Source organism: Solanum dulcamara, chromosome 9 (assembly GCF_947179165.1).
Source record: "Solanum dulcamara chromosome 9, daSolDulc1.2, whole genome shotgun sequence".
Lineage (NCBI taxonomy): Eukaryota > Viridiplantae > Streptophyta > Magnoliopsida > Solanales > Solanaceae > Solanum > Solanum dulcamara.
The window spans coordinates 69,515,417-69,587,505 of NC_077245.1; the positions used below are offsets into that span (position 1 = coordinate 69,515,417).

General features: G+C 30.7%; 4 protein-coding genes across 5 annotated transcripts in view; 1 reads left to right on the top strand and 3 right to left on the bottom strand.

The window, feature by feature from the left end:
- Positions 1-1,990: 1,990 nt before the first annotated feature.
- LOC129903974 (uncharacterized) lies at positions 1,991-3,801 on the bottom strand. The gene is made up of 2 exons (XM_055979507.1): positions 2,861-3,801; positions 1,991-2,775 (listed from the first exon to the last, which is right to left on the bottom strand). Exons 1-2 carry the CDS (start codon positions 3,723-3,725, stop codon positions 1,991-1,993), a joined length of 1,650 nt encoding a protein of 549 aa, XP_055835482.1. The 5' UTR covers positions 3,726-3,801.
- A 2,228-nt stretch (positions 3,802-6,029) lies between these two features.
- On the bottom strand, positions 6,030-10,702 carry LOC129903458 (uncharacterized). Its single transcript, XM_055979017.1, has 9 exons — positions 10,549-10,702; positions 10,368-10,453; positions 10,196-10,243; positions 9,823-9,911; positions 9,450-9,503; positions 7,395-7,462; positions 7,251-7,300; positions 7,074-7,162; positions 6,030-6,241 (listed from the first exon to the last, which is right to left on the bottom strand). The coding sequence occupies exons 1-9, from the start codon at positions 10,605-10,607 to the stop codon at positions 6,137-6,139; spliced, it is 648 nt and encodes a 215-aa protein (XP_055834992.1). The 5' UTR covers positions 10,608-10,702; the 3' UTR covers positions 6,030-6,136.
- Positions 10,703-30,138: 19,436 nt separating this feature from the next.
- LOC129904373 (transcription factor MYB48) lies at positions 30,139-31,674 on the bottom strand. Of its 2 annotated transcripts, none has more exons than XM_055979938.1 (3): positions 31,490-31,674; positions 31,120-31,249; positions 30,139-30,891 (listed from the first exon to the last, which is right to left on the bottom strand). In XM_055979938.1, exons 1-3 carry the CDS (start codon positions 31,605-31,607, stop codon positions 30,465-30,467), a joined length of 675 nt encoding a protein of 224 aa, XP_055835913.1. In that variant the 5' UTR covers positions 31,608-31,674; the 3' UTR covers positions 30,139-30,464. The 2 variants fall into 2 exon arrangements, with proteins under 2 accessions (XP_055835913.1, XP_055835914.1); XM_055979939.1 differs by having other exon boundaries at positions 31,428-31,648.
- A 38,985-nt stretch (positions 31,675-70,659) lies between these two features.
- The window catches only part of LOC129904387 (protein SOSEKI 5), a 4,425-nt gene continuing 2,995 nt past the window's right edge, over positions 70,660-72,089 (top strand). Inside the window, exons 1-3 of the mRNA XM_055979951.1 lie at positions 70,660-71,075; positions 71,276-71,345; positions 71,573-72,089. The exon at positions 71,573-72,089 is cut by the window's right edge and continues 359 nt beyond it. Of these exons, the coding sequence (XP_055835926.1) occupies positions 70,844-71,075; positions 71,276-71,345; positions 71,573-72,089 (819 nt within the window). The 5' untranslated portion in view covers positions 70,660-70,843. The remainder of the gene's footprint in view (positions 71,076-71,275; positions 71,346-71,572) is intronic.

The window sequence follows — 72,089 nt, forward strand, 5'->3', positions numbered from 1 at the left end:
CACTTATTCATTACCATTTCAGCCTTGAGCTTGAACGAAATTTATAATGATGATAATATTAGGTGGTGGATGATAAAACTGATGGTGGTATGTCTTTTATTTTCGATAATTGGCAATGGAATTAATGTGATTTTGATGTTGAATGCTGAAACTTGTGGTTATAATTGTGACGAATTTTGATGGTGGCAACAATGGTGGATGTGGTAGTGACCGATTTGATCATGAGAGGAGTTTTCTAATAATGTAATTAATTATTAGTTAAAGAATTTTTATTGGAAGAAAATCTCAGATTGAAGCTTGGTAGTGACCGATTTGATCATGAGAGGAGTTTTCTAATAATGTAATTAATTATTAGTTAAAGAATTTTTATTGGAAGAAAATCTCAGATTGAAGCTTTGAAATAAAGAAAGAGAAAAGATAAGAAAAAGGGGTTAGAGAAATGAATAGCCATTGAAGATTTGAACAAATAGATCTGAAATTTTTCCAACAAGCTATGGTGGAAGAAGAAAAAAATAACTTTCATCCTCCAGATTTGCGCCCAGCGTGTGATCACAGCCGGTACCGCATTTCTCTTTGCTTGGGGAGAGAGCCCCGTGTAAGGGAGAACAGGAAAGCCTACCCCTCGAAATCCATGGTTTTCCGGTAGAACCCTATTTCGCCCAAGTTGTTCGGGAGACATGGTCCAAGCCCGGTGAAAAAATGAAATAAGAAAAGCAAGATTTCGACCAGGGACATATCGAAGGAGCAACTTTCCGGCCAAGTCCCATTAATTGATCATAACGATATCGTGGAAATGCTGCACGGACCCATATATATAGGAACCCAGGCAGAGCATTTCCAGGGCTTTTTAAAACTAAAGCACCAAGGAGGATATTCAAAAAAAGAAAACGGGAATGCCAAATTTGCGATTTTTCTAGTTAGAATGGATTGGGCCTTTAAAGCGTTCGTTGGAGGAAAAGGTTGATGCTAGAGTATTACATAAGCAAAAAAAATAAAAATTTTACTTTGATGGCACGACTAATCAAAATGGGTACGGAGTAGGGGCATTGCTTTCCTCATTCTCTTCTTCTAGCTGAACTTGTTTGGAGAAACATGAAAAAGAAATGATGGTATAGTAATTAACTCTTGCTCGATTATCCTATGTTGCCTATTGAAAACGTGTGATTTTATAGTACTTATACTACACTTGCTGCATCTTTTTGATGCATATCCTAGCATTAGCTAACTAGTTGATTTTCAGTTCGAGGCGATACTTTCTTTGGAAGCTTGTATGAGCTAATTGGCGTTTAGAGCGATATGCTAGGCTCCGTCTATTTTTACTTTCTTGTCTTTATTATATATTCTAGACAAAATAGTGATATTTTTGAAACGATTATATTCAATTAGATGTTCTTGTACTTGTGACATTAGGTCTTGGTGTGGTTCTAGAAATGGACACCGGACTTCAAACCCGAAAAAGATTTGCCGATTGCGGACTGTTTGGGCATGCATTCCTGGCAATATGCAAAGCAAATTGTGAACTCCATTAATGCTAGATATTGCAACAAAAACTAGAACTCGACCAAGCATCGCTAAGAAGACAAAGAAAGAGAGATGATGATACCTAAGAAGAGAATAATATCTTTTAATAGATATTGGAAGATAATGTTCATATGTAATGTTATCAAAGCCATCTTTTTATGTTAAGTGAAAGGATAATAATATCTACAGTTCTATGTCACCCCTAAAATGGGATACACGGTTCAACGCAGAATACATACATTAAAAGTGTAAAAATGTTTAAATTTAAAATATTAATAAAACATCGCTTACAGAACTAAAGAAATCAGAAATTTTCAAAAATATACCACCGAACACAATATATTATGACATCAAAGTGTTTTTATTTTGTTTGGTCCTACTTTCCTTTTTTTTAGGACCATTATTATTATTATGTTAGTTTACAAACTTATTTTTGATAAAATGATACCAAATGATAAAGTAATAATTTCTACCGCTTGCAGACAACTCCACGTCCATGAATCCCACTATTGCAATTCAAACTTGGTAGCTCTAAATTCAATGGAGCCTTAAAAATGTCAGTTTGTTCTTCATTTGCTTGAAACCTAGCTACTGAACAATCAGCGCTAAAGAGTTCTGAAGCAGCAAATTTTTCATCACCTCCCATTATTGGCATCAAAACACCCATCTTAACTCTGCTCACATAGTCCTTCCTATAAGTTTGTCCTAAAACACCATTCACTTCATCACTCAAAGATACAAACTTGAACCCAAGTTCAAGATGAGCAAAGCAGTCATCACTTGTTATGCCATAGTTGTGAACTCGCGATTCATGCTCTGTAATAGGCACAATCTTAGCTGTGATCGTGAGAATATTTTCAACATTGATGACAACCTCGTTAGTGTTGCTGATTCTTGTAATTGAGGTTCTACGAACAGTTTCAGATTTCCAGCTCGCACCTTCACTTTCAGGAAGAAATATTGGTTCGTCGTTGAAGTAAAGAGCTAGGCGGTCAATGGAATCATCCCATATCGATGTTTTTAGTGCAGCAACTGAGATTTTGTGAGTTCCATAAAGGATACCAATGGATTGTACCCAAGTAAAGTCTCTCTTCATATTCTCGTTTCTCCTTCCAATGAAGTGGGCATTTATGTGGAATCCAGAGTCTGAAACTAGGCAAAAATCTTTGTCCTTCTTGCCATGGAAGTAAAAGGTAATTCCATCTCCACCGATAAAACGTGGATCTTGACAAACTGCTCCAGGCTTGTCACATTCTACATCCCAAAAAAAATAAAAATAAGGAGGAAAATAGAGAAATTACTGCAAAATAAATATGGGAAATTAGTACTAAATACTTACTACAAACGGGTTTGCAAGAGACACAATCAACTTGACAACTCTCAGGGCAAGAAGTAGGGCATGCATGTAAGTTAGCATAACAACTATGGTAGTACTTGTTCTTGCACTTGACCATCTTAGGTGTGGGTGGTTTAGGAATGGGTGATGGATAAGCTGGAGGAGGTGGAGAACCAGATGATGGAGGTGGCGGTGTCTTCTGTGGAGGAGGAGAAGAGGGTGGCAATGAAGGTGGTGGAGTTGATTTCTTAGGAGGAGAAGGAGGTGGAGTTGATTCCTTAAGAGGAGATGGAGGAGGAGTTTCTTCCTTGGGAGGAGATGGAGGAGGAGTTTCTTCCTTGGGAGGAGATGATGGTGGAGTTTCTTCCTTGGGAGGGGATGGAGGAGGAGTTTCTCCCTTGGGAGGGGATGGAGGAGGAGTTTCTCCCTTTGGAGGGGAAGGGGATGGAGGTGGAGTTTCTTCCTTCGGAGGAGATGACGGTGGAGTTTCTTCCTTAGGAGGGGATGGAGGTGGAGTTTCTCCCTTGGAAGGGGATGGAGGTGGAGTTTCTTCCTTAGGAGGAGATGACGGTGGAGTTTCTTCCTTAGGAGGAGATGGCGGTGGTAGTTTTGATGAATCTGGAGGGGGTGGTGGCACTGAGCCATCAACACAAATAGGCTTGCAAGAACGACACTCCGTTATGCAGCCATTTGGACAGAATTTGGGACAAACATGAGGAAGATTTTTACATTGCTTAATCTCATCATCTGAGCAATGAGAATGGCTTGGATGATCAGCTATTCCAGGGGGAGTGGCCTCTGCCAATGCTATAAACATTAGCATGACAATCCCCAAACCCACAACAATGTGGGTTGTCGAACTAGCCATTTCAACAACGTGTGATATATTGTATTTTTCAATTGAATACCAATTGCTTGAATGCAGTTGTTCTTATTAATAACCAACCACTCTCTAATTGTTCAACTACTTGGTGTTGAATGAGTGATGAAATTTCCATTGCTACATCCCCCATTTTATACTTGTTGATAAGGAGAAATCTAAGCCTATTATTTTGGGGCTCATAATTGCATTATTTGATTGATAATTGTTACTTTGGAAGTTGCCTTTCACATGCTTCTTTTCCCAATTAGAAGTCAGTTTAAAGAACTCAATATTGTCTATGTTATCTTGATGCTTCTAACATGAAGATATGGTATCACTTGACCATAAATCTAGTTACACACTACACTTTCAAAATTCTAATTTTATATATGTGTACCTTTCCTTGAACATTGGAGATTTCCTTGGAGTTAACTATAAGAAAGAAAAAGTAATGGGGAATAAGAACGTATAAACAAGAAAAGATAGGTGTTTATAATTAAAGAATGAGGTATATTTTATGTGGTTAACTTATTAACATATAAACGTTTTTGAACAAGCGTAGAAGATTTTTCAATATTTATTCCGATGGAATGAGTTTAATTAAAAAATATTTTCTGAAAAGTTCGATCAATCGACTTGTGAGGAAAGGAATTGGTAATGTGGGACGTTGTGGGTTAGCTTCGATACATTTCACTCAAAGCAAACACTATTAAATTATGTTGTGAATAAAGGGATTAACTAATTCACATGTACGAAGGTGCATGCATAAAGATTTTAAACTCCATTCTTCTATGATTTTTTTTTAAGGATAGGATCCATGCATGATTCATTTCTCTACTAGTACTACATATATACAGGACCCGATGCATACGTCTTTTGTTTTAATTTATGTGATACGTATAGAATTTAGAGTCATCTAAATTTTTATATGACTTTTAAATATTTTAAGTTGTTAATTATTGTGATTTATAGTACTTTTTACGTAATTTTCAAATAATACATTACTCACTTTATACAAATTTATGTGGCACAAATAGAATTTCAAGAGTCAACCAAATTTTTTATGTCTTTCAAATATTTCAAGTTGTTAATTATTGTAATTTATAGCATCTTTTATGTCATTTTCAAATAATATATGTAATTACTTCCTCTGTTCCAATTTATGTTGAACTGAAAGAATTTTGAGAGTCAACCAAATTTTTATATGTCTTTTTAATATTTTAAGTTGTCAATTATTGTGATTTATAGTATTTTTTTAACGCTATTTTCAAATATATAAAAGAATAAAAAATAAGATAAACAAATTAAAACAGAGAAAAAGTATATAAATTTCACAAATACCTCCGACTAGAAGCATGCACGTCAACAAAGAGGTTCATGCTTCTATATAGTTGTAATTTTATGTCTTTTCAAAAATAGAAAAATTGATTCAGATAAAGGATGTGTTCGATACGAAGAAAAATACTTTTACAAAAAATAAGTGATTTTTTAAATTTATTTTTTTGTGTTTAGCACGTAAGTAAAAAATAGGCATAATACATATGCCATTTAACTTGGCCTCAACTCATATTTATGTCCTCCAATTTTGGGTGTGCAGAAGTATAAACTTAAACTTATATAAAGTTGAACGAATAGACACACATCCTATGTGGCATCCTACATGACAATTTGAATCCTACGTGGTTCCTACGTGTATTATGCCACATAGGACTAATGTGTCTACTGGTTCACTTTATATAAGTTTAAGTGTCTACTTGTACACGCCCAAAGTTGGAGGGCATAAATGTAAAATAAGGCGATGTTAAAGGACAAATTTATGTGTTATGCCTAAAAAAATATTATTCTAATAGATTATATATAATTTAGATAAATACCATGAGAGATGGGGTGGGTTACGGGTGGGGGATGGGGATGGGAGCTATGGGGACGACGGTGAAGAAAAGGTGTGAGGAACGATAAGGAGGACACCATCAACATAAAATGTCACTTGTGAAATTTATTTTTTTCTACTTTCCTTTAGAAAAGTCATTTTTCTCATTTTATAATAACTTGTTTTTCTTGAAAATTTTCTGAAAATTTGATCCACCAAATATAAGAATTAAAAAATATTTTTCTCCCTACCGAACACACCCAATGGAGGCTTCCACGTAAACATCCTTGTTCTTTACTTTAAGCATTTCTGTTTTGATCATTCATAATTTAGACAAGAGACCTGATCCCTTTACTTGTGATGGACTCACACAAGCCATCAATATCTATAACCAAATGCGAGATAAAATATTCTCGCATTTTATTTCAAAATTATTATCCTTATCCCACCAACCAAACGACCCTTAAATTAAGTTCTCATGGATTTCTTTACATCCTTTATCCATCATCTACATGCAATTGAAAATAAAAAATAAAAAATTGGACTCTCATATGTTCTTTGTCTTGTGATATTTACCCAGCTTTGATTGGCGTTGCTTGAACAAGTGCAGATAAAGTTTGAGCCATAGAAGAGGGTACAACAGAAGCAGAACCTGAAATTAGAAAAGAAAATGAAGAATATTGTTTATGTCCATTACAAAATACTAACATACCCAAAAATTTACAGGTTTCAACATTTTGCATAAAAGTTCAATCCAACTATCTACACATGAATAACGCACCAATATCAGCTAGAAACACTGATCTATTTGCGACATTGATACATATAGTGGCGGAGTCAGAATTTTCACTAACGTGTTTCAAAAATATGGGTACATAGGACGAAGTCAAGTTGCTTTTCTATATTTTAAAGTTGTATACAGAGTAAGTGCCTTACTTATCTTATCCAAGCAAAAAAAGTTTTATACAGAGTGAGCCCCAAAATTCATCTCAAGAAATGGAGAGAGCTGATGCAAAAGTAAAGCTGAAGGAGGTCATAGTTATGGTGGCGAAAGCCAAAGATATGTATAGTTTACTGAATTGTCTTTTAGTCTTATTGTCTTAAATATGTCAGGTTGAAGATTGAAATTAAAAAGTGGTCAAAAAGTAAAAGAAGCATTATTTTTTTTTAAAACGGAGTAAAAAAGAAAGTAAGACAAACAAATTGAAACGAGGGAAGTATTAGATTGGATGATGAACTCCCTTCATTTTGTCTCAATCTTTAAAAGTGAACAAGCCTACAACTCAAAGAACAACAAAGACCACTAAATTAATAACCTGTCAATGGGTTCGTCTATTCGATCTATTTTCTTCTGGAGTAGTTAAGCAGTATATAACATTTAAGTTCAGAACCTTCGGGTTAAGAAAAAAGTTTCTAAAAGCAATTGGTTCGCGTATTAAAGTTCCAGCAGAAATTGCTCTTTGTTTCAGGATATCGAAACGTACCTTAATAAAGTTATAATAACTGAAAGGGAGAGTATCTGCATACAGGTTTCTCCTTTTAATAAACGGAAGTGCCTGGTACATAAGCCATACTGCACAGAAATGAAATCGAAGATTTTCAGATTTACATAAAATACTATGAATGTGATAAAATTTGTTTTAACAAAATTGTTAGCTTACTTTCACCAGGTCCGACTCCAACGGGATACAGTAGAATGAAAGCAGTGTACCTAATGGGCAAATAGATATTCAAAACCAAATAAATTTCCGAGTAATATACTCTCTCCTGAGTAACTAGATTATTTTCTGCAAGAGAATTCGAACCTGAGGTATGTGATCAAGTACGGTGGACTCCCAATGCAACTCATAGCATAGTGTGAGTATCTGATCACCTGCGTTGAGGAACAGAACAGGACTGTATAATTGTTTAAAGCTTATCATCATGCAAGATCAACTGAAGACTCAAAAGGATGAAGTAAAGACCAAAACATGGGAAAGTTGTAGTACCTTGAACACAACGTAACTGGTAAATAACAGGGCCTCGGATTAGGTTTGTAAAGCTTAGAATCACATTCTGAGCTCGAAAATTTGAGATTTCAAGTAACCTAAATTACGTTCACGTTTTTGTCAATGTTTCACAGTTCAGTATAAGCTACTTTAGGATAGCTTTTGCCTAAAGGTGAGCTTTGGTATTTCAACCTAAACAACCTCTCTATCTCTACGAGCTAGGGCTAAAATCTGCGTATACTCTATCCTCTCTAGACCGCACTTGTGGGATTACACTGGGTATATTGTTGTTGTTGGTTACTTCTGAGGCAAAAACAGATTTCCCTGATTAAATAGAAACACAGTAGACGGGTTTGTTGGATTAAGGAGATAAGCATGTGAAGACAACATAAGATAATTAGTAGTACAGAGGAGATCAGAACCTTCCTGCCATGATACAAATGGTAGAAATGATTCTGAGCATTGCCTAGAAGGAAATTCATTTGTGGTCTAGCAAAACCTATGACGCAAATTCCACATGTGGTATATGCAGCTGAGAAAGTAAGCACATGCAGAACATTTCGATAATTTAATTGCCTTCAGTAACCGAACAGATGTTTTTGAATTATAAAATAGCCTCTCAGATTAGAAAGTACAAAATCAGACAGAAAACTGAACTAAGAAAATACCTCTCCACATTATAGCAAACTATCAATCTATCTTTCTTGGCCTATGGGATAAGATCAAGTGTAGTTTCTGTTCTTATACGTATAGGAAAACTATTGTTACCGAGCAAGTGAATGAGTAAATATTTATCCATCTAATACAGCTAGAGGCATACATGTCCTAGTCATACATTATTATTTGTTCTATAGAAGTTCAAGTATATGTGAAATATCTGATCGTTAAGGAAAGACCAGACGTCAGAAATCTGACACTAAAGTGGGATTAATAACGCAGAAAATTTTGATGACTTACTCTTCCAAGCTGCACGAGCATAATCATAAACTAGGTATTCTAGGTAACAACTCTTTTATCTACGAAAAGAAATTTACAGACAGAATTTTGTGAAGTACATGATGGATAAGAACTGGTAAAATATTCCGATACAAAAGAAGGAAAATATAAATGATAAATATCCACCTTCATCTCTTCCTATAATTAACTATCTTTCGAGGCTAGAGAAAATTATATGTCACATCTCTTTTACTTCTAAGCTTATATATGTAAAACTCCTAATAAATCTAGCTCTACACACTTGGAGATGTCCATTTCTTGTCTTTTTCCTTCTCCATCATTTCTTATCACTACTACAAGGTTAGACTGACATCATATGTGCCTTGTTAGCAAGTACGATTCACACCAACAGTTAGTTCCACAAGGGAACAAAAGACGGAAGGTACCTTCATGATTTTGCTGATCCTTTTTCTTCCTTTGTTTTCTACTCAAACTATAGTACCAATTTTCTTGGGTAAGGATTAGTATGCACATTAAGAGTTGTTTCATATTGCAAAAATGTAGCCTGAAATCTTTGGCCCACTCCATGTATATCTCCCAACTATAAATAAACATGGTCCCGTCATACTTATATCAATCATAAATACACTCCTTATAGTCCCTTCCATGTGCTCACTTCCATCAAAAATCTATCCAGGGCAAGCTTCTGAAATGCCGTATACCGCAGCACAATTAATTTCTTCCATTTCCAGCCATTGCTTTCAATAGGAGTATTAAGTTTAAAGTTATTGCAAGTAGGGTGGGTTGCACTAGTCCTTCCTCATAGTTTAAAGTTCTAAACATACGAATCGACTAAATTAAGAAGAGGGAGAATGCAGGGAAAAAAAATGAGAGTAACATGTAAGAAAAGCAAAGAGAGGAGGAAAATTAACTCGCCTCACTTAAGCTCCAAGCGGAATATGTTATGAACACTGAAGGCGATTCCTGGACCTACAAGAAGTAAAACAGACCACAAATACTAGCAATAAAAGAAAAGGCTTTAATGCATTATTAAGCTTCCATAAATCTTGTTATTGCCACCGATAATTAGCTCCATGACGATACTATGTCAAAAGTGCATATTAGATATGTTGATCGGACTCTTCAAAAATGTCACTATGTACGTGTCGGATCCTCCAAAAGTAGTGCATTTTTAGAGTATCTAACACAGGTATCACAACATTTTTAGAGAGTCAGAGCATCATTGCATATCATAGTCGAGTAGCTAATGCATAAAAGTAAGTGTGATTTGATTAGAAAGATATAAAACCTCAACAATTTGACGAACAATTGCTAGCAAAAAATGAGTTCTTCCACTCCATTGCATCAGAGGAAGCACTACTCCACTAGGAACAATCCCTAATAACCCAAAAAAATAAAAATAAAAATAAAAAATAAAACAGGAATCAGAATATGAGCTACCTAAAGGGCGGAGCCTGTGTGTTAGTTATAAGTTCGGTCAAACTCAATAACTTTAGTTATAACTTTGAACTTTGAATTTATACATTGAATATGCACAAATTATTAATTTTGAGCCCACTAACTTTAAAAGAATAGAATTTCGAACCCATAAACTTCAAATTCAAATTCTGGTTACGTACCTTTGCAATGTTGTCAAATGTAACCAATTAAAAATACTTTACCTATAGCTCCATGTATAACTTCCAAGAATGCACAACATTGCAGCAAACCTTTACCATAAAGATCTCAAACTTACTCAAACATGGTAAACATAAAAAAGGAGAGATTTTCTTTTTCTTTTTCTTAATGGAATTGGGATTAATTATGGAAATAAATATATAAATTGGAACTCACAAATTAATTCACCAGCAGAAGCAGAAGCCTCATTGACTGACTTGGTCAAAATAAAGTTGCTCAAAATTCTGAAAAGGGCTATTGTCCTACATTTGCATGTCACCCATCACATATAAAATTGGAATATTCTGAATATAATTTAAAAAAAATTGTGTATGTGTGTGAAAGAAGAGAAATTTACCATCCAAGAAACTGAAGAAAATTGTAAGAGAAGAGATAAAGAGTCTGCAATTTAGCCATTAGAGATAATTTGGCATGTACTAAATTTGGTCCTCAATTTTAGCTTCAATATCAACCAATAGTACAAGAAGAGGGACCACAAAAATCAAAATGGAAAAGCCACTCTTGAAAGAAAAAAGAAAAGGGAATTGTGAAACAGGTACAAATGCCCCTACTTTTGAGGCTTTTTAATTTTTCCACTCAAATTTGATGGGATTATTATCAACCAAGTAAAATGGTTGTCCACTTAAAATGGTGGATAGTTCATTTACTTTTTAAGTGGGTAAAATGCCCATTAATATTTTTCTCCACTTGTAAATATGGCTATAAATATAGCCTTAAATTTCAATGTAAAAATACACAAAATATATAAAAAAAGAGAATTACTATTACTCTCTCTATATTACTACTCTCTCTATTAATACTTTCTATATTATTCTCTTGTTCTTCTTCCTTTATAAAATTGTCAAGTAAGTTAATTTATAACACGTTATCAGCACGAAGCTCTAATTTTTCAGAAAATTAACTTCTATATCAGGTATATCTACTAAAGAAATTTAATTTTTAAGTTATCTTTGTTACTTTCAAATTAATTTTCATCATGTCAAACTTGTCAAAATTGGAATTTGTGGCACTTGATATTTCTGGTAAAAATTATTTGTCATGGGTACTTGATGCTGAAATTCACCTTACCGCTAAGGGTCTTGGTGATGCTATAATTGAAGGAAATACAGCATCAAGTCAGGATAAAGCAAAGGCTATGATTTTCCTTCGTCATCATCTAGATGAAAGCCTAAAAATGGAATACTTGACAGTGAAAGATCCACTTGAATTGTGGAAAGACTTAAAAGGGAGGTATGACCACCTCAGGGCAACGGTATTGCCAAGGGCTCGTTATGAGTGGATGCGCTTACGATTTCAAGATTTTAAAACCGTAATTGAGTATAATTCTGCTGTATTTAGAATAACTTCCCAATTAAAATTATGTGGGGAAAATATAAATGATGAGGACATGTTAGAAAAGACACTAACTACTTTTCATGCCTCTAATATACTATTACAGCAGCAATACCGTGAAAAGGGTTTTAAAAAATACTCTGAATTGATATCATGCCTTCTGGTGGCTGAACAACATAATGCCCTTTTGATGAAAAATCATGAAGCCCGTCCCACTGGAACTGCTCCGTTACCGGAGGCAAATATGGTAAAAGCACATGGCCAGTCTGAAAGAAGACATAATAAATATCAAGGTCACAATAATGTGCGTGGGCGTGGCAATGGCAGAGGACGATATAATAATCGTCGTGGTGGTGGTCAACATAAAAGGGAGAACAATATCAGTTCTCAAAATGGCCCTTCAAAAAGTAACTGTCATCGTTGTGGCATGAAAGGCCACTGGAAAAATGAATGTCGGACGCCTGAGCATTTTGTAAGACTTTATCAAAATTCTTTTAAAAGAAAGGCAAATAGAGGTGGTGCCTCTTCTTCTAATGCTCGGATAGAGTCACACTTGGCGTTCGAAAATAATGTTGAGGCAAGGCCTTTGAATAATGATAATATTGAAACAAATCTGGCCTTAAGGGATGATGATTTTAATGACCTCAATGATATTACTCATTTGGAGGTTGAAGATTTTTTTAAGGATCTTAATTGATGTTTAATTTCATGTTTTTCAATATGTTATCATGTACTTCAAATTATTGTGTTTTTACGTTTATGTATTTGAAAAAATAAAAATAAAATAATCAAGGTCACATTTTTATGATAATTGTATATTGTTTATTACATTGTGCTATTTTACAATGTTGTAATTAATTACTATTAGTGTTCTATTATTTAATCTTAATATCATATTGTTACTAAAAATAATATTCGCCTTATTTAACGTCATTATACTAACTGTTTATTCTTGTTAATGTTTTAGACATTAATAATATGTAATGATTGTATTATTTTTGTCAATAAACAAATTATCTATACATGATGAATAATATTATATTAATGTTTTATAATATTTTATATTTATTTTTAATACTTGTGTATAATATTTATTTAAGGTTAATAAGTATATAATTCCATAAACTAAATTATTGTAACATTCATCATAATTGAATCATATAATTTTTTAAATTCTAAAATACCATAATTTAACTTTTAAAAAAAGGACTTATGTTTTTCTAGCAAAATTGTTACTTATTTTATTTCTTACAATGCATTTTTATTTTATGAAGATAAATAAATTTATCAGTCTTCAATTGGATTCAAGATGAATAATGGAGATATGTGCATTTTGGATAGTGCCACAACTCATACGATATTAAAAGAAAAGAAATATTTTTGTCATTTGATTATGAAAAAGGCCTATGTCAATACAATATCTGGTAGTGTAAAATTAATTGAAGGCTCTGGAAAAGCAGCCTTATTACTACCTGGAGGAACGATATTGGTAATTGATAATGCATTATATTGTAGTAAGTCTCAAAGAAACTTGTTAAGTTTCAAGGTTATTCGCCAAAATGTCTATCATATTGAGACTGCAAATGAAGGAAAGGTTGAATACCTTTATATTACTACAATAAATATGGAGAAGAAAATTGTGCACGAAAAATTACCTGCACTTTCTTCTGGGTTGTACCATACAAATATTGGTACTGTTGAATCACATGCCATTGTAAACAAAAGGTTTACTGATTCTAATGATTTTATCATTTGGCATGACCGGTTGGGCCATCCCGATTATAATATGATATGCAGAATTATTGAGAATTCACATGGACACACTTTGAAGAATCAGAAAATTCTTCAATCTAAAGAATTCTCTTGTGTTGCTTGTTCCCAAGGAAAACTGATTATCAAACCATCAGCAACTAAGGTTGGAATTGAATCCCCTGCGTTTCTGGAACGTATACAGGGTGATATATGTGGGCCAATTCACCCTTCATGTGGACCATTTAAATATTATATGGTCTTGATAGATGCATCTACAAGATGGTCACATGTGTGCTTATTATCAACTCGCAACATGGCTTTTGCGAGATTATTAGCTCAAATTATAAGGTTAAGAGCACAATTTCCAGATTATGCAATAAAGACAATTCGTCTTGATAATGCTGGTGAATTCACATCTCAATCATTTAATGATTATTGTATGTCGATTGAAATAAAAGTTGAGCATCCGATCGCTTATGTACATACTCAAAATGGTCTAGCAGAATCATTGATTAAACGCCTCCAATGGATAGCTAGACCATTGCTAATGAGGACAAAACTTCCTATTTCAGTATGGGGGCATGCTATTTTGCATGCAGCAGCACTTATGCGCGTAAGGCCAACAAATTATCATGAATTCTCCCCATTACAGTTGGCATTTGGAAGGGAGCCAAATATATCCCATCTTAGAATATTTGGGTGTGCGGTATCTGTCCCAATTGCTCCATCGCACCGCACAAAGATGGGTCCCCAAAGAAGGTTGGGAATATATGTTGGGTATGAATCTCCTTCTATTATAAAATATCTGGAACCTATGACTGGAGATTTATTTACGGCAAGATTCGCTGATTGTCATTTTGATGAATCAGTATACCCAACATTAGGGGGAGAACATAAGCAGTTGAAAAATGAGATAGATTGAAATTCATTGTCACTATCTCATTTAGATCCTCGAACAAATCAATGTGAGCAAGAAGTTCAAAAGATGATTTATTTGCAGAATATTGCAAATCAACTGCCGGATGCATTTACTAACCTTCCACGGGTTACTAAATCCCATATCCCAGCTGCTAATGCTCAAGTTCGAGTTGATGTCCCGGTAGGATAACTTATTCAGGCAAATGAGTTTAGACCACGCTAAAAACGTGGAAGACCATTTGGTTCCAAATATAAAAATCCTCGAAAAAGAAAAGGAATAAATGATCAAGATGATCATAATTTGGAGGCGAGTGCTCAAGAAGAGCCCAGAGACACAACAAATGGTGATACCATCGGGGAGGTCCAAGTACCTGAAAATAATGAGAATGAAGAAATCTCAATAAGTTATGTCTCGACAGGAAAACGGTGGAACCGAAATGATATTGTGGTCGATAATATTTTTGCTTATAATGTTGCCATTGAAATAATGCAACAAGATAAGGATCTTGAACCAAAATCTGTCGATGAATGCAGACAGAGAAATGATTGGCCAAGATGGAAGGATGCAATTCAAGCAGAGTTAACTTCACTTGAAAAACGTGAAGTTTTCGGATCAATAGTTCGAACACCTGAAGGTGTCAAGCCAGTAGGGCACAAATGATTTTTTGTGCGTAAACGAAATGAAAAGGGTGAAGTCGTAAGATATAAAGCACGACTTGTAGCCCAAGGTTTTTCGCAAAGACCTGGCATTGACTATATGAAAACATATTCTCCTGTGATGGATGCAATTACTTTCAGGTATCTAATGAATTTGGCAGTTCATGAAAAGCTTGAAATGCACTTAATGGACGTGGTCACTGCCTATTTATATGGCTCATTGGACCAGGACATTTTTATGAAAATTCCCGAAGAATTCAAAGTGCCTGAAGCATACAAGGATTCTCGAGAAAATTGTTCAATAAAGCTTCAGAAATCCTTGTACGGGTTGAAACAATCAGGGCGAATGTGGTACAATCGTCTTAGTGAATATTTGCTAAAAGAAGGATATAAAAATGATCCAATTTGCCCTTGTGTCTTTATGAGAAGGTCTGAATCTGAATTTGTCATAATAGCAGTATATGTTGATGATTTGAATATTATTGGAACTCCGGAAGAACTTTCAAAGGCAGTAAAATGCCTGAAAAAGGAGTTTGAAATGAAAGACCTTGGAAAGACAAAATTTTGTCTTGGTCTACAAATTGAACATTTTACAAATGGGATATTTGTCCATCAGTCAACATATACTGAAAATATTTTAAAGAGATTTTATATGGATAAAGCACACCCATTGAGTACTCCAATGGTTGTGAGATCTCTTGATATTAATACAGATCCATTTCGGCCTTATGAAAATGATGAAGAACTTATTGGTGCTGAAATACCATACCTTAGTGCAATTGGTGCATTAATGTATCTTGCCAACAATTCTAGATCAGATATAGCTTTCTCAGTAAACTTGTTAGAGAGATTTAGTTCTTCACCAACACGCAGACACTGAAATGGAATTAAGCATATATTCAGATACCTTCGAGGTACCATTGATATGGGATTGTTTTACTCAAATGATTCCACATCACAATTAATCGGTTATGCAGATGCGGGATATTTATCTGATCCCCATAAAGGTCGATCGCAAACAGGCTATTTATTTACATGTGGTGGTACAGCTATATCATGGCGTTCAACAAAGCAAACTATGGTTGCCATTTCCTCAAATCATGCAGAGATAATAGCCATTCATGAAGCAAGTCGAGAATGTGTTTGGTTAAGATCAATAACTGAACACATTCAAGAAACATGTGGTCTTTCTTTGACAAAAAACGCTCCAACAATATTGTATGAAGACAATGCTGCATGTATAGCTCAACTGAAGGGAGGATACATCAAAGGAGATAGAACAAAACATATTTCACCAAAATTCTTTTTCACTCATGATCTTCAAAAGAAGGGTGAAATAGATGTCCAACAAATTCGTTCAAGTGACAATTTGGCGGATATGTTCACCAAAGCATTGCCAACTTCAACCTTTGAGAAAATGAGATACAAAATTGGAATGCGTCGTCTTCGAGATATTAAGTGATATTTTCATCAGGGGGAGCAAAATACGCGCTGTACTCTTTTTCCCTTAGTCAAGGTTTTGTCCCACTGGGTTTTCCTGATAAGGTTTTTAATGAGACAGCACTCAAGGCGTATTATCAGATATGTGTACTCTTTTTCCTTCATTAGGCTTTTTCCCACTGGGTTTTTCCTAATAAGGTTTTAACGAGGCACATTTCTCGTGGACATCCAAGGGGGAGTATTATCAACCAAGTAAAATGGTTGTCCACTTAAAATGGTGGATAGTCCATTTACTTTTTAAGTGGGTAAAATGCCCACTAATATTTTCCTCCACTTGTAAATATGGCTATAAATATAGCCTTAAACTTCAATGTAAAAATACACAAAACATATAAAAGAAGAGAATTACTATTACTCTCTCTATATTACTACTCTCTCTATTAATACTTTCTATATTATTCTCTTGTTCTTCTTCCTTTATAAAATTGTCAAGTAAGTTAATTTATAACAGGGATTTAATTTTTGTACTTCTAACAAATAAAATGTAAAAAATAAGTGGCTGGATATATTCTGACATTGAAATAATAAATATTTTTTTGCTCACCATTAGTTTATACTTTCATATTATAATATAACACAAGTAATGTCTTTAAAAAAGACATAATAAATTGTCTTGCTTATTTCCTATATTTCTTATGCCGATAGAGGAAAAAGTTCAATTCAGAATCCATAAGTTATGCAGTAAAATAATAACTTAGTTCCCACAGAATTTATGTCTATAGAGGCAAAACTTTAATTTCAAAATCCATAAGTTATGTTGGTTAAAGACATACTTAATTCCTACAAAATTTATATCGAGTAAGACAAGAGTTTTCTAAAACTATGCCTAACAGAATTAGGTCAAAGAATACTACACACGTACAACTTATGCCACACAACTTAATTTACTGAACTTATGTCGAGCGAGGCAAAAATTCTCCAAACTTATACCTAACGAAATTAGGTCATAGATAAGAATATTTTGGTTCACAAATTTTTATTAAATGAGCACCAAAGATAAATTAACAATCATCATATTTGAGGACAAAAATTAAAGGTCACCCTAAAATAGAAGGCAATTCGTGCAAATACTTTTTGGGAAACATGCATTAGGATTAGAAGTGTCAAACTAAGCCCAAAACCAAACGACCCACCCAGATTTTAATGGGTTAAAATCAAGATAATTTAAAATTGAAAAAATTTCAACACATTCAAGAATTACCCATTATGAAACAATTGTCAGTTTAGGCAGTTGAATTCTTAATTTTTCAATCCGCTTTCTATTTTTGTTAAATCACATATTTTGCCCAAATATTTTTCATCCATATCCAGTAGGATCGAATCTTGGGTTTCAAATTGGATCGGGGCTTGTATCCCAAGAAGGTCAGGATTGGATCTCAGATTAGGGTCAAGGCTGAAATTTTGAATTTCCGGATCTCGGATGTTGGTTAATTTGGATTTTGGGTCGAGTCTCGGGTCACTAGTCCTGAGTCAGGGTCAGGCTCGGATACTGATTCAGGATTGAGTCTCAAATTTTAGATCAAATTTTGATTTTGGATCTTGGGTGAGGGTTGTGTCTCAGGTCCAAAGTTGGATCTTGGGTTGGATTTATGTCATGAATTTTTGGGTTTTGGATCGTGGTCAGCTCATGGGCTTGCATAAAATCAATCGCCCTTATTTAAATAAATCACATAATTATGAGATCATATTGAGATAAATCGTTCAATTTTTGAAAAAGGTTGAGTGATGGTTTAAGAATTGAGTGCTTATTTAGAACCCGAATATCTGTAATTTCATGAAAATTGTCGAGTGAAGCAACCGATTATGGGACACAACCTTATTGCTTTAATCAATGTACTTTTATATGCATAGTTATTTACTGCATTATTTTAACCTTTAATTATTCAGACTCTTTCAACTCTTACCAAATAGAAATAGATCGTCAATCTGATATTCGTCTCATTAGTAATTGTTTCTTTATATTTCATGATGGATTCGACTGCAACCTTATTTGAGTTACTATATATTTGCATACGAGCATATTACATCATCTTAAAGTGTAATTTTTTGAGGTAGTTTTGAGTGTATCATTATAGTTAATAAACTTTGTTTGCCTCTCCAAAGCAACGCTATACTGTGTCTTTTAATTGTGAGATCAATGATTGTATATTTTCTATTTCCTCTTGGAAATACCACGGGGTGTGACACCATTCCAATTATTTTAAAAGATAAGTGATAATTTGTTTCATTTAGTAGTATATCCTTTAATAATGTACTTGGCCACGCTTCACACGGTTATAAAAAAAGCTTAAATAGAATTGTATACTAATATCATTATTTACTTTAATAAAAGAAAATTGTTTTTAATTAATCACACAAATTTCATTAAAAAAAAGTTATGAAAAATATTTAAGTTAAATATGAAATTTATACAAGAAAGCAATACATATGAACTTGCAAAAGTTAATTATTAAAAATAATAGTAGAGAAAAAGAGATGGTAATGTTAAGATTAGTGGATGTAAACTTGAGATGTGATCTCCTTTTCCTTTTTTCTCTGAGATACTTTATCTTAATTATATTTTTTTAGTATGATTTTTCTACATTTAGATATAATCGTTTTTTTCTACTTTTTCGTAACCTTTTTTTAATTACATTTTTAGCATGAGTTTTCGACAATCTATAAGCTTGAGATGTGATTGTTAAATAAGTGATGAAGTAAATAAGTAGGTGATTATGTATAACTTACATAAATCACATAGTGTTAAAGGCTAATTATAATTTTTTTCTACCATTTTTCAATTTACAGAATTCCTTAAAAACATGATAATCCGGATACATTAATTAGGGTTTTATGTATTAACAGGTAACATTTAAAGCATGATACATTGAACATAGAGATAATTTATGACACTTTTCTCCCGAAAAAGACGTGAACAGCTGAGTCAACAAGACTCCATCTCAGAAGATCCCGATCTTCTCACATTTCTTTCTCTGAAACCATGAATTGAATCAAGAAAAAGTCAATTTCCATTCTTGTTCTTGTTAATCCATCATCGGAATTAATGTATCCAGATTACTGAATTAATGTATTCGAATGGAAAGAAGAGATTTTTGAAATTTTTTGAAATGGATGAGAGTAATGAAAAATATGGTAAATAAAGGAATGTAACTAGGTAATGTTTCCTAAAATTATTTATTATAATTTTTACACATTAAACAAATGTTTTTAAGAGTTACGAAAATGAAACATACAAGAATATCCAATAAATAGTAAAAGTTAGAAAGAAGAAAAGATGTGAGTTACAGTCAATTTTGATATATAATATTATTAGATACTAATAATTTATTTATTTTTTTGTAAAAAGTACTATTAAGGCCAATTATGAATTTAGATACTACAATTCCTTCTATTAAACAAAAGAAAAAAGCTTATACATGTCATGCATTTGAATTAATTTGTACACTAATTCTAACATTTTTATTTTATTAACAACGATTCAATAAGTATTTTCAATTGCAATGTGAAATAGAAATAAAATGACATAAATTTAATCTTTTTTTACAAAACTTTTATGAAAATCCGCATCCGCTATTTTTTGGGTTACATGGATAAATCTGCTCCTATAAATTTCATCTAATAACTATATATTATCGTACAAATAAAAATATTTAAATTAGGTTCTTTTATATATTTCGAAGATAAAAAATTTAAATAAAATATAAACTTTTGATTTATCATAAAAAGATCATCTTATGATTGAAATGTGGAGAAAACCTTGCCATATACAATGGTCAAATTAAATCAGCAAGAAATTTATTTAGTTTCTCATTCTTTGTCACAATTAATCATAGATGTCTTGGAATAATTTTTGTGTTCTTGTAATTATGGCGGGTGTATTCTTAATCAATTTCAACTCCTATAATTATTCATCACAAATTAAGTTTACTTAACCCATTGGAGAAATTTTATCCAGATCCACATTTACAAATCTCACCTCTAATAAATTTAACTTTCATTTAACACAATTAAGTGATATACTAACATTCAATCATAGATGAGATCTTTTATGAAACTTTTACAATTTTACATTACAGATGATTCTAGTGCTAATACTATTTACAGAAAATTAGTTACTTTTTCTCTATTTATATTTGCTTGATTTAATTGAGCAAAATTTCAGTAAAAAACAAAAAAGTAGAGAAGAAAATCTCTCTTTCTCTATTATATACCTTATTTTACGTCGATCACATTCTTCCTCCCTAAAATTCTTCTGCAAAATACTATTTTTTCTTCTCGTAAGTTTGTCAAAAATTTCTCGTTGATCAACTTTTCTTATCATATTGTTGAGAAATAAAAGGCCCCACAATGAAGAAAGAAAAAACAAAAACATGCAAGAAATAAAATACGAATCAATGCATGTTAAAAGGAAAGAAAGTGAAAATAATTAGCAGTGTCCACCTTGAAATGTTTATTTGAACAAAACTAAACATGACATTTATATATTTTTTAATGCTCACAAATACTCCTCCGTCCCATTTTTGTTGTCATGTTGCGCTTTTCGAAAGTCAATTTGACTAATTTTCAAAATTAAATTATATTACTTTAACTTAATATTATAAAATAAAAAATTAGATATTCAAAAACTATACGAAAAGTACTATAAGTTATAATTTTTTCCATATCAATATGACAAAAAAAAATATTTTAAAATATTAGTTAAAGTTCATATAGTTTGACTCTCAGAAAGAAAACCATGACAACTAAAATAGGATGAAGAGAGTATCATATAACCGTTGAAAATAGAAGAGAAAGGGAAGGAGAGGTAATTAAGAGAATTAATGACATATTAGAAACGGCAAAAGCACTATAAGAAAATAGCCTTAAATATTACGTAACATCCGTACAAGTTAATTCTAATAATATGTAATCAATGAAACTAATAAATGCAGCTGTATCTGATTCTTCAAATACCCAAATATATTGAATTTTTAATCAGAAAAATAAATTAAAAGGCCAAAAATTTGATAAAAAAGATAAATGCTAATGTTGGCCATAGAGAGATGCCACCTCACATTTTCTATAATTCAGCTTTATTATTATATATAGATTTAGTAGTATTCTAATAAGGAGATTTAAGATTTAAGATTTAATAAATGCAAGAAAGTCACAATTTGGATTTAAAATGTGCCACCTACGGCTGAGTGAAATAAATATCGCGACTTCTATCTTGTTTAATAAAATCATCGCGAGTGAAGTTTCTGCCCTTGTTGAGTGGGTAAGGCCCAATCAAGACCCGTATTGTAAGAAAATTCAACAATTTATATCAATATAATAAAATTAATTTATTCTATTTGCACGGTATAACTTTACTTCGAAAGAAATTCAATTCAACCCCGAACCATAGAATTTTGGCCCCTAAAATATAGTAGTAATATGTAGCTGAGTATTGTGTGGCATTAACGGAAAACTAATACTAGTAGTTAGGGAATACAAAATCAAACTGAAAATCGAATAACACCACAAATTGAGTCAAATCGGAAAAAAAAACTCGACTAGTGATTTGATTTGATTTGGTATTGGAAATAAAAATCTGACTATACTTAGGTTGATTTGGTTTAAACTAAAAAAAATAACCTGAGACCAAACAAACTCGATATTATTTATATAATTTTTAAAATTTATTTATTCATAAAAGTATTTACTTTGTTATAATTTTCTAAATATTTCTTATACTTAGAATTTTGAATCGTCTCTCCCAATAACGGTTATAGCCAATAGTTTTTTTTTTGAATATTATAGTGACATCACTCACCTCATATTTTATGTTATTTTTTCTTAAGAAACACCTTAAATGATATTTTGATAGGACTAAAGAAATAATTAAAGCACAAATTAATTATCTATTTGTATGAATACTTTACCAAAAAAGCTTGAAAAATCGAAAAATCGAGAAAAAAAACTGAGGTTGAAAAAATCAAGTTTTATTAGTTTTATTTGATTTATAGATTTAAAAATCCGACACAATTGATTTGACATGTGAAAAATCTGAAATAATCCGGCCATGTACACCCCTACTAGTAATAGTGTCATAGTATTAGGCAAAGTTGGTAGTGTTGGAAATATTAAAAATGATGGAAATTTTCGTGGTTTGAAGCGTGTCTATGATATCGTGCTTAAGAATATTTCACCTAGTATAGATTTAACTTTCATGATTCTGTTGACACCAATTTTGACCCTCCACAACGTAAATTAGCAATCGAGTTTCTTTAAATTTCGAACATTTTTGAAATAATTAACTTTTATAAAAATTAAATATTTTCATGTTATTCCTAACTGTTTTTATCTTTTTATATAATTTTAGGATAATAAACATATTTTTATATAACTATATCTTTAATTACTACTTACGTGATTATTCGAAAATCATCTCAAAAAAAATTATTTTTAACTAAATGTTATGTCAATTAGGTTAGTTTAATTATAGTTTGTATTTTCAAATTAATTGGTTTATGACTAAAAAAAATTGAAAATGCACTTCTCCACATCGAAAATCCATCAACTATTTGGGGTTTTTGGAGCCGGAGCCTATATAAAGGCTCATATTCTCATTAAAAAGAGAGAAAGAGGTGGGAGATTTTTTTTGCCACCCCTAAATTTGAAATTTTCCTTACTTGGCTAGTATTTTGGACTCTTGTCCCCAACCTAAAAATTGTGAAAATTTCTAGCTTTCAATCTATATTTTTCTTCGAGAAAAATAAGAGATTGAACTCGAAATTTAGGCTAAGAACATGGTTCTTATAACGTCGAACCCACGAAGCTTTGAGTCTAAATTTTCATTTTTTCTCTTTGTGGATTAGAGTTCCATCAAGATCTTGGGTGGTGGTGAAGTCGTCTCCCGCTCGTCGTCTTCAGTCTCGCTGTCCGGAAAGAGATAAAATCTTTTTTCAGCTTTATTTTAGTTAATTATTTTATGTTTTATATTTAGTTAATTTGTAATCTTATTTTTTTTAGTTAGCATGTAATAAGAATAATTAGATTAATGATAGAAATTTCTTATAGTTAACATGTGTTAGGATTAATTAGTTAGCATGTGTTAGAATTATTTAATGAAAGCTCTTAGTTTTGTTCATTATTTTTTCAAGTAGTTTTCTTTGACAATATAGATTTTCATATTTTCAATTTCTTCGTTTAACATGATTTAGATAACAAAAATATGCTTAAGTTATTATTTAGTTAGAACTTTCATAGCCTAATTGATTTAATTTTTTTTAAAAAAATTTGAGTTAGTATAGCGTATATATTAATTTTGTATCCGTTAGTTACTTGAATATATTTTTTCTTTCCTTTTCTTTGTCCACATATATACATGTTGTTAGTCACCTCTAGGATATTCATCAATTTGATACCTTAAAATATCATGATATATTCCTTGGTTTAGCTTAATATGAGTAGATGATTATGTAATTTTATTTTGGTGCATGTGATACCAATTAGAGTTCATATTTGGACTCCATCCTTGAATATTGTTTAGTTTTAAATCTCCCATCATCTTGCTTGAATTGCTAAAAAATTGATATATGGAAAGGAAGCTAATATTCATGGTTTGAATATTGATATTGGGTTGTATACACGGAATACAGGTGGAAAATAGTATTATATATACTGATATATAGTATATATACAATTTGATATGTAGGAAAATAATATTGTATATATTGATATATAGTAATATACAATCTGATATATAGCACATACAGGGAACAAACAGGTTGTATACAGTATGTATATAGTTCGGTATACAAAAATAATATTGCATACATTATATACAGTGTATATACAGTTCGATATACAGTGTATATACAGCTTCGATTTACAGTAGAATTGGGCTTAAGGTCCAAAACGCAGATGACCCAACAGTTTAGTCCAGGTGTACCGAAACTAAATGTTGGACTATATTTTCATGTGTTATTTATGCTTACTTAGATATTAATTTTAATTTATTTTAACTTAATTAGATTCCCAAAGAAAATAATGTGTTCATATATATATATATATATATATATGAAGAATAATCTCAACTTTTGGTCAAAGAATATTAATAACAAATTGATTCTGATAATATGTCAGGCTACAAAAGTTAATGGCTATTAAAGAAGTTTAATGGCTTCAACAAATTAATTATGATAATAGGTCATAGGCTACAAAAGTTAATGGCTATTAAAGAAGTTTAATGGCCATGAAAAGGGTATACAAAATTGAAATCTTATCCAACATTAAAATGTGCTCCCCTCTGTTCACTTTACTTATTCAATATCTCAAAAATAGATTTTCTTAATTTACTTGTGACTTTTAACATATGAAAAAAATAATTATTTTTGTCATGTTTTATCTTTAACATTAATTAATTATTTATTTTTCAAATCATTTTTAAGACTTCATACTAAACATCAATTAATAGGATTATTGTGGTAAAATAATCATGTCAACTATTATTTTTTTAATAGGCATGTCAAGTTCAAATATGACAAGTAAAAGTGAACAAAAGAAATGTAAAAACTGTCACTAATTGTTATTCAAAAATGATTATTTTCTTTTCGAGATATTAGGTTTTTTTTCAAGGAAAAACTATATAATTACACATACTTCATTACTATATTTACTATTATTATCTATACTTTCAAAATATTACGTATCTTACCACTAATTAAGAGTTTTTTATCATATATTGAAAGATACACTTAGATACATATATTTTTCTACCAAATACACTAAAATAGGGAGAGAGGTGAGTGGGATTTGTATGTATCCCAGATACATGAAAATCACACTAGATACACACTAGATACATGTATTTTTATGTATCTGAAATGATTTGTATGTATTTAAGATACCAAATACATGCGAGAATGGCTAGCGAGATGGGAGAGAGGCGAGGGAGGTGAGCGAGATCTGTTATGTATCTCAAATACATGTGAATCCACTTGAATATAATGGATCTAGAATAAATTACACCTAATTTTGACCCCTGAATACGGAGATACATATATCTAGACGTATCTGATTGTGTATCTGGACGCACAAAATAATTATAAGATATCTAATATTACAAATTAAAGTATATCTAAGTAATTAACTCCTAAACTATTGGGATTTACGAAAGTTTCCTTTTTTTCAATAGCTAGTCCCTAAGTTTACTAGCTCATTGTATATGATGGATCAAGTCAGTAACTTGGCACTAATTAATGACATTGGTAAACGTAATAGTGATTTTACCCCCTCTGTACATCTTTAGTTGTTCAGTATACTAAAAATAAATGTCCAATTTATGAAATCAAGAGATAATTTTAACTTAGTTTCTAATTTATTCTTATCATTAATTAGTAGTTATTTTTCTATTATATTTTTCAAGACATTGTATTTATTCTATGCAAAGGGTGATATGGTAAAATTATTCTTCTAATTATAGCTTCTTAAGAATTGTGCAAAGTCAATAGTGAACAAGTATTATTAGACGGAAAATGTAATAGTTTTAGTCAATGTTGAAAAATGTTATTCGCCTAGCCATAAAATTTGTATTTGTCGCTATATATAATTAGTGTATATATATATTGATTATATACAAATTATATTCTAGTAATTATACACCTTCTTTTTTACAAAAAATTATAAAAAAAAAATTTAAAAAAGTTATTTATTGTACATTCTGCTGAGCTGTTGTGTAATGTTCAAAATTTCAAACTTATACTAGTGGGAGTAGTATGACGTGGAAATTGACCTGAGGGCACATAGCAAGAGTGGCCATGGTTGCCACCACTTTGTTCATTGTTGGATGTGCTTCATTTCTTGACGATTTGGAGTGTTCATTTGTTTTCATATGACACTACATCTTTACTATTATTATAGAATCGTTAAATTCTACCATCATTATTTCATAACTTTTAGCAATAAAGGTAGTGGGCATTTGGCTCTAAATGTTGTGGTGATATATGTAGATTCAGATCATCTCTTTCTACAAGTGTGAATGCCTCTATTATGCCTAGGGGTAGATCAGTTATCCCACACTTGCAGGTATCATTATTTGTCATAAGAATAAATGAATACTTTCAGCTTATGGATTTCAATGTTAATAGAATGAATTTTTTAAATTATGTTGTTGCATTCCCACTCATTTAGGGTCTAATTATGTGCTTTTATTTTAGATTTCAAAATTACCTTTCATACCATACGTACTTCTCCAGATACATGTAGATATCTACATGCAAGTCAAATTAAGTATAATTTGTTTAAGATACATTGTATTATTCAAGCGTGATTTCGCATATATCTTAGATACACTAGTTCTCTTGTTCGCCTCCCTCCCTATGTATTTGTATTTTAGAATGTATCTGAATCTATTTGGTATCCCAGATACATGTATCTAGTGTGAGTCACATGTATGTGCGATACACTCACTCTCTTGCTCGCCTCAATCCCTATTTAACTATATTTCATAATGTATCTGATATAAGAAATACATGTATCTAATATCTTTGATACATGTATCTGACTTGAAATATGAAGGAATGGTGTATCTAACTTGAGATGTGGTACAAAATTATCAATTAGTGATATAATATATAATTATTTCAAACTATAAACAATATGTAATTATTTCAAACTATAGACAATTTTTCTCATACCAATACATATATAAAATTATATTTTAAAATGTTAATCAAAATTCGTGTAATTTGAATTTCAAAAGCTAAAAATATTACGTAAATTAGGACAAAAGAGGTAGAACCACTTGTGTCACGACCCCACCTGTGGTGATTAGCATCCACATTAACCCTCTAGTGGGAGAACCACTATTTCAGCCCAAACTAACAATTTTCACAAGAGATAGACAAATTAAAGATGCAGAAGCAGGTTTAATAATGAAATAAGGTTGAGTTCCCATAAACTCAGAATAATCTAGTCAAACGATCCAAACATGCGAAATTTAACACCTAGAAACTAAAAGTCAGTGTACTAAAACTCTAACGAAACAACAGGCTTAAGATAGGAGATGCAACCCCAAAATATTATAAAATAACAAGTCTGAAAGTCTAAGTCATGAGAGAAGGACTAAGATAAAAAAAAAACCTATGGTAACTTGAAAGAACTTGCTCACCCGTGAACTCTTGGCACTAGTCATCTTCTATTCGAGGTCTCTCAACAGCTGTCGGAAGATGTCCTGTACTCAACAAAAACAGATCAAGTACAATATCAGTATATAAAAACAACGATGTATTAGTAGGATCATGCAGCTAGCCGGTAAGTGAGACATGGGCACGTAATTACAGCACTGTAAACACATATGTACTGAATATCTTATCACTTATCGTCTCATAACTAGTACTTAAACATACTCACAAATTAACAATCCTAATTACCCTACAATTTTTATAAAAGGTCCTCTTATGGGACCTGCAAACACTTGTTAGTATGTCAGAATGTGACACCCAGTCAAAGGTTGTATCAGAACGTGACACCCAATCCAAAAATATATCGGAACGTGACATCCAATCCAGTTGTGTATTAAAATGTAACACCCGATCCAAGTATACACAATCAACCACAAGTACAGTGAATAATTCAACTATCATATCTACCAAGAACAATTCATTGCAAGCCATAGACGATAAATACTCATTATGAATGGTTCATTACATGCCTTCTTATTCACACACATACATGCACACAATGTAGCAATTAGCAAGCACATATAACACATATGGGAAGACAAAATCATCACCTACCTGAAAATCAAGCTTTTGACAGCTCTAAACTGTTAGAGCTTTTCCTTTTCGAATTCGTTCGACTTGTTCTTGGTCTAAAAACAATCACATACATACAAAGGATCAATACGATGGCCTAATTCCTATGAACTATAACATAATTTCCCACTTAGGCCCAACCTATGATCCTAACCCCCCATCTAGAGCTACTTCCCACCATTAGTTTCAGGCCAAAATCCTCCCCAAATGATCACCAACCACAATTCTAGGTTTTAGGAATCAAAATACGAATTAAGGAGACGATTTGCTTACCTTTATCACAAATACGATGGAAATATGCAAGAAATTATCCTACGTCGCTTCTAGTCTCTTAAGAACAAAGTAGGGATGACTAAAAACTATCCCGCCACGGCGGGATCATTCCGCTCTAGCAGCCTCGCCTTGGCGGGATATTCGGAGACAGAGCTCATAAAGAGTCTCCAAGTCTCTCATATCACAACATACTCTCATCCCATGACGTCTTACCATATACCCTTCACGCCAAGTTTAATTTTGGAAGTTTTAGTCGCCCAAATACGATTTTATAAAGTCGTATAGGCTCCGTATCGGTTATCAATTAAATCGATCAAACTATAGGTTCAATCCCTCATCAATTTTTGAATCTCTCTATATCTCACCTGACTTAAAATTCGTTCAAATCTGACACAAACTTAAAATTTTCCAAATCACTACTTAAAATTTTCTGATCGAGATTCTTTTTCCATTGACTTATCCGTATCAAGTGGGACGGGTCGTTACAACTTGCCACTTCAGGCAATTAACAAGAAGTTAATATAAATTTTCCTACACATTAATTAATTCTATCCACTCATATCTTTTGTACTCTTATTATTTTTTATTCAGGTGCACTAGCAATAACCCCCCCCCCCCCCCCCGCCGCCCTCCTCCTCCCGGTCCCTTTAGCTAGCTAGCTTTTTGTGAGTAACATCTAAAAACCACTAACCACTCATGCTTATCACTTTAATAAAAAGTTGATATAGTACCCTTTTTAACTTTTTCCCCATAGATACTCTCTCGATCAGATATATTTTTATATTTAATAATAATTTAATTATAAAATATTTATTTATTTATTTTTAATAAAATAATTTATGATCGTATAACATCTAACTTATTTTAAATTATAAATTTTAATTTTTTTTAAATTTTTTATTACATTAAATTAAATTATATCACATAAATTGAATGAAAACAATGAAGTGATATTCTAGAACAGCACATAGCTTTATCATCGTGACTAGTACCATTTATAATGAATGTGAATAATATATTTGTGAGATAAAGAAAGTAGCTACGTGTTAATGTGGGAACTATTCCTCTTTGGATTATAAATAAAATAATCATTGTATAATGCACAAAGGTGATTGGAGAACATTTTCTATCTTTTTAATCATCAATCATAGCCTTGCATTTTGCCGTATCAAAATGAAAGTTGTGCTAAATGTAATAGTGCATTACAGAGTTGAAATCAGCACTAATAATTCTAATTGCATCCTAATCAGATCCCCAATTCTTGGAAGCACCAGCAGAGCTAGCATGTTTTTATTTTAATGTAAATTTTATATTTATATTTTTCAAAAAAATTAATATGTATAAATAATTTTTCAAAAATCTAATAATTCTCTTTTCTAAAATTTTAGAACTCATAAAATTAAAATGGTAACTTCTTTCTCTGCTTCGAAGTTGATATTTTCAAATTTAGTTTACATGAAAAATTGTGGCTTGTTAGCCTACTTAATCATAATGCATGCACTAACTGCTAAATTTAATATGTGATAGAGGAAAATATTTTAAAGAATCAGAATTTAATATGTTATCGAATTTTAATTTATATACATTCATTGTTCTTAAGCCAAATAAAAAATTAAAATCAAAAGTTATTGAATTTGAATAAACGCTTAATATAACTAGCTTTGTCCGTGATGATAAATAATGAAAGTAATCACATATAAATAATAGACTTAAAAGACTAGAAATTAATTTAAAGCATTCATCAAATGGCTACAACAACAGACTTCCAAAGCACTACTACTTGATCATCTTTAGAGGAGAGACCTAGCACCTTCTAATCATAAGATTCTTAATTATTATTTTTGTAGTTTTTCACAACTACTAGTAGTAATATACAAGTTAGAACTTAATATATTTCTTGTAAAACCTAAAACCAACTATAATAATTTTGTTTTTGTTTTTTCAAATAAATGAGCCTCCTATTAACCTGTCTTTTCTTTTTTAATCAATTTTACCATATAATATCCGAAGTCTGTTGTCTCGTCTATTCAAAAGGACGTTCCTATCGAAAGCTACTCCAATCAAAATCTTTCCAAAGTGAGTCTAGGGAATAATCCCATAGGGGTGAAATGGACCCCATAATTGGTTTATTCACTGTTTCTTCATTTTCTTCTAATAATTCAATATCTTTCCAAACTTCATCCATGGAGTAAACTTTCATACTTTTTCCATCTTGTTCTTGATCATTAGATTTTTTTTCTTCTTCAACTTGCAAGAGCTCGAGTCCTCCCGTATCGTAGAAGTTTCTTTCATTTTCTACGTGAGTGATTGAAGAAGAAGAAGGCGATGAAGAGTTGGAAAAAGCTGAAGATGGAGAAATAGAAGACTTTTTCCTTTGTTCTTGAGCTTTCTTCCTCATGTGGGTTCTCCAGTAATTCTTGATTTCGTTATCAGTACGCCCTGGTATTTTTCGGGCAATTCTTGACCATCTAAACATAAAAAATAAAAATAACAACTCATATATATATATATATGAGAAAAAATTGAAGGGAAAAACACAAAATAAAATGATAAATTCTAACTTTTCCCCCAAAATAATTATATGGACACGTGAAATCTGCATAATCCACGCTAGAGCTTCTCTATCGTAAAATACAAGACGAATAGCTAACATAACAATAAATATAAGTAACAAATAACTTGTTAGTCCTAATTACCTATTTCCCAATTTGGAGTGAAGTTCAAGAACTAGACGTTCTTCTTGAGGAGTCATTTTGCCACGTTTAAGATCAGGATTCAAGTAATTAACCCAACGTAACCTGCAACTCTTTCCTGTTCTTTTCAAACCTAAAATATATATATATATATATATATACATACACAAAAATACATCACAAAGAACTATGTATATATAGAGAGAGGGAGAAAGAAGTCATAAAAATTAAAAGTAATTAAAAGAAGAGAGATTAGAAATTTAACTGTTATTTGGGATAAAAGAGAGTGTATTTTTGTACTAATATTATACCTATTCTATGATGCATATTTTTTTTTATAATTTGTCTCCCGCCAATCACCTTAGTTTCAAACCTGAAACTTTGGCAAGAAAATCCCATCGTCGATCTCCAAATAATTTAACATAAAATAAAAGCTGCATATCTTCTTCTTCTGTCCATGGACCTCTTCTCATTATTTCCTCTTGCACCATTTTTTTTCTTTCTCTCTTTTTATTAGTACTAGTTAATAGTACTTGTCTATTTTTTATGAGTGGTTGATAAGGGTCATTCGTATTTATACTAAGAATAATTGCCTTCCTTTTCTTTTTTTCCCTGGTGGGTGTGGGGACAATTAACCAAGAAAGGATGAAGACTACGGCCTGTTTGGAAAATCACCGGAAATTGAAATTGGTGGATAGTAATTACTAGCCTACTAATTATACAATTTAGTAATTATAATAATTTTTTTTATTTATCATAGTGTAATTTCAATTTAATTACAATTGTTTCATTTGGTTGCACAAGTGTAATTACAATTTTAGGCCTTTTTCTATGATTAAAATTCTGTTAAATAAGTTTTAATTTATAATTAATTTTAACTAATTAAATTGTAACCAATAGATAGCCGCCACGTGTTTAAAAAATTTATTCAAATTATTTAATTAAAATTATGTTAAAGAAATTTTGATTTATAATTAATTTTAAATAATTAAATTGTAACCAATAGATGACCTCCACGTGTTTAAAAAATTATTCAATTAAAATGATATTAAAGAAAATGGCACTATTTTTCTTTTCTGTTTAATAATACTGATTTTTTTGCAATACATATAAATAAAATAACTAAAAGATTTTAGTTATACATATAACTTAATTATTTTCTAGTTATTACAAGCTAGTTAAAAATTATTTTAGACTAAAAATAGTTATTACAAGATGGTTAAAAATAAATAAATAATTTATTTTTTTAGTTTTTACAAGATAATTCTTAGATAGTTATTGTGAAACTACCTTGGAATGATACTTATAACTAAAAGATTTTTTAAAAAACTTTTTATTTTTTTATCATAATTTATCCAAACCAAAACAATATACATGCTTGATGATTATAAAAAACTAAATTAAAAGAAAAAAAACTACAGCAATTAAAAAGTTATCTTTTTTATATATTTTTCCCCATAATTTATCCAAATCAAAACAATATCCTTCTTCATGATCCCAAAACAAATTTTAAAAAAAATAAGAAGAAAAAGCTACGGCAACAAAAAACTATTAGATTTATATTTAAAATTAATTATAAATCAAAATTTATTTAACATAATTTTAATTACGGGGCTTAAAATGCCCTCAAACTATTGAAAATGGTACAAAAATGTCCCTCACGCCCTTCTCCGTTAAAGAAAAGGTCATTTTTGGACCTAAATGTGGATGTTAAGGGCATTTTAAGCCTAATATATGGATGAGAGGCATTTTTGTACCGTTTTCAATAGTTCGAGGACATGTTAGGCCCTTTTCCGTTGTGTAAATAATAAAACTTGAGAGTTTTAAAATTAGTGTCACTAGCATTAATCTTAAAATTATGACCTCTACTCAATAATTAAGACTTGAATCACTTTTTTTAAAAAAAAATTAAAACTCTGTATCACCCTTAATTTTTTTAGTATTTTAGTTGATGAAACTGCTTCGAAATTCATATATTAAGTAATGTATCCATCAAATATTGATGATTCACCAAAACTAAAAAAAAAACAATTCAATTGAAAAGTAAAAAATGCTTCAAAATTCTTTTATTAATTAAGTGATTGATCCATCGATTATTGATGATTCATCAAAACTGCCCCTCTTTTTTAACAATTAGTAAAAGCTTTGTATTTTATAAGTTAATTAATAACTTATCAAGGTTTGTTAGACATAATCGATTAATTAAATTATGTGTTAGTCAAGAAAAACGATTAATTCCACATTCACATCTTTATATACAAGAGGGTATAAATAGATCTTATGCTATATTGAAATATAACCATACAAACAAACAAAAAAACTCGAGTTTACAAAGCCAATTATCAATGGCCATAAGAGTTGTGAGCATGAGATTAGTAGGATTAATTAGAGTAAAGAAACTCCCTACTAAGTTAGTGAATTTTATAAATTGTTCGCACAATATTATAAAAAGAAGCTTTATAGCTTTAATCATACTAATATTTTCTTGGACTACCTTTTATATATCTTTAAATGTATCATTTAATTAATATTATTATTATTATTATTTTAAAAATAAATAAATTGTGAGCCTATTATGACCAAACAAGTGGCTCAATTGTTGGCAGAGTAATGTTGCATATGATGAAAGCCACTTACAGGGAAGACCAATATTGGTGATGATAAATGAAGATAAGAGGGTGATATGTGGATGTAACTTTCATAAAAAATTTCTAGCCATTTTACATCTGTCACGGCTAAAATATCACCTTTTTTTTAATTAAATTTTTCATTAAAAAATATTCAGTGCCTATTTCAATTGATATTTTTAATTAAATTAGTGGAAAAAGAAAAATTAATATGTTTAAATTATGAAGTTTTTTACTATTTTAATGAGAATTTATTACTCATCGTGAATTATTTTAACAAATTGATTCAACGAAAAATGACCCAAAAAATCATAATTTATAGCATAGATTTTCTATTAATATTGAAAAAGTCATGATCTATAGCATAAATTTTCTATTAATTCACGGTGAAAAAACCTTTATATCTAATAGTGTTTATAACCTCTAATAGTTATAAACCTCAGTTTTGTGAGTTTGTACACCACTGAGATATACAATTCACATAATTACACTGTTGTGTATTATTAAGATATATAACATGTGAATTGTGTACCCCTTCGGTATGCAACACACATACCTATTGAATTTTTTTGTAACCTTTTTTCAATATAGGTCAAAATTATTTTTAATTTTTTCTGGTAATTTTTTTTTATTGCATGGGCTTTTTTGTTAATTTTGCTATTATTTATTATAAGGTGTATAAACAAAGAGCAACCAATGTCAATTATACTTAAAAGTGAGGAAAATGATTTTTCTAAAAAAAATAAATAAGAAAAACAAGTTTCATAAATCATAATTGCATGATATTCCACATGATTGTGTCTTTCTGACCCTCCGACAGACCTTATCTTCACTCTCACATCTGTAGCCTCCATCCCCACCATCCCACCTCTCATATTATTTGTCTATATTATATGCATATGTTTGTAGGATTACTTTTTGCTTATATACTGAATACAAAAAAGGGTAAGAAATTCAATTATTTTTTAAAAAATAAAACATTTTTGATGCTTGATGTTTATCTTTTCTCAAATTTATAAATACCATCGGATAAAGACTACACCTGCTTTGTCATGTACTATATATATGAGCTCTTGCTGGTTTAATGTCCCTTGACTTCAGCTAAGGCCATTTAGCTACTAAAATGATGAATATATGTGATCTATAGAAAAATAAAAGATGAAGGAGCTTAGAGGTCAAAAGAAATATTCTTTATGTTTTAATTTAGTTATCCTATTCTTTCTAGTCCATTTAAAAAAATATTTTTCCCTTTTTGATAACTTTTTTAATTTTATTTTTCATATGACATATCTAAAATCACAAGATTAAAAAATATTTTGATATATTTAACATATTTTTAATTTAAAACTATAAAATTAAAAAAAATTACTTTCTTAAATTTTATATTAAATTAATATCGGACAAACAAATTAAATCTCGAAGAGAAAGAAGAAAAAAAGTTCCAAAAGTAGGAAATAGTAAGAAAAGGAAATGAAGAGGCTGAAAGGCTTATTGGAGATTGTACATTTTAAGTGGAAACCAAATGCTAGAAACAAAACAAGATAAGTTGAAATGGTCAATTCGAAGAATATATGTATATTCGTGTGTCTCATATTTACATCAATTGACTAGGATGGCAAAATCAAACTCAATCTATATCGTTTAAGTTTGAGTAAAATATTGATTAGCCCATTTATTAGCTCAACTCATTTCAACCCAAATTGACTTGAGAGAAATTTTGTCAAAATATTTTTAATTTTATATGTTATAGATAGCCATAACCAAAAAAATGTAATTTTATACTGTACTAAAATATTGTTAAAGAACAAATCAAACAATTAAAATAATAAAATTAGATTGGGTTGGGTCTTGACCCGTTCTATAACCCACCAACCACCCCATTTTGACCCAAATAAATTTGGATTGAGTTGAATTTTGACTCGTTTATTATCTTGATCCATTATGACCTGCCTAAATTTGACCCAACCCGCCCATTGCCACCCTTTGAATTGGCGAAGTGGAATTGTCATTGGCAATTTGGAACTTCAGCGTGTCAATATGTTAAATATGAACATCATAATTCAAATGATATCACTCAAAATATGATTATTCCGGACTGAAAGTGGGTGCGGATCATTATGAATTTTATGGTAGGTTACCACGAACCTCGAGGAAGCTTGACTATTTGTGTTACTATTGATAAATTGACTAAGTCTGCACACGTTTCTGTTGGAAAAGACGAACAAACACAAAAATATATATGATCAAAATAATGAAATAAAATGAAAAATAATGGCATCAAGAATTTTACGTGAAAATCATTTTAAATGAGGGGAAAAATCACGGGTCAAGAGAAGCAACTGATATCACTATAGTAAGAAATTTTATACCATGTAGTCACGAGTACAATACTCAAAATGACTACTCCACATTCAAAAGAAATAACACTCTTTTAATTTACCACCTTACTAAAATATCGTCACACTCTATTTTTCTTCACAGACTATTTTCTTATATATAGTCTATGAAAACCTCATAGCTCTCTAAATATTTTCTCTCTTTGAATTAGTGTGTATTAAATGAGGAGCTGAAGAGCTCCTTTTATAAGTGAAATTTGTATTTCACCGTTCACAATTTGTCAAAGAAATTGTGTCACCTTCCACCGAAAATTTGCATTGCTGCAAATTTTGTTGACAAAAAAAAAGGTTGTAGCTATTGTTGACAAAAAAAGTATGGGATGGACCCCACAAATCTCCTCATCCTGTCCCATGCACTAGAAAGAGGTATCTTCATCTTCTCAGAGAGAGCTCATGCCAACAGGTTCTTAACACAATTCGAACTTGTTCTTTGTTACCACTTTGGTCAGCATATCTGTACCTGCATATATTCTTTTTCGATCTTTTCTCGAATCCAGTGATATCTCATATCTATATGTTTCGTCCTTGCATAGTACATGGAGTTCTTGCTCAAGTCTATTGCACTTTGACTGTCATAATAGATGACATATTCCTTCTGATGCAACTCAAGCTCTTGAAAAAATTGCTTGATCTATATCATCTCCTTGCCAGCTTCAGTAGCTGCAATATACTCAACTTCAGTTGTAGACAATGCAACACACTTCTGCAACTTCGACTGCCATGATATAGCTCCCCCTGAAAAAGTAAACAAATATCCAGTAGTGAATATTTTGTTATCAAGGTCTCTTACCATATCAGCATCTGTATAGCCCTTTAAGATTGGATTTGATCCTCTAAAACACAAATATTTATCTGAGCTTCCTCTCAGATACTTAAGTATCCACTTTACAGCTTCCCAATGCCATTTTTCTGGATTATCAAGAAACCTGCTAACAACACCAACTGTGTGAGCAATATTACCTCTAGTGCATACCATTACATATATTAGACTTCCAACGACGGAGCAATATGGAACTTTGGCCATGCTTTTTTTTTCTCCCTAGCTGTAGGACACATCTTCTTGCTCAACTTTATATGACCAGCAAGAGGTGTGCCAACAGGCTTAGCATTCTTCATGTTGAAGAGCTCGAGTACACATTCAATGTACTTCTCTTGTGACAGATAAATCTTCCTTTCATTCCTGAGATGAGTAATTCTCATGCCCAAAATTTACTTGGCATGACCCAAGTCTTTCATAGCAAAAGACTTACACAACTCTTTCTTTAACTCATCAATTTTGGAAGTATTTCAGCTCACAATCAACATATCATCCACATATAGCAAGAGTATGATAAAATCATCGTCAGAAAATTTTTGTACAAATACACAATGATATGAAGAAGTTTTCTTGTAGCCTTGCTCCCTCATAACAGATTCAAACTTCTTGTACCACTGTCTAGGAATTTAATTTAGCCTGCAGAGACTCTTTTTGAGTTTGCACACAAAATTTTCTTTACCATTTACTTTGAAGCCATCAGGTTGTTCCATATAAATCTCCTCTTCTAGGTCACCGTGAAGAAAAATTGTCTTTACATCCATTTGCTCAGTCTTTAAATTAAGACTAGCAGTTAAATCAAGAACTGTACGAATGAAGGACATTTTCACGACAGGAGAAAATATTTCGAGAAGTCAATACCCTTCCTTTGACCAAATCCTTTAACAAACAATCTAGCTTTGTACTTGGGCTTCAAGCTGTGTTCTTCAACTTTAACTTTGAACATCCACTTATTCTTCAAAGCTCTCATGCCCTTAGGAAATTTCACCAACTCAGAAGTGTGGTTCTCATGCAAAGATTTCATTTCATCTTGCATGGCTTCAATCTATTGATCCTTATGCGCATCTTTCATGGCCTCCTCAAAACACTCTGGCTCATCTCCATCAGTGAGTAACACATACTCATCAGGTTAATAGCGAGAGGAAGGAATATGATGTCTTGTGGATCTCCTAAGAAGATTATTTGCTTCTTCCACAACTTCATGAGCAGGAGCATCATCAATAACAACATCACTGTTATTATCAATATCAACATATTGATCTGGTACTTGATTCTGAATATCACCATGATCATTAGGCCCATCAACATCATGCACAATTGTATGAGGAATTTGATCAAAATGGACTATGCCATCAGAACTTGAAGTTCTAGCTTTTTCACTTTGTTAATATCTTCAATGATTTGATTCTCCATGAAGGCGATATCGTGGCTTCTTACAAGATTCTATTTGATTGGATCATATATCCTGTAACCAAATTCATTAAGGTCATATCCAACAAAAATGCACTGCCTTATCTTGGCATCTAACTTTGACCTCTTATCTTTCGGCACATGTACAAAAGCTTTGCAACCAAATACTCTCAAATGGTCATAAGAAACATCTTTGCCATACAATCTCTTTGCAAAGCAACAACAGGAGATAAGTTAATAATATGTGTAGCGGTCAACAAAGCTTCACCCGAAAAGAAGTTCGGCAACTTTGCTTTAGAAACCAAATATCTAACTCTTTCCATCAAGGTCTTGTTCATCCTCTCAGCTAACCCATTAAGCTAAGGAGTATTAGGATGAGTTTTCTGGTGTCTAATACCTTGATGCTTGCAGTATTCGTCAAATGGTCCACAATATTCAACATCATTATCAGTATGAATACATTTTAGTTTCCATCCAATTTCTATTTCAACTGAAGTTTGAAACTACTTAAATACACCTAACATTTGGTCTTTAGTCTTCAAGACATAGACTCAAATCTTTCTTGAGCAGTTATCAATGAAAATGACAAAGTAGAGTGCACCACCCAGAGTCCTTGTCTTTGTTTGACCGCATAAATCAGAGTGCACCAACTCAAGCAACTCTATCTTTCTTGAAGGAGGTTTAGACTTAAAGAAAACTCTATTTTGTTTTTTTCCAGCCAAGCAGTGCTCACACTTTTCTAATTTGGCACTTTGGAAATCTGACAATAATTTCTTCTTGGCCAAAACTTTAAGTTCTTTCTCACTGATGTGGCTAAGCCTCTTCTGCCATAACGTTGAAGAGTTATCGCTCTCAACTGTATTTACCATATTGGCACAAGTAGAAGCCGTAGTCCAGTATAGACCACGATGTTTGTTACCACGAGCCACAACCAAGGATCTCTTAATGAGTTTCCACTTTCCACCGCCATTGCTTCTAACACATCCTTCATCATCTAGAATACCAACATAAATTAGGTGCAGACGAACATCAGGTGCATATTTTACATTGTTCAAAACTAGTTTAGTAACAATACTAGTTTCCAAATAAACTGTACCAATACCAACCACTCTAGATATAGTCTCATTATCCATACTCAATGTTCCAAAGTCACTAGAAATACAGGATGAGAAAAAATCCTTCCTTGATATCATATGAGATGCGGCATCAGTGTCCATAAGAAATATTTATCATGTTTGCATCAAGAACAATAACAAGATCTTCGTTGGAGATGGTGGCTAGGCAATTTTTATTGTTATCTTCTTTATTTTCTTCTGTCTTTGTTCTACTTATTCAATTTTTGGCAGAATTTTTGTGTGTACCCTTTCAACCACAATGATAGCACTCAATATCCTTAATTTTGCCTGTGGATTTGCTCCTGCTATCTATGTTCTCTATTCTGAGAACCACAATTTTTATTTCTCACCTTGGAGCCAGTTACCAGGACATCCGATGAAGAAGAACCTTAAGATTTTCTTCTCATATCTTCGTTCAAGATCCTACTCTTAGCGGAATCCATAGAGATCACACCATTCGGAGCAGAATTTGATAATGAAGTTCTAAATGTTTCCCAAGAGTCTAGTAGGGAACCAAGTAGAAGCAAGCCTTCAATTTCTTCATCAAATTTTATGCCCATAGCAAATAACTGATTCATGATCCCTTGAAAATTATTCAGATGATCTGTCATCGGAGAACCATTATGACACTTTAAACTTAGCATTTGTTTTATTAAGAACATTTTATTATTTTATGTCTTTCGAGCATACAAATTTTCAAAATGCTCTCATAGGGTTCTAGCATGTGTCTCTCCAAAAATATGGTTCAACACATTATCGTCAATCCATTGCCTAATAAATTCACAAACCTTTCTATGCAACAGATTTCACTCTTCATCTGTTTTATTTTCAGACTTTACAGTGGTAAAAATTGGTTGATAAAAATTCTTGACATAAAACAACTCTTCCATTTTTCTCTTTCAAATGGCATAATTAACACCATTCAAAGTAACTATTCTACTAGTGCGGGCTTCCATCATTTTCTCCAAAAATATATAGCTATTGCAAACCAAAATAAATCTCTTCTGATGTAGAAGTTCAGACTATGCTGCAACCACAGAGCATACTCAGATAAAACCTTGCTCTGATATCAATTTGTTAGGAAAAAGACACAAACACAAAAATATATATGGTCAAAATAATGAAATAAAATGAGAAAATAATAACACCAAGAATTTTATGTGGAAACTCTTTTAAATAAGGGAAAAAACCACGGTCCAAGAGGAGCAACTGATATCACTATAATAAAGAATTTTACATCGTGTAGTCACGAGTACAATAATCAAAATGACTATTGCACACTCAAAAGGAATAATACTATTTTGATTTACCACCTTACTAAAATATCGCTTACACTCTATTTTTCTTCACAGACTATTTTCTTATATATAATCTATGGAACCTCACAACTCTCTAAATATTTTTCTCTCTGTGAATTGGTGTGTATTAAATGAGGAGCTGAAGAGCTCCTTTTGTAGGTGAAATTTGTATTTCACCGTTCACAATTTGTCAAAGAAATTGTGCCACTTTTCATCGAAAGTTTGCATTGCTGCAAACTTTGTTGACAAAAGAAAAAGTTGCAGCTATTATTGACAAAAAAAGTATGGGATGGACTCCACAGTCCCATCGATTCAGACTACTTACACTTTAAAAGCTTGTACATAGTTGTATCAAGGAGATAGTTCAATTACACGAGATGCCTATTTTTATCATTTTAGATCAGAAGACACAGTTTACGGATCGTTTATTTTTTATAACTATGCACCAAGCTATGAATATTCCTGTTGATCTTAGAAAATACACGAATTAAAACAACTGAATTAATAAAAATTTCCTCATTTTCTCATTCATATTTATTTAATACTTCCTCCATTCATCTTTACTTATCCATTATACTAAAAATAGATGTCCAATAATGCTTGTCCAATCTATGAAATTAAAAGATAATTTTAACTTAGTTTCTAATTTACCCTTATCATTAAGTAGTAGTCATTAATTACCTATTACATTTTTCAAGATAATGTATTTATTATATTTAAAGACTGATACGATAAAATTACCCTTTTATTTATAGTTTCTTAAGAATTGTGCAATATCAATAGTGAACAATAATACGCATTGTAATTCGCATCATTCATTTATGTATTATTTATTCATACATTAATACAACAACAACAACAACATTAATGATTTTACATAATTAATCTTGACATTTTTTATTTTCGAATCAAATAATTTCTTAATGACATAATTTTATAGTCATGCAAATATCTTCATATGTAAAATTACAAGTTAATTTTTTTTAAAAAAAATTTAATATCTAGTCAAACCACCAGATAAAAAGAAATCAAAGGAGTAATCATTTCGGAAAGGAAAAAAAAAGTACTCCTTAAACCTCTTTTTATTAACAAGAAATAATTGGTATGAGAGACCAAACATGATTACGTTACAATACATAATATTAAGAATCAATATGATAAGAGCTATTTAAAAGTGGAATATGACATCATGTAACCCCTTTTTTAATATGAAATATTCATTCAAGCTCTTTTTCACTATTGTATTAAAAGGATTGGGAGAGAAGTAAGATTGTTCAAAATCGAATCGATTAATACGGAGCAGGGGCTAATATAAGTACTGTGTCCAGCAAACCAATAAAAGAACATGGGATCCCAATAAAAGAAGGCATAATAACAGTTTTAGCTAGTCAACTAAAAAAAAGTTTAATATATTGACTTTTTCTTAAATTTCTTAGTAAATTTTATTTAGATATAGAAATTATGATGTATTTCAATTGAGCACTTCAATATATAATAAATTGTTAAGATAACGATAGGAAAGATCTATTATGTTGGGATGGATCATTCTCAAATTCCGGCCAGCAGCGAAGGAAGAATACTCTTCATCTTCCCTTGCCGTAAATTTCTGGTGTTTCTTCCATCAATCATCCGGATCTATGTCGTATATCAACAAATTATGATTTTGAGGATCATCCCAAAAAGGCAAGAAGCGGTTTTCGTTCGATCGACATGTTATTTGTTGTAGGGTTCATCTTTTTATTCAACATAGGAGGACTCATTGTTCTATTAGAAATATACTCTCAATTTAAATTTTGCAAAAAAAAAATTGTATGTATGTTTTCAAACACTGTCACATTCTTTAATTATACGCATTCAACTCAATAAGCCATAAATTTTTTTTAGAGGTTTTTTAATTGAGATTGAAAAATAGGAGGACTCATTGTTCTATTAGAAATATACTCTCAATTTAAATTTTGCAAAAAAAAATTGTATGTATGTTTTCAAACACTATCACATTCTTTAATTATATGCATTCAACTCAATAAGCCATAAAAAAACTTTAGAGGTTTTTTAATTGGGATTGATGTTTATAATTAAAGACAGTGACATATTTCAAGTGGTTAACTTAACTATCTGATTAACGTTTGAAAATACACGCAATTTGTTTTTCAAATTTTGAACAAAAAGTGTCAAATCAAAATATTTTATTATATGTTCGAGTGTTCAATTGAAAGACATCTTAATTCAAATATTCAAATAAAATTTTGCTCACAAATTTAAGGATTATCAATATATTAAGCCTAAAAAAAGGTTAACACGTTAGATATAATAATTTGTAACCAACAAACCACCGTTAATCTACATTCAGTGTTTATAACAAGTATATATTCAGTATACATATAGATTATATAACAATATACATTGAATATATACTACGTGCTAATCAATCTTTATATTAAAAATTAAAATTATTCTTTGTTTGGCCTTTATTTAATACTGTGTTGTATAATAATCCCATAAAAGAATTTGAAGAGAAGAATTGGGGAGAAATGAGCAAGTAGCAATTTTTCGGATCGATAATTAATTTTTAACCAATGTTTTAAAATTACTGTTCAATGTTTCGCCGCTTTTTAATGCAGAATAAAATTTAAATAAAAATGCTCTTAACTAAAACATGAAAAAAAAACTTCAATTTTTTTTGAATATTCGAATTTCGAGATATGAATTGCACATTTGAAACTTCAAGCTCTAAAAAAATAAATAAATTTTCTTTAATAATGTTAATAAACTTTGAACTTTATTATGAAAGTTCCATTTTCTATTATGTAATTCCCTTTTCCATACGTACCGATAACCCATAGCTTTAGGGGACTTGAGCCCAAAAAAAGACGAACTAAATATGACGTGGATGTCACCATTTTTATTTTTTATGGCCACTCCACTTAAAATTTTATCATTTACCTCTTTTTCATAAAATTTTATATTTCGATCGAAACTTGCATCTTCAATGAAGGCTATCTCTTGATATGGAAAAATCTTTTTAAATTAATATTATTAGAATCGTGAAATATTATTATTTTATAAAGGTATTATTTAATCGATAAATAAATATTTATTAATATAAAGAGTATTTTCGAGATTCAATAAAGGTTAATTTTGATAACATCGTTCGGAGAATGAAACATCAAGAACTTTAAATGAACCCTCCTGTGAAAACGACATTTATTAATTTGAGGTCATGATTATAATCTTGATTACTGCAATAAAATGTATATATGTTAATAGGTTGTTAGATTATCCAGGTGAAAATGATACATGTTCAAGGTCCAGAGTTTAGAAGAAATTGTGAATACCATCGGAGAAAACAATGTTGATGATGAGGTTGAAGACAATATAATGCAGTTGGAACCACTTACGCATAATAGAGCACTTAGCGCGTCTAGAACTCTTCATAATTTTTTTGGTGCAGTTCGAGAAAACAACACCGGAACTTTTGGATGCAATAAGAAAAGTTTGAGATGAGCTTCAACTAAATTTAAATTTTGACAACAAAACAAAAAACACTAGAATCATATTATTTCACTAAATTGTCTTATATAATTTTATAATTTTAAAGAATTATTAATATATAATATTAATGGGACCATCTATTTATATAAGGGTCTTCTGAACATATATTATCTTATCAAAATCGGTGATTTTCTCCACTGATCCAGATTGGGATCGAACAAAATATATTTTAGAGAGATTATTAATTTATCGAATATTAATTTTAAAAAAATTTACTACTATATCATTTACATATGTGTAAAATGAATAATATAGTCATAATCGTACTTTAAGCTAATTCCTTGAAGAAAGGCTTAACTTGCAAATGTTTTCTCCTAATAAATTAATTAAATTATACAATTTATTGAGGTTGGCAGGATCGAGAATATATCATATAACATGGTATACACCGTATCTATTTCGGAGATTAGAGTAGAAGAACTCTGTAACGGCGGAGAGGGCTTGAAAGCCACTTGATTCTAAGGAGAGAGGTTTCGCTTTTTTTTTTGCCTTATTTCATTCACTGATTTATGTAATTCATTTCTCTTTTATGAATAGTTGGTTGTGTTGGATGATTGATGGGTAGTTATTGTGACGGTGTAGATGAAATGGGGGTTTGTGTCCGAGGTACTTTGTGATAAGAATGTGTTATCAAGGCTTAAATGTAAGTTTTATAGAGTGACGTGGTTAGACCAATTTTGTTATATGAGGAAGAGTGCTGGCTAGTCAAGAACACACGTTCAAAAGATGAAGATTGAAGAGATAAGAATGCTCAGATAGATGTATGGGCTTATTAGGAGAGATAAGATTAAAAATAAGGTTATACAATATAAAGTTTGAGTGGCCTTCGTGTCGGATAAGATAAGAAAGTGAGACTGAGATGATTCGAGCAAATGATAAGGAGGTGCACATGCATATGCTCATAATTAAGAGGTGTCAGAGGTTGACTATGTCAGCTAATGAAGAATTGAGGGGAGGTGATTAAACATGAGATGACACATCTTCAGCTTACTAAATGTATGATCTTGGATAGAAAGATTTTGAGGTGAGGATAAGGGTAGAAAAGTAGTAGGTAGCCAAACAAGGGTTCAATCTTCTCTTCTTGTCTTCTCCTATTAGTTAGTATTTGCATTGTATCTTAGTCGTCTAATTTTCATTACTATTAGTTTCTTTATTTGCGTTGTTTATCTTGATATTTTGTTACTGATATTTTCCTTTCTATCTTGCTTTGATTACTCTTTTTTTAATCAAAAGTCTATTAAAAATAATTTTTCTATCATATAAGAGTGACGTGGTTAGACCAATTTTGTTATATGAGGAAGAGTGCTGGCTAGTCAAGAACACACGTTCAAAAGATGAAGATTGAAGAGATAAGAATGCTCAGATAGATGTATGGGCTTATTAGGAGAGATAAGATTAAAAATAAGGTTATACAATATAAAGTTTGAGTGGCCTTCGTGTCGGATAAGATAAGAAAGTGAGACTGAGATGATTCGAGCAAATGATAAGGAGGTGCACATGCATATGCTCATAATTAAGAGGTGTCAGAGGTTGACTATGTCAGCTAATGAAGAATTGAGGGGAGGTGATTAAACATGAGATGACACATCTTCAGCTTACTAAATGTATGATCTTGGATAGAAAGATTTTGAGGTGAGGATAAGGGTAGAAAAGTAGTAGGTAGCCAAACAAGGGTTCAATCTTCTCTTCTTGTCTTCTCCTATTAGTTAGTATTTGCATTGTATCTTAGTCGTCTAATTTTCATTACTATTAGTTTCTTTATTTGCGTTGTTTATCTTGATATTTTGTTACTGATATTTTCCTTTCTATCTTGCTTTGATTACTCTTTTTTTAATCAAAAGTCTATTAAAAATAATTTTTCTATCATATAAGAATAAGAATAAAATTTACATATATTTATACTTATGAAATTATATTGAATATATTATTGTAATTCAGGTCTTGCATAAGGAATTCGTTTTGCAACAATGGTCAAGAAGAAGCTTAATTGTTATAGCTCCACATAGCAAAACAAAAATGGGGTATATAGTGTCAAATTGACATTGAAATTGAAAGGGGGAAGATCTAATCTAATGGATGGGATAAACGATGATAAGATATTAAATTCATAAAATAGCATGATAAAATATTGTCATTTAATAGTATATGGTTATTTTATCATTTTTGTTTATAATAAATGGGCTTGGCCCAATTTTGAATTAAAAAATATTGTCATTTAACCTTCCCTAGAGAATTAAGTGGCCAGGAATATTTATAGAAATTTTAAGTGACATATTTTACTGTTGAATGTTGATGTTACATTTTTAGTGTTGATATCACGTCTATGCACTAACATATATTATAGTGTAAGTGGTCTAGTGGGTAAGAGAGTTGTCTTATCTAAATAGCAAAATGAAAGATCCCAATTCCTTGGTTGGTGGGGTATAAATATTACTGGAAGGTTGTAATGATTGATTAAGGTGTTAATAAGTGATTTGTGTTACTAATTATATGAATGTTCTATCAGTATTTCTTTATCCTTTTTAAAAATGAAAAACACATCATATTGTAATCATTCTGACTATTATAGCTTGATTAGGACCACTATAAATTTATATAGAGAATTAACTTTTAAAATCCATTGGGACTTTTTCTAAGGGCTGGCTCACAAGTTTTAATGTGCATTTTTTTCGTAAAGCAATCGAAAATGAAAAATATACCTAAATAACTATCCATTCAATTTCTTGAACTAACAATAGTTGGTGAATGAATGTATAATATATATATAATCAATGAATAATTTGTGTATATTGATTAAAGAAAGTAAACAATAAATCTAATCGGCTATCTATATAAAGGTTTTACAAACTATAAGTGAATACTACAATATTGAATCAGTGATGGCCACATTCACTTGTTTATTGTAGGCACATAGTAATACAACCCTCATGATTACCCACAAGGATTGTGATAGAGTGGTAAATACTCATTTATCTTTAATTAAATATTTCAAGTTCCAGTATCCTTGGATACGAAGTAATCTTTGTTAGGGATCGCTTTATCCCTCAATGCAGGACTTTACAGTGCGAATCCGAATTTAATCGGACTCGAATGTGGATACAAACATCAAGTGGAAAAAAAATGAAAAATAGAAGGTGTAAAATGAGCAATGAGGAGCAAGTGGGAAGGGGCAAATTGGATTTTGATAACATCTTAAATATTTTGCTAAAATATCATTAGTGAAAGAGAAGTCCAATAACTTTATCAAACTATTCCAATGTGTTTGCTTATGTTTTTTTTAAAAAGGTTTTCGTGAGTGAATTGAAGAAAAAAACTTCTTTCTGAATATGAGCTTTGAGCTTGAGGGGATTTCTCAAAAACTCTTCAACAACTCACAAAAGTTCACAAATCTTTAAATAAGGTACAACAATTAAAACACTTTTTTTTAGCATTATTTTTGAAAAAATAACAATCTAAAAGTTGTCAAAACGGGTTTTATGGAGAAAAAGCTCCAATAAGTTGGGCTTAAAAGTAACAATTAATATCTATCTAAAATGACTCTTCAATGTCCTTGGAACGATTCAGTTGATTTGGAAGGTGGTCATCTATACGAATGACCCGGGATCGATTCCTTTTCAATGCCTTTTGAGTTGAGCCTATCGCAGAGAACTTGTCTAGTGCAGTTTACATCCCTTGTGTGGTTTGCAGGCTATTACACAGTGGGAAATTTATCCAGTACGTACAAAGTTCTCACCATAGAGAGTACTCACCCGAAGAGCAGAGGTCGTAGCGGCTGGGGTTATCCTGGGGTTCCAAAAAACATGACTCCTCAACTAAGTAAAAATTTGAAGAAGTTTTATTAGAGAGAAATCTATCTAATTAGACAAATATTTCTACCATATCTACTAAATCCACTATACTTTAAAATAAGGGTAACTTTTCGAAATTTTATTAGTTTAGGAGTTAATAACTTAGATACACGCTATTTTGCAATATTGTGAATCTTATCAGATATTAGTGCATCTAGATACGTTTAGAGACATGTATCTTAGGATACATGGGGTCAAAATTAGGTGTAATTTGTTCTAGATACAATATATCCAAGTGGATTTTTTTTGCATGTATCTGCAATACGTAGACAAATCTCGCTCACCTCCCTCCCACCCTGCTCGTCACTCTCCTATGTATCTGGATACATAGACAAATCTCGCTTGCCTCCCTTCTGTTCTCGCTCGCCTCTCTCCTTATTTCATTATATCTAGCAGTAAAAAACATGTATCTAGGTGTATCTAACTCGAAATCTAATATGAAATTATTAATTAGTGATATAAAATATAATTATTTCAAACTATAGTAAGAATTAGTAAATATGATAAGATTGTTTGTGTAATTAGATAGTTTCTCCTTAAAATAATTGCATAATTCTCTCTCTCGTCCCCTTTCTCTGCTCTCTCCCTGATATCCCCATGGCTCTCTCCCTTTTTCTCTCTCTCCCCTCCTACTCTCCTCCCTCGCTCTCTCCTGTCTTTCTCTTGCTCTCTCACTCTTTCTATCTCTCTCCCTTCTCTTTCTACTCAATGGTGATGGTACTTAGAGGCAATTGATGAATAAATTAGTACATATTATTGAAATCAGATACATGTATCTATGCATGGATTCATTGATGAATATATTAGTGCATATTTTGATATCAATATGTATTTTTTATACTAGATGCATGTATTTATGCACAACTACACGAGATATTTTGATACTAAATACATTGATGAAATTGATATCAGAAACACTAGATGAAGTTGATTTTGAATACACTGGATGAAAATGATTTTTGATACACAGATACATGAAATTGTGAAACTCATATATATTGTAAAATACAAATATAGAGGAGAGAGGATGAGAGAGAGAGAGAGAGAAAGAGAGAGAGAGAGGCGAGCGACAGAGTTAATGTATCCCAGATACATGTGAATCACGCTTGAATACGATATATCTGAAACAAATAACACCTAATTTAACTCACGTATATATGATACATGTGTCTGTTCCATCATATACATGTATCTAGAACAATATTTTTTTTGGCAGAAAATATAATTTGAAAAATCATTGTTTCAACATGTAATTTGCACAAATAATAATGTGTGTTGTGTTGTTTTCTCACAAAAAAAAAAGGATCCAGCAGTCGGGCACCCAAGCCCAAATTCAATCCAAATTCATAAAAGGGTCTTTTCCCACCGATTTGGTATCCTTAACAATAAATCATATAGAAAAAGTGTACGTTTCTAATAAGCTGCCATTTAAAGCATACAAAAAGAGGGGCATTATTTAGGGAAAATGATGTGGATTGACACAATAATTATGCGATAAGGGTATAGTTTTAATTAATTATATAAATTAGCTTTAGTTTAATGAAATTAGCTATTATATAAATTTGGGGGCTCATATACAAATCTGAAAGTGAATATATAAATTTCTATAGAAACTCTGTAAGCGAATATACAAATCTGGAAGCGAATATATAGCAAATATACAAATCTCTTTGAAAGCCCAATTTTTATAATGCAGCAAGATATACAAACGAAAAGGCCTAATTTGTATAATGCAGCGAGATATACAAACGTTAATGACCAAAGCAAACATAAATATAGCTATAAAAAGTAATTAGAAAAACTATACCCATAGAAAATTATTAATCTTAATATGTTCGTCATTTTTGAAATTTCCCAAATTTATTCAAAAAATGTCTTGATAGGCCTTAAATGTTAATAAATTAAATCTGATCTTAGCTGCAGCCTTTATTTTATTATTTATAATTGCCTTTTTGGATAGCAATTTCTATGCACAGCATCAATATAAGAAGATAAAAGATAATAACAATAATTTTTTCCGTTTTGTTCTTTATTTGAATATCAATGTAAGAAAGATAAAGATGATAGCAATTAATTCTTCCTTTTTGAAATAGATTAGATTTATGAATTAGGATAATCGTCTTATCGAAGTTTCCATTCTTTGGTGTCATCCTTTATATATTATATTATTATGCATGCTTATCATCTTGATGCATTAGATATATTATTTTTAAAAAGTAATTTTCTTACGATATTTTATAGTTAATAAGTAAGTAAAAAATATTATTTCAAAAATATTTATATATATTTAGCAAACACTATATAATAGGAGTCTAGCGATGATGACATGAGAACTATGGGTGCCGTAAGGATGGGGAGTGGTAGAATGGAACTCATTTTTTCTATTTCCACTAAAGGTTTTTTTTTTTTCATTTCTAAAGTACTTATTTTAAAAAAAAAAAAATCAATATTTTTAACCAATCAAATATAAAATAAAAAATTCCACCGTAACAAACCAACCCTTAATGTTAATCAATTAGAGAACTTGAAAATGAAATTTTAAAAAATATATTTTAAAGTTAAAATTTATCAACAAAATAATTATTATTTCACTTGAAATACTTATATACATATTTTATAATATTTTATCAAATTCAAATTTTAAATTTTAGTATATGTAAATACTAGTGGCCTAACCAGTATTCAGTGGAAGGATCAAGAAGTTCATGTTTAGGCTCGGAACGTATGGCCCAAGTTGGGCAGGGCAGGTTAAAAATTAGCCCACCAAAGCAGGGGCGGATTCATCCGAACTTTCTTCGACGAAAATTTATATTATTTATATATAATTAAAATATTTTTTAATATATATATAGTAGATGTCGAACCCCCTTCGACTAATTCATATATCTAATTTTTTAAATTTTAAACCCCCTTATTAAAAATTTTGGCTCCGCCACTATCACCAAAATCCTTTTAACATGATTTTAAAGATGTTTTTACATAGAACTTCATATCTTTCGCCAATGATAGAATATAAGTTAATTTTTTTTTATTCTTTTACGAGTTGAAAAAATATAAATTAAAAATTACGTGTTTTTACAAGTTATTAAATTGTATTTAATAAGAGCACACAACGTAATTTTTCCACAAAATTGAGGTGTCAAAATATATTATTTTTGAAATTGAGTCACATATATAAATCATGATTTATCATCAAACACGTAACTTGTACATATATTACATTACAATTATTATAATTGTTATATTTTATAAAATAATAATTTTTCACAGTTTCATAACGCATGAAAGTACGTGATATTCACTTTTTTCCAATTCAGATATATATTGTCTTTACCAAGAAAGTGAAGTTCTCGTAATATATTATAGTTAATTCCTATAAAATTTCAAATATCTAGAATTAGTTTTTTACTATATGTTTTTATTTATAACGTGTGAAAGGACATGATGTTCACTTCTTTCAATTCCATAAAGGTCTAATTAATTTATATCATTCAACAATTATAAGTATTCTTGCTTTAGTACCATCTACAAATTCTCCCCTCTTCCCCCTCAGTCCAATTCTTTCAGCAACACAAAAAACTTTCTCTTCTCAACTTTCCTCCATTAATCCACAATGTCATCAACCTACTCTGTAGATGAACAGAGAAGGCCCAAAAAAACTCATCCCAAGTTGGCAAATTTCCAATAGATAACCTCTTTTTTCATAATTTCCAAATGAAGAAAGATACTTTAAAAGGCATCCATATTTGTTTGAACTTTGAAATGCCTCTGAACCTCTCACTTTGCCTCAAAACGTCCCATGCAGAATCTACACATTTTTTGCTAATGATAAAATAGAAGTTAAGCTTTTAACCTTTTACGATAAAATCACGTGCTTTCATATGTCATCAACAATGTTTAATACGGATACACAAATTTTAATATATCTTTCACAAAAATAAGGTGTCAAAAAATACTATTCCTAAAATTAAATCACGCATAAATGAATCATGATTCATCATTAGGCAAGTAACTTGCAGGTACACTACAAATAATTTATTATGAATGTTTAATCCAAAAAAAATCATAATATTTCACACCTCTTTTTTGTGTGAAACATTAAATGGACATTTATATCATATTAAACACAATTTTATAACATATAAAAGCATGTGATAGTCACTTCGTTTTTAAATTATAAAGGTTTATATTATATCTTGTCCTAACTAAAAGAGTAAAGTTTTATGCAAAATATAAATAGAATTGACTATCGAATTTTAGCTCCTTTTCTAACGTATTAGTTTTGTCCACTAGCCACCTCAGCTCTTCCTCATCCTCATTGTTCAGATTAGATGATTACTAACAACCATCACCTCTTCGTGACTTGCACATACACTACAACCTTCACCTCCTTTTTTTAATTTTTTAAAATCGTCCTCATGGCAACGTGGCCATAGCGACAACTTCTTCCTTCTTCTTTATGATGGAATCATCATCGTTATCGCTATCAGTACTACCTCCTTCTTCTTCAGATTCGATCATATATCACCACTAGTTCTTTGTTTAGATTTGAGAATCTCCACGACTACTTTATCGGTTTTTTCTTCTCTTAATTTAATAGGGATACATAATGTAATATATCCAAAATTCAGCCACACAAAAACCATAATATTCCACATCTCATCTTTGTGTGAAACATATATTAGACATATACAACATTGTGTACACATATTAGTTTTATAACATAATTTTAAAATCTTCATAATTTATCATCACACACGTGACATGCACGTACACTACAAAGCAATTATTATAAATGTTATATTTATGATTTTAAAAGAAATCATCTAACAGGCCGGAGAAAGCATCATAAGACTATTGAAGCAACAATTACTGTTGATTCAATTAAGATGAAAATGCAATGTGACCAGAAAAAATCTTTCAGAGAATTTTAAATAGGTGACTTTATATTTATGAGGCTATAACCTTAGAGGCAGATGTCCTTGAAGGGTCATTTTTGTCACAAACACAGACTCAAGTTGTTTAGGCCCTTCTAGGTTTTTAAGAGAGTTGGTCATGTGGCCTATCAACTAGGTTTGCCTCCCTATGCCAAGATTCATTCTACATTTCATGTATCACATCTTAATTAACAAGCATATAATTAGTTCTCTTGTGGTTCCTTACTTACCAATTTCATTATCTTCTCATGGTCAAACAGTTGTTAGTAAATTGGTTTAATAACATCACTTAATTGGATGGATGCACTCGCCTTCATGAAGCAATTTCCTCATTTTGTTCTTGAAGACAAGGTCTCCTAGTGGGGAGAGATTTGTTGCATGCCAAATAGTAGGAGGGTATTTTAGTCATTTGCTTGTAAAGAAAAGGGGCATAACAGTCATTTCATTGGAGGAGTTAGTTAGTTGTAATGATTATCATTCAAGTTCACTAGTTATATTCTACCTTTAAAATAGGAAAAGTTACGCGCTATAAGGGTATAGTTTCAATTAATTATACGAATTGGCTATAGTTTAATGAAATTTGCTATTATACAAATTTAGGGGTTCATATACAAATTTGAAAGCAAAAATACAAATCTCTAAAGCAAATATACAAATCTGTAAGAAAACATACAAATCTAGAAGTGAATATATAGCGAATATACAAATCTCTAAAGCAAATCTGAAAGCGAATATACAATTCTGGAAGCAAATATATAAAATCTTCTTGAAAACCCAATTTGTATAATGCAGCGAGATATACAAACTGAAAAGCTCAATTGGTATAATACAGCAAGATAAACAAACGTTAATGATCATAGCAAACATAAATATAGCTATGAAAAGTAATTAGGAAAATCATATCCATAAAAAATTATTAAGCTTGATATATTTGCCATTTCTGAAATTTTCCATTTAAAATCTCATTGAACATTTATACTTGAGTCATAAAAAAATTAAAGATATCACAAATCAAAGTTATTACTTGGTATTAGGAAAGTCAAAAGATGCAATTATAACAACCTATTTTTTGGGAGAATACATCGACAACCTCTTAAATTTTTCCGTATATTTTATTTAGATACACTCTGTTATCTGTTTTAATGAATCACTTGAATATATGCTAAAGTGTTCATAGATCCTATTTGGATTGGCTTATTTAAAATACTTTTAAGCTAAAATAGCTTTTAAATATTTTTGGAGTGTTTGAATAAATTAAAAATGTGCTTATAAGCACTTAATTTTAAGCTAAAATGTTAAAGCTGAAAGTCATAAGTTCGGATTTCTAACTTATGAATTTTGGCTTATAAGTCAAAAATCAAAAGTCAATCCAAACAGACTCTTATTCAACACTTTTGCCTTAGATTTTAAAAACATTTACACGAGTGTTCTCAAACATCAACTACATAACATAAAATTTGTCACCTCTTCTTTAATTATATACATTAGTATCAATTAGAATAAGTGCGACGTTTTTACTATTTATTGAGGCTAATATGTACAATTTAAATAAAATAACATATTTTAAATAATTAACTTATCTACGTGAACTAACGCTTGAAAATACATCTAGATACTTTTTCAAAATTTTAATCAAAAATATCTAATACTAACACTTATATTATATATTCAGACGCTCGACTAAAACGGAGTTCGAATGTCGGTGCATGAATGTGTTGGAAGTAGTCCTTGGAAATTTGTGCAGAGAAACACAAAAATGGAAGAAACAATAGGGCACGTTGCTGTGTACTTTGGGAATGGGAAATATAGAATATCTACAAGATGCACATTCAACTACTCCCAAATTTGGACTTTTTTACACACATCCTCGTTATAAATTATAATGATGATTTTTTTAAAAAAAATTGTTATTGAGTATTTGCTATTCGTATTATGGCAAAACAACACAATAAAATGATATAATGAAGAAAAATAAATAGGAGGCATCGGAGAAAAAACTAACGAATTAATTATTACTTGTGTTTGTTAATTTCTTTGTCGTAAGTAGTATACTTACACAGCTACACTCCACACGTCCACTCATTCTATTTATATACATCATATTTGCGTCGCATAGGATTTATTTAAAGCGAAGTTTTTTCTAACAAGATTTTTTTGTCATATCAAATGTTTAAATTCGAAATGTCTGATTAAGGATAGAGAGAACATATTTATATCATCACAATTCTTATAGATAATTATAATGATGATGATTGGCACATATTAATATAACAAAAAAAGATTTATAATGAAAATGATGCTTCATGAGACCCTTACCTGAAATATTTGGAATTTTGTTGTATCAAGCTTGAGTACTTTTCAATACAGAGAGACCTGTTCCTTTATCCCTAGGGATGAAAGGTCACTACTCAAGATTTAGTAAATGTTGACTCTTGAAACATGGTTCCAACTTTGCAATCATATTTATGTTTAGAATTGAAATTCAAACTAGTGGCAAATAGATCGTTGGATCAAATGAACATATGATACTGGTATTAACATGTCACAACCAAATGAATATGATATTGCTATTAAAAGAGTGAGAGTCAAAATTTTTAGCTTATGAGTTCTGAATTACAATTATTTTTGTATACTAGGTTCTTTTATTAACTTCATCGAATGAATCTTTTAATATAAAAATAATAGGGATAGTTTCAAATATATTTAATAAAGTAATTAATTTATAATAAATATAATCATATTTTTCTTAAATAAATAGTCAAAAGTCATAGAAAGTAGACACTAACTATATATTATGATCCACTCAAAAAATTGAATATAATTTACATATACATGAGTTATACATTGACTATACATTATGATACACCTAAAAACTGAATATAATTTAATTATACATGAAGTATACACTAACTATATATGAAGTATACACTGACTATTCAATCCCGATCAACTCAAAATCTCATCTAAACTGTCCCAAATTTTAAATATGAAATTAATCCTCTCGATGTTTTGTGCCGTTTAATATACAGTTTGCTCAAAACAATTTATATTTGCGGTACATTAAATTTTAAAGGAGAAGAAGACGATGAAAAAGGAGGAGGAAGCAATAGCAGAAGACGAAGAAGGAGGAAGAAGACAACGCAACGCGACCCTATTTTGGGAAAAAAATAGGGCCAAATGGTTTTAAATAAATTGGACTAAAAAGATGGTAAATAAAATTTATAGGCTGACATTTTGCATAATTTGTCCAATATAATATAATATAATATTTGATCCAAAATAACTAGATGGGAAATTTACATAAATGTACTACATTAAGAAAATATTTATCATTTATAGCAATAATAATTTTTTTCTCTGAACACTTATAATACAATTTTAATACAATTTTAATACATATTAGCGAGAATAATTTATAAAATTCATATAATACAAGTTTTTTATTCATGGATAATTTATTTATCACATACTTTAATACACTTATAATACATTGTGTCAATTTCTTACCAAACAAGTATAATATATTTTAAAACACTTATAATACATTTTGTATTGCATGTATAATTCACTTTTAATACATAGTAGATGTATCATAATATTGCTATATATTGCTATAAATGACAATAAATAAAAAGTATCACTAAATTAAGTAATTATTTATTAAAAAGTATTTTTCCTAGTAATTTTTCCTAACTAGATTCTGTTGAAACCATAGTTATAACAATATTATTATTTAATGCATATCAATCATAATATATATCTAGCTACGTATAACAGTACGTAACACACTATGTCGTGCAACCTAGTTGTGAAAACTAATATATCATGCTCAATATATTAAAATAAGTATAGTACAACAAAACAATATACATGTCCTAGTAAGTCCTAGTCTACAACGTACTAGGTAGTTTGGATTTACTTTAAAGCAATTATGCAAGTACACAAATTATGATTTTGTAAAGCAAGCCATCTAAAAATTAGTCTCACTTGAAAGGAATTTGGGCTGGCCTAATAGCGTTCAGGACATTACCTATACTAAAATAGATAATCTTGGTTGGGCCATTTTTCCCATTCATGAGCTCCTGATTAGGGATGGTAAGTGGGGTGAGGCGGTGGTAAGATTTTTTTTTTTTTTTACATAAATAACATTTTTTAGATTAATAATTATTTTTTTAGGATACTTTTTTATTACGGTCTATAGCATATTTATCTTAATTAATAATTAAAATCACCCCATTGCCCCCCTCCCCCCACCCCCACCATTTCTTCGTGCTACGACTACTTTATTTGTTTCTATATATTTTTCTCTTTCTCTTTCTCCCCTTTTTAAATTAATAATCAATTATCCAAATTTAAATAGTATCGAAATATTTGAAATTCACATATAATACTTATAATATATTTGTATTAGAAATATTTTAATTATATATTCACCACATTTATTGAAAGATGCATATAATATGTATCATAAATTGATTTCAAAATGTATTATAATTATTTTTTATTTTTTCTCTATTTAATGGTGCTAAAATATATTATTGTATTATAAATATTTTAGTTATATATATTCACCACGTGCATTGAAATATGCCATGGTGTATGCTTTTCGCTGACGACATAGTCCTGATCGATGAGACTCGCAGTGGAGTTAACACTAAGCTGGAGGATTGGAGACATACCTTGGAGTATAAAGGGTTTAATCTGAGTAGGACCAAAACAGAGTACTTAGAGTGCAAGTTCAGTGAGACACCTCAGGAGGTTGGCGCGGAAGTTAGGCTTGGTGACCATGCCATCCAAAGAAAAAGTAGTTTCAAGTACCTTGGGTCTATCATGCAAGACAGTGGGAGATTGACGATGATGTCACACATCATATTGGGGTAGGGTGGATGAAATGGAGGCTCGCTTACGGTGTGTTATGTGACAAAAAGGTGTCACCACAACTTAAGGGCAAGTTCTACAAAGTGGTGGTTAGACCGACTATGTTTTATGGGGTGGAGTGTTGGCCAGTTAAGGTCTTCCACGTTCAAATTATGAAAGTACCCAAGATGAGGATGCTGAGATGGATGTGTGGGCATACCAGGAGCGACAAGATTAGAAATGAGGCTATTCGGGACAAGGTAGGAGTGGCCTCGGTGGAAGACAAGATGCGGGAAATGCGACTGAGATGGTTTGGGCATGTGAAGAGGAGAGACACAGATGCCCCAGTGCGGAGGTGTGAGAGGTTGGCCATGGATGGTTTCAGAAGAGGTAGGGGTAGGCCGAAAAAATATTGGGGAGAGGTGATTAGACAGTACATGGCGCAGTTACAGCTTACCGAAGACATGACCTTAGATAGAAGGGTGTGGAGGATCCATATTAGAGTAGAATGCTTGTACATAGTCTTGTTATTTTTCCATATTAGTAGGTGCATTAGCGCACTATAATTTCTTGTGCCTGACTTCTGTTATTATCTCTCTATTTCTTTGTGTACTCTGATTACTCTATTTAATCTGTGTCGCTTTCGTTATTTGTGTTATTCATTATTTGCTTTTCCATATTGCTTTGAACTTTTTAGCCTTATCTGACCTCTTTTTATGCTTCTTTTGAGCCGAGGGTCTCTCAGAAACAGTCGTCCTACCTTGGTAGGAGTAAGGTCTGCGTACACCTTACTCTCCCCAGACCCCACGTTGTGGATTTCACTGGGTTGTTGTTGTTGTTGTGCATTGAAACATGCCTACAATATGTTGAATTCAAAATCTATTATAATTATTTTTTATCTTTTTCTCTTATTAACGAAATATATTATTGTATCAAAAATATTTTAGTTATATATTCACCACGTGCATTGAAACATGCCTATAATATATATAATTTATTGAATTCAAAATCTATTATAATTTTTTTATTTCCTTTATTGTGTTTGGAATTCATTATATTTGTCCTTTTTTCTCTTTCCCTCTCTTTCTGCATCCTTTGTTCTTTTCTTTTTTTGTCCTTTTTTCTCTCTTTCTCTTTCTCCCTCTTTTAAAAATAATAATTAATTAATTTAATATATTTCTAACAACGTAAATTAATTTAAACAGATCTGAAATATTTGAAATTCACACATAATGCTTAGAATACATTTGTATTAAAAATATTTAATTATATATTCACCATATTTTAATTATAATATATTGAATTCAAAATCTATTATAATTATTTTTTTATTTTTTTCTCTTATTAACGAAATATATTATTGTATTAAAAATATTTTAGTTATATATTCAATATGTGCATTGAAACATGCATATAATATATATAATATATTGAATTCAAAATATATTCCAATTCGAATTCAATATTATATATTGTTATGAATTTGATTGTTGTTATTTCAACAAATATATTATTGTATTAAAAATGTTTTAGTTATATATTCACCACGTGCATTGAAATATGCCTATAATATAATACATTGAATTCAAAATCTATTATAATTATTTTTTATTTTTTTTCTTATTAATAAAATATATCATTGTATTAAAAATATTTTAGTTATATATTCACCAAGTGCATTGAAACATGCTTATACTATGTATAATATATTGAATTCAAAATGTATTACAATTATTATTTATATTTATTTCCTTTATTGTGTTAAAAATGCACAATATATGTATTTACATTTAAAATCATTTAATTTAAAAAATAATAAAATTATTATTTATATAATATCCAATTCAAAATTAAGTTTAAAGTAGAATAATTAATTATTACGTATTTTTGAAAAAAAAAGGAAAAAAGAGAAAGAGAAAGATAGAGAGAGAGAGAGAGAGAAAAATCGAACTAAAAAAAGAGAAGAAGGAGAGGGGGGAGGGGGAAGAGAAAGAGAGAGAAAGAGAAAAACAGAAAAAGAAAAAAAAAGGAAAGAGAGAGAGAAGGAAGAGAAAGAGAAAATTATTTTTATTATTTCAATAAAAAAATAGTGCATATGTGTCTTGCTCAGCTTTCAAAGATAAGCGTTTATTCTTTCTTCTGTCCTATCACCTTTGTGGAAATCCTCTGAAACTGTCTTTTGGCATGTAGGTGTACCATTCGATAGGGGTTCGTGAGTTTGTTGGAAACTCGAAAAAGAGTATGAACCTTGTGTTCTAGTTTTGTAGATTAACGTAAGTGTTTTTGTTTTCCTTTCTCCTTTCTTTCAGCTATTATCTTCATTAATGCTATCCATTTCCATAGTTGAGGCCAAAGTGGAGAAAAACAAGTTCCTCCCAAGTACCTTCACAAAAACTTTATAGCATATCTGGTTCCTTGACTCTCACTTTTTGCTAGTGTTTGTATCTTTTTTTCTTGGCTGACATATGTTAAGCTAGTTAGTTTTCAGAAAGTTGGAATCTAGAGAAAATTTTACAGTAAGTACTGCTTTTCAAAAAGTTAAGAAAAAACATAAAGTAATAAGGTGAATAACTTTATAGGGATCAAAGGATGCTTGTTAAAATTTCCTTTTTCATGTGGAAATTGTAGAAATCTAAATTACCCCTAGATGATACATTGAAGAAATGGAAAATGCAATTTCCTTCAAGATGTTATTTTTGTAGAATTCTAAAGTAGAAGACACTTCCCAAGTATTCTTATTCTCCCCAATAGCTCAAATGGTATTGAAGCATTTGTGTGGATCAGTGGAAATCAACATGGATAACATACATTTGTCTCAGGTTATTAATTCATGGTGGGAGATTAATTCACATCGCCATGTTAAATATATATTTCAGGTTGTCCCTTCCATTATAGCGTGGGAATTGTGAAAGAGAAGAAACAAACTAAGACACAGGAAGAAAATCTCCAGTAACAAGGTGATCTGTCAAATTATGCACACAATGATTTTTTTCATAAAGACTAGAAGAAGAAACTGTAGTTACTCCCATATAAATGGGCAATGGTAGTAGAGGCGATGCACAATTATAACCCAACAGTAAAAATAACTAAAGTTATTTGGAGACCACCAGACACTGATTGGGTTAAAATCAATAGTGACAGAGCATCAAAAGGAAACCAGGAAGAAGTTCATGGAGTTTTTGTATGAGAAATAATAAAGGGGATATCATAAAAACTCAGGCTGAGGAGATGGATGATCCTTCAAGTACTAATACTCAGGCAGAAGTAATGACACTCTTACATGCTTTAAAGTACATAGAGTCAGCTCAACTAGACAAGGCGATTATAGAAACATATTCTTTATTACTTAAAAACATTGTTGAAAATGTATGGAAAGTACCATGGAAGGTAATGAATATTCTAGAGGAAATGTGGAGGCTCATGTAAGGAAAAACAATAATTATATCACACACGTTCAGAGAAGGGAATAAATTGGCTGACTATTTAGCTAATCTAGACCACATAAAGGGGTTGTTCAAGTGAATTGTTTTCAGGAATTAGAATCTCAAGGCAGGAGAATAGTGAAAAGTGATAAATTAGTGATACCATATGTAAGGATCAGACAATGCAGAAAATAATCATACATCAGAGGCAGGGGAAGAAACAATGCTTAGCAAAACAGATTAAGCTGGAAAAAAATAACAATATGACAGGGATATACATACAAATACACACAATGAGACATAATAGGTGGCAAAATTGAATACAGGCATCTCAAATAAAAGGAGAAATACTAAATAAATTGAGGATTGAACAGTGGTGGCATCATCATCTTATGATGCTCATTCCACTGATCAAGAATCAATGGAAAACAGTAAAACTCCAACAAACTCAACTTGCCCAACAAACTGTTGTATTGTTTATTCTCCTTGTTCTAATTTTGATTGCTGATAATTGATACTTGTCCATATTTAGCATCTTTTTTGTCTGGTTGGATTAAAGCTCAAATACTGTTTCTTTTTCCTCTTGATTTATTATTATGTTTCTGATGAAATCTGCTAATTGATTAGCTTCTCTAAAAATATGAACTATCTGAATGTGCAATGTTTTTATTATCTCATGAATCTCCTATACTCTTTCAACTAAATCCCAAGATATTCTCCAATCTTTTCAAATCATGCTTTTTAGACCTAAAGAGTCAGCCTTTATTTTGATTTGAACATAACCTTGATCTGCCATCATGTTTGTGTTGGGGAGGAAGTACCATAACTAAAGTTTGATATAATAATAAATAGTGAAAATAAATTAGACACGAGAATTTTATGTGAAAACCCCTCAAACAGATAGAGGAGAAAAACCACGGGGTAGAAGGATTTTACTATAATAATATGAGATTACACTGATCTCAAATAAAAAAAGAAAACAATAATTAACACTTCTCTCTTGTAAAAAGAACAATTATTAAAGAGGACACTCAAGACTACAAGACTTATCTTGGTGTATAACTGTCTTTGTATTTTTACTCTCTTTTTCTAAATGAATCAAATGAGGGCACAAGGCCCTATATTTATAGGAGGATGAAAACGCGTAAATGGAAAGAGTTTATGCATTTCCGTGTTGAAAATGAGTAAAGACTAGTTGCCAACCTTAGCCAACCTTTACTTTCTGCAGTCCCTATTTTTGACTTTCTTTCATTTGCCAATCTTTACTTTCTGCAGCCCCTGATTTTGACTTTCTTTCATTCTCCCACATAAAAATTTAATTGAGAATCAATTAAGTCTTCACACTATCTGTTCTACTCAATTACTGTAATGTTACGTTTCTTCTAGGCCAATAGAAGATCGACACTATTTAAACTTGTTACTGTTGATCGGCTTCGTAAACATATCTGCTAGGTTATCATTAGTATGGATTTTCTGAATATCCATACTGCCTTCTTCCACCTTCTCACGAACAAAGTGATACTAAACTCGTATGTGCTTTGTCCTTGAATGAAATACCGGATTTTTTGCAAGATGCAAAGCGCTCTGACTGTCACAAAACAGAGCAACCTTCTCTTGTTTGTGCCCGAGCTCCTCTAGTAACATCTGAATCCATATTGCCTCTTTGCTAACTTGTGTAGCTGCTGCATATTCTGCTTTCGTCATAGATGTAGCCACGATAGATTACTGTTTTGAAACCCAGCTTACAACTCTTCCAGTAAGAGTAAACACATAACCTGTAGTGGACTTGCTTTTATCAAGATCACCTGCATAATCTGAATCAACATAACCTTTAACAGTAAAGTTTGATCCTCTATAACACATTGCAACATTTGAGGTACCTTTGATATATCTCAGGATCCTCTTAACAGTATTTCAATGCTCTGTACCAGGATTAGCCATGTATCGACTGATCACTCTCACTACTTGTGCAATGTCAGCTTTTGCGTGTTGAAAATGAGTAAAGGCTAATTGCCAACCTTTACTTTCTGCAGCCCCTATGTTTGACTTTCTTTCATTTGTCAATCTTTACTTTCTGCGGACCCTGTTTTTTTACTTTCTTTCAGTTTGTGGGGATTTTAATGCTTTGTGCCCCTACTTGCATATAGTAAATCTTCACCGGGTTATCTCTGTTTGCACTATCTATATTGCACTTTATCCATCTTTCTTCTGGTAATGACCACTTCACTATGTAATAGTAAATGTTAGATCTATAACTCTGAATTAAGTCAATCATCTCACTCCAGTGATAAGGGATGTTTCTCAACCAAGGAAATTTGACTCTAAACAACTGGTGCACTGTACAATTTATTGAAAGAGGCCTCTTTATCATATCTTTTTGCATTCCTTCTCTTTCAAAATTTTCTCATGATTATGGCAGGGACAACCTTCATTATCTGCTGTAATTTTGGATTTGCTTCATACTCCCACCATTTGAAAATTAGTTGTTATAACTGTAGTCTATCAATGTTTATACCTGCACAAGAAGTAAATTTCTTCCCTAACCTTTGGACTATGGGAGTTGTTGGTAATAAATGTGTCATTATTTTTATTTCTCTCTGTGCTATTCTTTTTTAATTGAGTTTGATAGTAAAGATAAAATTCATTAAAAAAAAGAAAATAAATTTTCTGCTAAGTAGTACTATTTTAGTTTTAATTTGATATTGAGTTTTTTTTTCCTTTTTTTTTTAATTTTGTAATTCTTATCTTTATCCCTTTCTTTTTTGCTTGTCAATTTCTCTGATCGTTTTACTACTTTAGCATTTTTCACAATTATATTTATACACTTGTACAACTATATTTAGTTTTGATGCTGAAAAAAAATGCTTGGTTAATAATTGTACTTCGTTCGTTTGAAAATGAAACAAGAAATGTTTTTGCAATCTTTTGAGCAATTACCTTTCACTGGTCATTTTCTCCACCTTAACATTTATATCAACATATAGGAAATAGAAAATGACATTTTATAGTTTTGGAATTATGGACTACACTAATTTGATATTGAACTGGACAACTTTTTAAAAACAAAAACAAAAATGTAAAACCCGTAACAAGATCTAGACAAAAGAAACCCAGAACTTGCCTTGCACCCGCACTAACCGCATGACATACATATACCAAATTCGCTTCGCCCCACGGATCTTGATCACCTTGACTCAGGTCGTGATCACTACAAAGCCCTCTTTTCTATGATGACGCTCAACTTGACATCATTCTTCGCGATTGCTATCGATCTCTTTGTTACCATCATATAAAACATTAAAATTGTGCCCCAACAATGTTTTCAATTTCAATCTTATCTAAAATATGTTTGAGGCCCTCAAATTTCAACCCAAATCATATCTACAAATCAAAAAAGAGAAAATTTTCAAAACAACAATATTTTAGCATTTAATAGGACCCCTTAGCTATACTTTCAATATTTATTGAAAATAGCTATATTTTTACTTGCTATGGGGCTGATTTATGTATTATTTTTTTGTTTAACTTATTAGAATACAACTAAGAATTAACAACTTAGAGAAAATCATGGAGAATCTTTCAAATTAGGTAAATACAACTGAAAATAATTAATTACTTATGTTACTTTTTAAGAGTCAAAAATATTGAAAATTGGCAATTACAGGTATCAATTTGGTCGTCTTCCTCATCCTCCCTAACGAGTTTGTATTCTCCATTGTTGATCCTTCTACGAAACACGTTTGATAAATTTTTTGGCGGAAAAAAAGATCGATACAGTGAAGATTCGATCGAAAAAACTTGGTGAAAAACATAATGTAAATTATGATGAATCGTGAATTTGTTTTAGATTAGTTTTGAATTCAATTTGTTTCGAACATCAAGTAATTAATAGTTTTCTGTCAAATTCGATGTGCTTTGGATACAGAAATTCAAAATTTTATGCTTATATGTTTCGAATTACAATTCTTATGTGCTTTTTGTTCTTTGATGTAGAGTTTGTATGAGTATTTGATTTGAATACACATTTTGGACATAAAAAAATACATTTAAGGAATACATGTTTGTATGTGTATATCTTTCGAATTTGTATTTTTATTTGATTGTTTGTTCTTTGATTCAGAGTTTGTATGCTTATGTATTTTGAATACATAATTGCACCTAAAAAATTACAAATTTGAGGATAGAATGGTTGAGTAGTTTGTATTTTTTGTATGTCATATATTTGAAATATAAAATAATTTTGAATACAGATAGACGGAATACAATGTGTTTGTAATACAATTATTTTTTATCTTATTATGATACTAAATTTTGTATTTGTGAATGATTGAAATATTATTATTTTTTTGAATACAATTTTTATGCTTATCTGTTTTGAATACATAATTGCACCTAAAAAAAAAATATTTGGAGGATAGAATGGTTGAGTGATTTGTATTTTTTGTATGATATATATTTGAAATACAAAATTATTTTGAATACAATAAGTTGTTGTTCTATAAATTCTTTGTTGATTTAATCTATTTCTGGAATAAATAACAATAATAAATACTTTTTTTATCGTGGAATGCAATGTGTTTGTAATACAATTGTTTTTGAATCTTATTATGATACTAAGTTTCATATTTTTGAGGAAAATTAGGAAATAAATTATGAAATAAATTAGGGAAAGGGAATAGGGAAGAGAGAGAGAGTGTGGGAGGAAAAGGGAATTGGGAGGAGAGACAACGTAGGCAATAATTTTTTGTTTTAATTTCGCCCAAAAAATGGATATTACTTGAGGAAAATTAGGAAATAAATTAGGATATCTTTAATTTGTTATAAAGTATAATGTAGTTGTTTTTAATAATATTTTTAAACTGTAGTTATTTTCAATAAATAAGTTAGGATTTTTGACTAGTTCCATCATTTTTCTATCAAAAAATGACTAAATAGATGTTTGAACATAAAAGATGTATCTTTTGAAAAATATAATATTTCTAAACTGTTGTCCTGGGAGAAAAATCTTCGGTAGAAAGCGTTACTTCCGACTGAGGTTCTATTCGACGCAAATTCGAATTAGTTGAAATTTAATGTGAATACCAAATATGGAGTGAAAAATAAAAATAAAATAAAAAAATTCTAGACTAGTGTAGCAAAAGTTGCAAATACAGTAAAGATACGATAACGTCAAGCTGCAGATAATCTCGTACATTCTTGTCCACTTTAACAAAAGATCTGCCCTATCAAATCGTCTCCTCAAAAATTGATTGGCTTCATGTTGTTTTTAGTTTGGAAAGTGGCTTAAGTCATATGCGGCCCCTTAAAGTTGTCCACATAATTCACTTAGATATTTTAACTTAGATTTGTATCTATTAAACACTTTGATCTTAAGAAATTTATACTTATTTGACACAAAATAACAATCAAGTGAAAAACAAATATGTGTGTGTCACAAACATAAATACACAACAAATGTACCAATGAAATGATTACACGTGGCGATATCTAATTTTTTTCTTTTAAAACTCTATTTAAATAACTCAAAAAAAAATTAAAAAATAAAAGCTTATTTTCTGAATTAACCCCCCCCCCCTCTCCCCCCATTTTCTTCTTCTTCTTGTCCTATTTTCCTTCCAACGGCGCTGCCACAGTAAACCATCAATCCTACCCATTGCCTCCAAATTCTTCCAACTAATAATCATTTATCCCAATTATAAAGAACAATGACAAAATAGATATTTGATGACTTAAGCCTTGGAAAATTGATTCGATATTTGATGGACACCACCCGTCATTGACAATATATTACTATGTCCGTCTCAATTCATATTTGTAGGACTATAAATATGTTAATAAGGATAAAATAGATATTTTAAAATTAAACTACTAGTAAATATAAAAATATATCTTTTTTAGAATTGATTAAAAGAAAATGTGTAACATAAATTGAGAAAAATGGAGATGAGGTATATTTCTAATATTAATAGGGAAATTCCAAAACATTTGCGCCAAGTATGTAATTTTATATTCAATTTACTTTGAAGAAAAAGATGTTATAATTAAATAACACAATAATCATGGTAGGATTTAGTCAATGTTTGGTGAAGTGCCACAGAAGTGATAAGTCAACTCTTTTTGAATTAGTTTGAATTTTGCTCCGACAAGAATCAAGAACGAATTCAAACAAACTTAAACTGCGTAGTTCAAAAGTACTTGATATATCTAAAGTGAATTAGAAATGTATACCAGAAGTTTAGGGTGGACATAAATCAAAAATTGAATTATCAAATCGAATCAGAATTTATTATATTGGACCAAACTTTAAAGCTTTGATATTTGAGATATATTTTTAATTACCAATTTTGAAATTATCGAATTCTAACTTTAGAAATATCAAATCAAAATCATAAAGAGGTTGAAGAATATCGCCAAAGAAACATATTCAGAAACCAAAAAGAAAATGTAAAGAATTGTAGAAATTCTATTTTCTCCGGCTTATTTTACTTATCGTCCTAATTAAAACTTGGATATTCTAAAATAGTTGTCATTTTGAAAAAATCAAGATATATTTAGTTGGTTATTTTCATTTTTATTCTTAATCATAAATACAAAAAGTTAATATAGTACAAAAGACAGAAATATTAAATCGGGAGAAATAATAAATAAGGATAATTTGATTCATATGTGTTTTAAGAAGTGTACGAAATAAAATATAACAAGCAAAATTGACCGAAAAAAAGAATAAGATACAGATATTTGTGAATGTCACTCTCTACCTTTGTGCAATTTCCACAACTTCGTTGCTTTAAATTGCTGGAAAATCTTAATATAAATTAAACTACTTTAAACAATGTGAGACAAAAAATCAGTTTTTTTGCCATTATTATTCCCTCCTTAATTACTTTATGGAGTATGACAAACTCCAACTTGTTATTATCATTAAGTTTTGAGATAAATATTAAAAATATATCTAAATTATTTTATTTTTTTGAGTTTCATACTTGAATTATTGGAAGTGCGACTTTCAGTAATACACTTTCTCTACTCTCTCTATTTTTGTAAAAATCTTATCACATTAATAAAATATTTCACTTTGACAAAAATTAAAATAAAATATTAATATTAATTAAAAGTTAAAGACTAAAAAAATTTTATCCCCAAAAAAATATTATTTAAAAGAAAGAAATTATTTTTTAAAAAATAAAATTTAAAATATTTTTCTCACTCACTCCACCACCTCCCCTCCTCTCCCCCTCCCCCCCTTCCGGCAATCCCCATCCTTTTATTTTTAAAAAATTCTTATATAAAATATTTTTAAAAAAATTCATACTTCACCCCTCCCCACTCCTTTCTAAAAAAATGTTATTATTTTTTTTAAAAAAATAAAATAAAATTATACCCATCCTATTTAACCCTCCGCTCCTATTTTTTTTTTTTTTTTTTAACATTTTTCTCATTTGAAGTTAGATATTTTCAAATATTTTTAGGTAAATATTTTTTTTCTACTTGTGTATCAAATATAACATAAATAAAAATTATATTTTAAGAAAAGTCTTGCGGCAAGTAAAAAATACTTTTCGAAAATCATATGTATATATCTATCTAACACAAAATGAGAAAAAAAATTGGAAGCGGAGGGTTAGGTGGAGCGGGGTAGAATTTTTTTTTTTTTAAATAAAATAATATCTAAATTATTATTTGATGGTGGAAGGGGTGAAGTAAGATTTTTTTTTAAAAAACTTTTATAAAAGAAATTTAAAAATTAAAACTAAAACTAAAAAATTCGGGGGTGGGGGGTGGGGGGTATGGTGAGAGAAAGTGATGGAGTGGGATAAAAAATATTTTATATTTTATTTTATAATTATTTTTTTGAAGTGAGATAAGAAAAATATTTTATATTTTATTTTAACTAATACTAATAATTTATTTAATTTTTCTCAAGGTGAAATATTTTGTTCATATGGAGTGTGATGTGATAATTTTTTTTAAATTAAAGAGAGAGTGTAGTGCACACACCATGATAAGAGTGGAATAAAAGAGAGAGGTGTTTTTGATATGAAATTTTAAAAAAATATATAGTTTAAATGTGTTTTTGATACTTATCTCTTAAGTACTCGTTTTTCTAATGATGACTTATATATACAATAATAATAATATATTTAGTATAATTTTATAAATAGAATTTGAAAAATAAAAAAATTCATAGACAAACAGTTACTGTCTATAAATACATATGCTAAGTAAGTTTCGATTAACAACGATTGAAATAACAAATTCAAATTAAATGTTATATCTTATTCCTGCTTGAATCTCTAGTAATTCAAAGGGTAGTATTATATTTCTCCATTTTTACAAATCATGTAAGTATTATATGGGATTAGTCTATTGTCTTAGTTTCTAACTTTTAAGGGAAAAGGTTCAAATTTGTCTTTCATAAATAGTTTTGATCAAATATAACTTTGTCATTACAAGATTGGTTCAATTTTTTTATCCGTTAATAGTCGAAAGCAAATACCTCTATAATTATTTTGTCCAAATTTCTCCTATTAAAAAATGACTGAAGCTTTTCGATAGACATAATATATAAAATATAACTTTTAAATTGATTTTAATTGGCATCAACGAGGCTATGCCCTTCAACTTTGGTGTAAATAAATAAATACTTAAACTTGTATAAGATTGAATAAGTAGATACATGTGTCCTACCTAACATCTTACATGACAATTCGCATCCTATATGGTGTCTTACGTGTAAATGCCATCTAGAATGTGTGTGTACTTGTTTAGTTTTTTTACAAATTTAAGTATTTACTTGTGCGACATAAATGTTAGTTAAAATCAAATTAAAAAGCACATTTATATATTATGTATTTTCAATATATTCTATTACTAGTGAACAATATATATTTAGATCAATTTTATAACGATAGAAATATATTTTATTCCAACTATTTTCCGAGGACAAATCCAAATAACTTCACAAAAATCAAGTGGAAACTTTAATTCAATATTTAACTAAATACATTTATATAAATTAAAATGGATGATTTTTTATTCTTTTTTTTCAAAAATTGAGAGTAGGGTAAGAAAATATCAAAAATTAAATTCTAATTAATAAAAATGAGAATTCAAATAGCTAATGAATTAACTATCAAAATTATTATTTGAAATAAGAAAAAAATAAAAATAAGACAAGTGAAATTTGTCATGTAGCTGTTGTCTGCCGCATCCTATTTTGAAATCTCTGCTCCCTCCCCCCCTGATTCACCCCCCTCTTCCCTTCCCACCAAATTAATCCCCCCGGCATTCACTCTTCTATATTTCAACTATTCCCATACTTCACATAATTCCAAGCATTCAGCCTCGTAAAACATTATTCCCTTCACCTTCTCTTCTCTATATACGGAAAACACACACTCCCAACTTCCAGTTTTTCTTCTCCCTCTGCTTCTAATTTTTTTTTGTATTAATGGCGGTTTCGTCCAGATCCGTTAGAGCAAAGGAGCTTCAAATGCACCAAAAATGGAAAGATAGAGAAACCAGTCCGGAACGTAACAAAGTTTGGACTGAAAATCCAAATCATAAGCTCAAATCTGAACGCAAAGTGCCTGTTGTTTATTATCTCACTAGAAATGGACAACTTGAACATCCTCATTTCATGGAAGTTCCTTTTTCTTCCCCCGACGGACTTTATCTTAGAGGTACACACATTGGCAAGAGTTTATTGGAAGAGTAATTATTATGAATATTTCAAATAAACAAATGTTTAATTTGTTTCTAAGATCTCGAGGCTTTCGAGATGAAATTTCTTTAAAACTGAAGATTGAGCTTGAAGTTTCACGAGTATGTTTTTTAATCTGCTTTTAGCAATTGATTTTGAATGTTGTTCTCTTGTTTTTAGATGTGATCAATCGCTTGAATTTTCTCCGAGGAAAAGGCATGGCTTCCCTCTATTCATGGTCTGCCAAAAGGTGAATTAGTTGATTTTTTTGTTTCTTTCAAATGTGTTACGAGTGAATGCAATCATATTAGCACCAACTTATCGGATCTCACGAAGTTGAAAAGTATTTAAATGAAAGTAGTACCAGATGAGTGAACTCCTGGAAAATCTTCATGCTTTGTTATTATCAATATGTGTCACGAATTTTGTACATTTATGGAACTGAAGTTGATTTTTCTACAATTTTGAGCAATTCAGAAGCTACAGGAATGGATTCGTGTGGCACGATTTAGCTGAGCATGATTTTATATATCCAGCACACGGCCAAGAGTACGTTCTCAAAGGATCAGAACTTTTTGATGGTGCAACGGCGCTGACATCTCAATTGGAAGAAGAAGTAGAATTTTCCAGTTCGAAAAATCAGGTGCCGGAAGTGAGAAAACTCAGCGAAGATCGCGAATTCCCAGCGGTTTCACGGCGGCGTAATCAGTCATGGTGTTCTGCCGACTTCCACGAATACAGAGTCTACAAAGCAGAGTCGTCCAGTAACGAATCCTCCGGCAAAGCAGCCGCCGCCGATGCGTCAACTCAGACAGACGACCGCCATCGCCGGCGAAGAGAAATCGGAATTGTCGAAGAGGAAGAAGAAGATTACCAGAGAATCGAGCAAACTCAAAGCCAGTCAACAGAACTGAGCAGAGGCGAGATTTCACCTCCGCCGTCTGATTCAAGTCCAGAAACACTTGAAACGTTGATGAAAGCTGACGGTAGGGTA

What these genes read in the sequence shown, in the direction of transcription:
- LOC129903974 (XM_055979507.1), bottom strand. Translation starts at nt 3,725, where the DNA reads ATGGCTAGTTCGACAACCCACATTGTTGTGGGTTTGGGGATTGTCATG. An exon ending in CTCTTGCAAACCCGTTTGTA is followed by an intron (nt 2,776 to 2,860) that starts GTAAGTATTTAG and finishes TTTGGGATGTAG; the next exon opens with AATGTGACAAGCCTGGAGCA.
- LOC129903458 (XM_055979017.1), bottom strand. Translation starts at nt 10,607, where the DNA reads ATGGCTAAATTGCAGACTCTTTATCTCTTCTCTTACAATTTTCTTCAG. An exon ending in TTCTGCTGGTGAATTAATTT is followed by an intron (nt 10,244 to 10,367) that starts GTGAGTTCCAAT and finishes TTTATGGTAAAG; the next exon opens with GTTTGCTGCAATGTTGTGCA. An exon ending in TACTTGATCACATACCTCAG is followed by an intron (nt 7,301 to 7,394) that starts GTTCGAATTCTC and finishes TTTGCCCATTAG; the next exon opens with GTACACTGCTTTCATTCTAC.
- LOC129904373 (XM_055979938.1), bottom strand. Translation starts at nt 31,607, where the DNA reads ATGGTGCAAGAGGAAATAATGAGAAGAGGTCCATGGACAGAAGAAGAA. An exon ending in TTTTCTTGCCAAAGTTTCAG is followed by an intron (nt 31,250 to 31,489) that starts GTTTGAAACTAA and finishes TATATATTTTAG; the next exon opens with GTTTGAAAAGAACAGGAAAG. An exon ending in CACTCCAAATTGGGAAATAG is followed by an intron (nt 30,892 to 31,119) that starts GTAATTAGGACT and finishes TTTTATGTTTAG; the next exon opens with ATGGTCAAGAATTGCCCGAA.